Source organism: Parasteatoda tepidariorum, chromosome 12 (assembly GCF_982258835.1).
Source record: "Parasteatoda tepidariorum strain Cologne lab strain chromosome 12, Ptep-v5.0, whole genome shotgun sequence".
In the NCBI taxonomy this organism is placed as follows: Eukaryota; Metazoa; Arthropoda; class Arachnida; order Araneae; family Theridiidae; genus Parasteatoda; species Parasteatoda tepidariorum.
The window spans coordinates 1,831,354-1,897,741 of NC_141766.1; the positions used below are offsets into that span (position 1 = coordinate 1,831,354).

At 32.0% G+C, this 66,388-nt stretch overlaps 2 protein-coding genes and 1 long non-coding RNA gene across 3 annotated transcripts; all 3 read right to left on the reverse strand.

Moving 5' to 3' along the window:
- Nucleotides 1-30,534: 30,534 nt before the first annotated feature.
- Nucleotides 30,535-48,639, reverse strand: LOC147800895 (uncharacterized). The gene is made up of 3 exons (XR_015430730.1): nt 48,371-48,639; nt 32,657-32,795; nt 30,535-30,642 (listed from the first exon to the last, which is right to left on the reverse strand). It is a non-coding gene; the product is annotated as an uncharacterized LOC147800895 (long non-coding RNA).
- Nucleotides 48,640-51,737: 3,098 nt separating this feature from the next.
- On the reverse strand, nt 51,738-53,531 carry LOC139427186 (uncharacterized). Its single transcript, XM_071188059.2, has 2 exons — nt 53,368-53,531; nt 51,738-53,148 (listed from the first exon to the last, which is right to left on the reverse strand). The coding sequence occupies exons 1-2, from the start codon at nt 53,529-53,531 to the stop codon at nt 51,738-51,740; spliced, it is 1,575 nt and encodes a 524-aa protein (XP_071044160.2).
- Nucleotides 53,532-53,936: 405 nt separating this feature from the next.
- LOC139427185 (uncharacterized) lies at nt 53,937-54,749 on the reverse strand. The gene has a single exon (XM_071188058.1). It carries the CDS (start codon nt 54,747-54,749, stop codon nt 53,937-53,939), a length of 813 nt encoding a protein of 270 aa, XP_071044159.1.
- Nucleotides 54,750-66,388: the final 11,639 nt, after the last annotated feature.

Sequence of the window (66,388 nt, forward strand, 5' to 3'; positions counted from 1 at the left end):
ATAGTATATGGCTTGAGATTTACTATTAAATCATCGATAAATTTTTCCTTTCAGTTCTACAAAAGTGCTTTGTATATCAAGTTTCATAATTATCACATTGTAATTATAATACTTACTACCAGGGGCTCCTTGAACTTATATTTTTGGGAGGGGAGTTGCTGAATGAAGTTTCGAATTTGACCAAATCATTAATAAATATGTAATTCATTAATTTCAATAGAAAAAAATATTTTGTGGCTGATATTTTCACAATGTGTTAATTTTTTCCATTAATACATTACTGATTTAACGGCTTTATACTTAATTATTCTAGTCAATGGATAAGGTAGTAAACTGTTGTGTTGTGGATCCCCAGTGGCGACTAAAAGCCCATCAAATCAATGGGTACCAGTTTGCCGGAGAAGTAAAGTCTGCCTGTGCGCAATGCTAACCATATTGCCACAATCAGCAATTGCCACGTTGTGGGCCTAAACCTCCATGAACCCCCTGACACACAACGGACACTTGCGGGAATACTTTACTTTTATTCTAGTCAATAAATACAATGAATCTTTTGATAAATATATATGAGAAAAAGAAGAAAAAAAAATTAAGTCGCTGCTAAGATGAAGACATAATTTTTCTCTATCTCATGAAATGAATAACAAATAATTTAGTAATCAGCAAATCTCGTCGAATACCGGATAAAAATAAAATAGTTACTCTGAGAATAATGTTTTAAAATGAAAATATAATCTCAGAGTTAAATATTTAAAGTAAATAAATAAATATAAAATTACGTACAAATAAAAAGTTTGCTGAACTTGTTTAAAATATATTTATTTGTTGAATTTAAAAAATGAACAATTTTAAAGTAAATACGGATACAGTATTTGCGGCCTAATTTTTCCAGGTAATAAACATAATTATTAATAATTATCTAATCAATTATATAAAACCAGCATATAAACGGATATTTTGAAGGAATTTTGTAAGAGCCTCATTCATTTCTCCTAAGTTTTATTTAATATCCCACTTTTTATTACTTGTCAATTTTTAATATATTTTATTTTAATTACATTAAAGGCTATTTATTGCTTCCCAATTCTCGAAACTTTTAATTACTGCAAATAAAATAGACATTTAAACTAAGTGTTTTCTAAACGAAGTAGGAGAGAATGAATTTTTGTAAATATGCCAAGCAAAATTTACCGAATAGTAAAAATTTTTGGGTCACGGGGCAAAATGGGAGGTCGTGGCGAACTCCCGTGACCTCCCATTCCAGCGCCCTGCTTACTACTTGATTTTGCTGACCATTCGAATTTATTCTCGATTTTTTACTTTAAAAATTTTTCGTTTGGAAATTTTCCTTTTTTAATAATTTAATACCATTACTAATAAAATGATGAAAAACTTTAAATAAAAGTTATGTAAATGCACTTTTTTATTTATTTTTTCTTCCTTTCACCCACCTTAGTTTTATTAGATATTCTCACTAAAATGACTCTCTATGTAAGGAATGAAACTGACATGAAAATCCGTACTACAAGAGGAGGCTAGTAGCTATATTATTAGATATTCTTACTAAACTATTCTCTGTACAATGAATGGAACTGAAATGAAAATCTGTTTTATAAGAGAAGGCTAGTTATATTATTAGATATTCTTTCTAAAATGACTGTCTGTATAAGGAATGACACTGATCTGAAAATCCATACTATAAGAAGAGGCTATATATCATTAGATATTCTTACAAAAATGACTCCTTGTTTAATGAATGAAACTAAAATGAAAATCTGTGCGATAAAGGAAGGCTATCTATATTGTAAGATATTCTTACTAAAATAATTCTCTGTAAAGTGAATGAAACTGAAATGTTAAACCGCACTATAAGAAAATGCAATTAGTATTTATTTATCTTAAATGGGTCCTTTGTGTACGAGGAAATCAAAAGTTATGCGCTAATTGTACCTGTATGCTAATTAATTTAAAGAATAATCCTCACAAAATCATATAAAATAAGCAAATTAATTATTTCTATAAGGGCAAAAAATAAATGTGTGACCATCTATACTTTGCAAGGCAGACACAAAGATGCTTCCACTGAAACAGAGCGGGGGGGGGGGAGTTCATGTTAAACCCATTAATCAGTTTCAGCCTTCAGATGACCTTCACGAGGTCAGGATGAGGTCAGCTTTAAAAACTTATTAACATTAATAACACGTACGACTAAAGAAGATTCTTAACATACCACTCCCAAGCGATTCTTATAAAATACGTAACTCACTCCTTTTTTTTTAAGTATTCCAATTGAGTGATTAGGTTTAACAAGGTGTGATTATTTGTGCTACGATCAGAGAGACATTAAACATGTTTATAATCTACTTGCCTTTCATCGAACATCTTTTACTATTATTTAGTGGTTCTCTTAATAGACACACATTTTTTTAAACGTATTTGTCAATTATGTTTTTCTTATTTGTTTAAAATAAATCATTCAGCACAATATAATAAATAAAGACAAGAACCAAACTAACATAGTAGACCTGAAAAAAACTACTCGCTACGCATCGATTTTTCTAGCACGGTGAAGTTATGGTGTAACTACCACTATAAATATTAAATACCAATTCACTAGTATATAAGAAACGTTAACTTGATTCTATCTAGAGGTACCTTTTGATAGATTAAGATTGACATAGTCGATAATTAAATCCCCTCAATGGTGACCCGGACGTGAATTGAACACGCAAACTTATGATAAAATCCGGAGAAGTAAATAAAAATGTCTCCCGCCCAATAAGCGAAAAAAAAAATATACAGAGCAAAAATGATATAGATTAAAAAAAAAACAGTATAAATCAACCAGTGGTATACGTTCATCGAATTCTATCACAGATAAAATTTTGGAAGGGGAGTAATGTGGTGTAATTACCACTATAAATATTAAATACCAATTCACTAGTATATAAGGCATGTTAACTTGATTCTATCTAGAGGTATCTTTTGATAGATGAAGGTTGACATGGGTCATTCTCACAAAAACAGTCATTTTCATGTCCCCAGTATATTTTATGTTTGTTTTACAGCTTACGAAAAAAAAAAATTCAGGGAAAGTGTCCTTCAGAATGCAAGCTAACAAAAAAAAATGAAATTATCAATTTTTATTTTTTATTTATTTTAGGTAATTAAAATATACCAATATGTCATTCCCTCACTTGTCCCCACTGCTGATTTAAAAAAAGAAAAAAATTGTTTCTGAAATAAAAATGTTCTTTTTACAAATTCGTGTTTTTTATTTCAGAATACTGAAATATAGAATTCAGAAAATTAATTTTAAATTTAATTTCTGATAAAAATATTAACTCAGCACTATTTTAAACTTTGTCCCCAGTGTTTCGCGTCATTCCCTCACAACAATGTTCTTATCACCTGCAATCTTCTTAGAATAAAAATATTTTAATAAAAACTTCAAAAGTTAACAACTGGCATCATAGAACAAAATTGCAGTATGTTTCCACCTTCAACTTAAAGAAGCTTTGCTGTGGAATAAATTTGAATGAACCAAACCAGGTAAAAATTTTTACATTTGTCATTTCCTCATGTCATTTTTTAGAGTAAAATAAAACACAACTTCATCGAGAAAGTGGATAATTATATGTTGCTTTCGTGTATGAATATAATTGTATATGATTGACTTCAGAAATTAATTAGGCCTAACTGTTATTTTTAAATTTTATTGAATTCGTCATTCCCTCACTAGTGTATAAAGTGAGGGAATGACGCTGAAGTGAGGGAATGATTCAAGATGAGTATATTATTAAATTTTTTTTTTGTTCAATCGTGCCAGCCAATTTTATTTCCCAAACCTGTAAAAACTATCAAATATATAAGACTAAATTATAATAAATATTAGATATACTTAGTATGTTATCATTTTCAAACTTTAGGTAGATGTAACTTAGATAAAAACATGTATTAAAATAAAATATCATTCCCTTACTATTAGTGTCATTCTCTCACTTTTTAAATAGTGAAAATAATTAATTTACTTATCAATTAATTTGAAAAATAAATTAAAAAATTAATAAATTAGTTTATTAAATTAATTAACCTATTTATTAAATTAATTAATTAATTATTAATTATTATAAATTAATTAATTATAAATTAATTATTTAATAAATTAATAATTTAAATATTATGTATAATTTATAGGATATATACTTTCTTTATAATGCCATTACATATTTCTATTAATATAAAAAGTTTCAGAGCTTTTTATTCACTTTACTTTTTTGGGATTTTATGAACTGAAAAATGACAGTTTTCGTGAGAATGACCCACATAGTCGATAACTAAAACCCCTCTAAGTCAAGTCAATATGTTAAACTAAATTTTGTCATATAGTTAGGTTATTCTTATTGTGAAACTAACTTTTTACATCCGTAGACTATTTCTAATATGATTCCTTTTTTTAAAAAATTTCAATTAAAAAAATTTCAATTTAAAAAAAGCTAAAAATCGACTATTAAATGCATAGGATGATATCGGTATTGGTTACCGACTCATTAAGTTTGAAAGGAAATGGTTACCTAGTTATCAGAGTCCACCAAATACTGGCTACTAACTGAAAAGAAACACACACACACACAAGAAGGGAAACTCAAAAGTTAACGAAATGCAAAAATAAATTTTAAAGTTTGAAGGGGTAAAGAAGTATCTGGGCTAAGATTTTCAGTCATAAAATCTCAGCATTAAAACTATGAGAAAGTATATAGGGGGGAATTGGGAAAACCCGCCGGGTAGTGGAAAATGACCGGGTACTAACCTCACCAAGTGAAACCGATTTAGAATATCAGGAGAAAGAAAAGAAAATGCGCAATCAAGAAAGAGAAAATTATGGTTACTTAAACAAACATAGAAGGAAAGCCTATAAACAAAATAACCAAAATGAGAAGCTTTTAAAGAACCAAAACAAATTTATCAAAGAAAAAAACTCAATTCTTGATTGATGTTTTTTCCGTTACTCATCAGATGCATCAGAATAAAAGAATGGACGGAAAGCTGCAACACAGTGAAGGAAGATAATTCCCACGTGAATTTGGGCATAATATTCCTAAATTGTCATTTCTTATAGAGTTTACATTCTTACGCCAATGGGGTAATATCGCTGGCTTTTTCTTCAAAAAATCATTTATGATAAAAACAATGCATTTATGAATGATTCACAACTAAACACTTGATAAAATCTGACAGTTTCTTGGTTAAACAGTTTAGCTTCAACAGGATTTCGAGTCTTTCATCTGCATTAAAAAGGGTTATAGAATTACTATATCTCCGATTTCTGGTTAATAAAAAGTTAAATTTTTTAAAGGTTTCACTATAAACTTTAACGAAAAATTTTCTTGTTAGGCTTAGGTGTAAGAGAATATATTATAAGGAACATGATGCAGATCCTTAGTTATAAGAAAATATATTATAAGGAACATGAGACAGAATTTAAACTGGATAAATTCTGGGTTTTATTTTCTTTTAAAATGTATTCAATTACACTGGTGTAAGAAATTAAGAGAATTTGCTGACTTAGTCGATTATCTCTAGAACTACTGGACTGATTTTAATGAAATTTGATGTGTGCGTATATTGATACCATACAAAACCATTCAACAAGCTGCAAAGAATGCCCATATTTTTTGTTTATTCTTCAACCGCTGTTTCAAACCTTCCGACACCAACGAGTGTTACGCACGATCATGCTTGCTTGTGTATTACAATTGTTGAATAGTTATTTGTTTTGTATTGTGTCAATGTATGTACACATCACATTTCATTAAAATTGGTCCAGTAGTTCTAGAGATAATTGACAAAGTCTGCAAATTCTCTTAATTTCTTACACCAGTGTATATTAAACATTTTTGAAGAAGTCAAATATATTTCATACTTTATCTGAAAAAAACCTTTCATTTTTAGAATAACTTTTTCAAGTGACGTATTAAAAATTTATCTGACAAACATGTATTACATACAAAAGAATCTTCTCATAAACATCGATCATTTTTCCAAAAAAATTATTGCTTTTTTGCATCATTGCTTCTAAAATTAAAATTAGAAATGGTATATAATTACATATAAGTTTTTCGAAACTACAGAATAAAATCAAAGAAAATTATAATGCTTTATGTTCAATTTTAATTAAATAAATGACATATGACAAAAAAGTACATTCATATCTGTCCATAAATAGCTGTTTCATCTCCAATATATTGTACTATTCAACAACAGCAGTACTATTTTATCACTTAAGAAATAGTATGGGCGTTGCAATGAGAGGGCGGAAAATCCATGAAAGAAAACAAGGTTAACTGGGAAATGAAGCGAACAAAAAATACATTGATTTTCAAATGTTTTATCTCGAAAGTCATTTCATAATTCATTAGAATACGGAATGATCCCCAAAACCCGTGTCAACAAATGAGGAGATCATTTATTTTTTCAATCGATGGTAATAGCTTTAACAATTTTGGGCTAAATTAATTATCAAAACATTTGACTTGATGCAACTAACCCATCTTGATTAAAATTTAAGTTTTCTTGGTGCCTTATTTTTTTAAAAATTTGACTGTTAAATATCATTCTGAAACATATCTTTGAGCAGCGGTGACTCAGGGGATAAAGCTTTCGCCTCCCAATGATGTGACTCAGGTTCGAACCCAAGCGATGGTTGGACAATACGATTTATGCACCCGGCTCGCACCGACCACAGTGCTTACGTAAAATATCCTCAGTGGTAGACGGATCATGGGTTGGCGTCGGGCTAACAATGGGTGCTTTTCGTGGTTTTCTTCATCATGTAACGCAGATGTGGGTTAGTTCCAACAAAAAGTCTTACACGAAGGAAATTTCTCCTAATACTTGATCCAGGAGTTCCCTTGTCTTCTGCATTGGATTCAAAATTACAAGTCTACGGAGTTGAACATTTCTAGTCGTAAACTCATTATTGGGTTAACTGTTCAACGCCAGATATCAAATAAAATAAAATTCTATAAGAGAATTTGAATTGGCTGTTATCAACGAATTTGCGTACGAGTTTTTATCCGAAACTTTTTTAATTTGATTATAACATTTTAGAGGTGTTTTTAGACAGGTTTTAAAATTCCATTTGCAGTCATAACATCTCTTAATATATATTTTAAAAATGAAAAAAGTATACCCATTGAGGGTCTTTTTGATTGTGTTCAAAATTACAAAACTACGGAATTAAACATTGGTAGTCGTAAACTCAAAATTGGGTCGTCTGTTAAACGCCGGTTATAAAATTGCAAAATTATAAAAAAACATATCTTTTAAAAAGTATAAAATAAAGAATTAGATTATTAGGTCGGGGAAATAGCACTTAGTAGTTTTAAGGCTTCCAAAGGTTTTTTCTGAAATATTTGAATGATTAAAATAATATGGTTAGTAGAATTAGATAAGTAATTTAATATCGTATGTTTTAATGCATTTGGAATTTAAAAAGCTTGCCTCATTGTTTATGCTCACAAAAACTAATTTTGTTAAAACTGAAAAACTCTTAACGCAAATTACATAAAAACAAATATTTAAAAAAAAATTAAAATCAGGCTAAATTATCTTTTTAAGAGGCAGATTTCAGAATTTGTGTGAATAAATATGAAACTAAAAATTACAACCATTCTTTTGAATGTATTTTAAACTGTTTCAAAAGATGAGAAAACTAAATAAGGAAGAAAGAATCTCTTTTGCGCTTATTCCATCTTTATCTTTCACAATCATTTTTGATGGAATTGAATTAAGTACGATTCCAATTATACAGAGTACAAGAATAACTTTTGATCTAATGATCGGATCTTCACGGAATCAGTCTCAATTGTCAAAAGAGGTAACCTCAAATATGCTAATTAAATCAAAAATTACTTCCTCTGAAAGAGCATAACTTTTCAAAGGAGTTGAATTCCTGGCTCTCAAATTATGGGGGGTTGCCGCAATCTGGAAAAAAGTGGTCCTAACAGTTTAGTCAGGAGACCGGTCAAAAGTTTGGAAAATTTTAATGTTATTATTTGATACTTCGCCATACTGAGAGAATTTTTTAAGCGAACCAAAAATATCATTGCTCTTCATCATAAAATCCGATAATCCAAAGATAATTCTAGACAAAAAATAATTTTTAATAATTATCAATTATTTTATTTAATGATAGATGAAGAAACCTCGAATTGTAAAAAGCATTAATTTTTACATCATTTTATAGAATGTAATTTTATATGGAGAAATACGAATTTTAAATTACATGAGTAAACAATTATAAAAATGCTGTTCCCTAAGTTTAAGAGTGCAAATAACTGATGGAACCTTTGAAATTTTCATAAAAAAAAAAGTATTTTACAATTTCTTAAAAAACATCATATTCATAAAAGAGTTCCAAAAGAAATCTTCACTGTTTGTAATAACTACCTTTAAAAGTTTTATTCATTTTAAAAATCGGCTACCCTAAATTTTGCTCGTATAAGTAGCTGTTTCTATTGACGATCTTTCGAGGAAGATTCTGCATTGAAGAATGCAGATAAGATTAACGCAAAATATCTTCTGTGTGGATTTTCATCTCCATGCAATGCAAATGCGAGTTATTTCTGCAAAAAAGTCCTCCGCGAGGGAGAGTTTGTCCCAATACTTAATCCAGGAGTTCCCTTGTCTTCTGGATTGGGTTCAAAATTACATGGTTAAGAAGTTGAGCACTGTGAGTCTTCAGAATTATGTCATCTGTACAACGCCGGCTATAAAATAAAATTACTGGACATACTCATAGTGAACCATTAATAAAAATCTTTTAAAGGAGAGTATCATTTATGACAACCTGTCCTCACAAAATTCTTGTAATCTCTCGTTTTATTGTTTATTTATCAATCTTTAGATTAAGCTATTTCTTGTGATTTTATTTCACTTGTGTACTACTAAAATAAATAACAGGATCTAAAAAATTCCCCTTTGCCCGCACCCCACAAAGGAATGGGTACCGGATAAAATTCAAGAAAAATGGAGTGGATTAATAAGCAAAATACTAAATCATAAAAGCGGCTAAATGTAAAAAATCTGAATTTCAAGGATAGGCAAAGAATAAACTAACTAATATCGAGTCTTCTAATTAAAGAAAACTAGAAAAATATTTTAATGAAAGCTATGCTGTGTTCAAAAAGTCGGGAGGAATTCAAAAAAGCGTTAATATTCCGGGATTATTTTAATGAAATCATTCAAAAGAGTCGAAAATGATACTATAAAATTTAATAACTTCAAAACTGATCATTTTATAAAAAAGACAAAATTTTCCTTATTTTAAGAAGTACGTAGTGGTAAGTTTTATAATTCCTCTGCGATTTAAGTTTATTTAACCAAACTTCAATAAAAGAGAGAGAGAGAGAGAGAGAGAGAGAGAGAGAGAGAGAGAGAGAGAGAGAGAGAGAGAGAGAGAGAGAGAGAGAGAGAGAGAGAGAGAGAGAGAGAGAGAGAGAGAATTAATTTAGTAAAAGGGAGATATATTACACATCATGAGTTCGTTAGAGTTCGTCATTAGTTCATCATGAGTCCGTGACCCTAAAAAATTCTAAAGAACAGAAAAAAGATAAAGAAATATTTAAAATCCGCATCAATAACATTTTCACATCAGACTGTTTTTCTCTAAAACTGTGTGAAATTTCATGATTATTTTTTATCCAATCATTTTTGCGTCATAAGAGGGAATCTTTTCAAAGAAGGCAGAATTTTAAAAAAAGTAATAAATAAAATTTAAAAAATAGAGAGATGCTAGCTGCCATGAACTCACCGTTTCGGTTCAATGCTCTTCTTCCCCTGCATGAATTTCCCAAGTACTTTTTGCCTAGTACTCATTATATCCTCTCCAGGGGAAAAAAAACACACTTCATTATTATTAGTAGAGTTAGGTATTACGGGAAATACGAATTTTTACTATTTATTTTTATTTAAAATAATAGCTTTAAAAGTTCAATCTATTTTGTTTCTGTGAATGACCGAAATTGGTGGTTGTTGACTTCCACCGGTGTTTGTCGACAATCACATAGTAGCTTTGGTAAATGTCCAAAATATAAAATATATAGTCGAAAATAGTTCAGTTAAGTGGGACTGCCCGGTATGCCAAACATCAATGTTTTTTTTCAGGTCCAGTGCCACTGCCCGGTATACATTTGCGCGATATGTCCTACATCAATGTTTTTTTAAGTCAAGTACCATTTGCATGCCCAGTATGCATTTAACCAGTACTCTGACGTTTTTCCTAATCTATCCTCAGCAGATATTCAAATATTCAATGTATATAATAATATCAATGAATAAATTAATATCAAATCGGATATAACAAATATTTCGGATATTTACCAAATCGACTATGTGATTGGTGACTTTCACAGCTGAATGTCGACCTTTTCTTGATGTCGGTCATTTACGGTACCATATATAGAGAAACAGCCTTTTAGTATAATATATTTCATATATGTCGGTTATTATTAATAAATCAAGCTAATATTAATAAGCAATTATTAATAATAACATTAACATATATGTTGAAAATTATTACATTTACCAAACTTCATTGGTAATTATTAATAATAACTTCAAAATGTGATAAATCCAGACAGATTATTGACCGACTTACTTGGTTATTATTTATAACTACCAGTGATCATTAATTTCAACCGATTAATTACACGAACCGTAATATTTACACCCTTCTTGCGCTTCAGTATACCCTTCATAAGCCTCGTTTTTACAATAGGTCTCATTATTCCAAAAACTAAACATCAAAATTTGTGCAATATCACATAATTCTAAAAACTTATGAGTTCAATTAATCATAATTAAAATATTTCCAAATAAATTGTGATATCAGATAATTTTTCATGTATCTTTCATTTCCTAAAATGCTATCGTCTACAATTGAGTATAAAAATACTTTTTAATAAAATAAATGATACATGAAAAGACACGTTAGTAAAGAAATGATGCATGAAAATATATTCTTATAAAGAAATGGTGCATTAAAATACATATTAATAAAGTATTAAATTCGACCATGTCTCAAATTTAGATTTTATATATATATATATATATATATATATATATATATATATATATATATATATATATATATATATATATATATATATATATATATATATATATATATATATATATATATATATTAAAAGACAAGGGAACTCCAAGATCAAGTAGTGGGAGAAGTGTTTCCTTCGTGGGAGACTTTTTGATGGAGAACTCACTCGCAATTATATATATTATAACCGTCATTGAACAGCCGACCCGATTTCGGGTTTACGACCACTAATATTCAACTCTGTGGCCTTGTAATTTTGAACCCATTCCAATAAACAAGAGAACACCTGGATCAAGTTCAGCGGGGGGGGGGGGATTTGCCTTCGTGGAGGACTTTCTAAAGGAACTAACCCGCATTTGCGTTACATGGAGAAGAAAATCTCGAAAATGTTCAATGGTTACCCTGACGGTAAGGGGGCTGTAACCCATGATCCGCCTACCACACAGGATATTTTTCGTCGTCACTGTGATCGAACCCGATTCATTTCATTGGAAAGCGAAAGCTTTATTCCCTAAGCCACCACGGCTCAATCCGCATCTGAAAAAAAAAATTCTCGGCTACTTGTAATAATTGTCTATTTCACCCAAAACACCACAGAAATGTTTCTTTTTAATAAACCCAACGAACGCCTGTTTTATGAATCGTTACGATTTACACAATTGTATTTGATTCTTCTCATGATGAACATTTATTTGTGCATTAACTAACATGGTCTTTGCGTGACTAAAAGAAGGTAAAATAAAGTATTTACGAGCGTAAAGGTGAAAGTTGAATTCCTTTGAAACAAGTAATGTGAAGAAGTTTGTTTTGGTCATTAATATTGACCCGAGGGATCAAAACATTATTGAAAGCAATCTTTAATTGATACCTTCTTACGAAGATAGACGACGCCAAAAGATGGCTCCTAAAGGTCATTCTCTTTTGATCGTTTTTTATTTTCACTCAAAGAGTTACACAAAACGAAAAGGTTAACAGTCGAACTCCGTTATAGTGAACTGTCTGCGGGCACAGTCCACGATAAACGGTAATTCACTATATCCAAATTCTTTTAAAAATTATCTTTTAGTGTATGGCAATAGTGTTATTGTAAATAGTGATTACATAATTTGGTTATAAATTAGTTACCGATTTATAAATCAGAAATTAAAAAGGAAGATTGATCGATTAAATTTTTGTATTCTATGGAAGAAATAAGTACTTTTCAATAAACTACAATTCGATTTTGAGTAGTCTACCGATTTTCGTATCAACAATTAGTAAAAATTCCAAGTCCTCAATTTCGCCGGAAATAAAGAAATCTTTCATGGCAATTACACTTCCGAGATAAAAATTTCCGAAATTTTTAAATCTTCTTTAACATGGGGGAAGGGGGAATAAGTTTTGAGATAATGTAAAAAAACGTTGTCATGTGCAATAGCAACTCCTGAAAATTTGAAGTTGGAGATATGAAAAAAACACTGAAGAAATGTAACTAGAGTCCACTATAGACGAACTATAACTTTTTCATCTGTTCAATATAACCGTATAAAAGAACGTTAGTTAAATGAGAGTTCAGATGGGACCATTGCAAAAGTTCGATACAAGCGGATGTTCATTATATCCCAGGTTCATTATAGCAAGGTTCGACGCATAAATATTTTAATAATAAATAAATAAACGAAGCAATTTCCAATGATAAACGTTTAATTTTTACAAATACATCATTGTTTTGTATTTATAAATTTTAACAAAAATTTCGTCTGCATTCGAATATTTTCAATATCATATCATAGAATATTATTAATATTATATTATAGAATATTTTCAATGTTATAGTATAGAATATTTTCAATATTATATTATAGAATATTTTCAATATTATATTATAGAATATTTTCAATATAATATCATGGAATATTTCAATATTCTATAATGCAGACAATATGTATGCTTCTAGTAAGCTTATGCAATTTATTCAATTCTTTTAGATATCTCATCTCAATTATTGGTAGAGTTCGTTTGCTCATTGGGTTTAAAGTTTCTCTTCTCAAAAGTTTTACCGGGTGTGAAAATACTCCACGTAAAATTTTTGATATATTTGTTGGTTCGTTTTTCCTAATGTTGAAGAAAGATAATTCCGTAGAATATTCATCAACGAGTGTGTATTAATGACCCCTTTAATGTTGGCTGAATTTAAGAAATTAATTGATCTAATGCTATCAAAAGGTGCAAGTCCTTAAAGCGAATTTGAAATTCAAATTAGAATATAATCTAAAAAAGTAAGCTTTAAATATTTAGATGGCTTTAAGTACATGAAAAGGTACCAATCCCGTACATTTTATTAATAAATTTTGTTTGTTTTTTAGAAATCTAAGTCTAATTAATAGGTAAATCGAAAGAAAAAAAAAGTTGGAAATAGTGTGGTTTTTTTTTAGTAAAAGCAATAATTCTAGAGAATTTATTTTGTATGATTTATCAGCCAATTATAATATAATCTGTGTTATAAAATGATAATAAAACTCTGTTTTGAAATTCATCTCTTTATTTTGAATTTCATTTCGCAAAAATAAATAGGGGAGTCAAATTGCTCTCTAAAAATTTTTCTTTATGATTATTCGGATAAACAGAAAAAAAACAAGAACTTTATTTCGCTATATTGCGGAAGAGATGCCTTGGGTAAAAATTTTCTGAAATATTTTAAAGCCAATAAAGATTGTAAAATCGACACGCTAGAGTTCTTAATGCTTAATTTATAGTTTTAAAAAGAAAAATAAGTTAAAATATCATTACTACTTTGTATACCAATTGCTTTATGTGCTTAAAGATCAAAAATTATGTCAGTTTTTTTAAAATTCCTCGCCTTTTACAGTCGTGGATAATTACCAGCCATACTAGACAATCTTTGGGTGAGATAATGCAGTACCTTTAGTTGTAACTTCTTTTAAAAGTTAAAATGACTAAAAGTTTAGACAAATTTCATTAAAAAACTAAATGTTTTGACAAATGCTTCACGAAAGATTATACGAAATTTTAAATTTTTAATTTCACTTTGGTTTTAGGATTTCTGCTCAAAAGTTGTAACATCTAAATATATTTTCTTTCACTTGGAAATGTAATTTTCTTTTTTGGTAAATAGAAACTATTTAAAACATTTTTATTTCTCCAATTTTTCTACCACGTTCTGAATTTTTCAAAATTGCGTCAAGCCTATTTTACACTTTTTAAATCAGTTATAAATTTGATACTCCTTTACCCTCCCTGGCAAAATAGTATTGTTTATAAACAATGAAAGTCAAGTAAACAATAACAATCTAATGAAGAAAAGTATTTAACCTCTTCACTACTGAAGTGTAAAGGAATATAGTAAAAAAAGTATTTTACAGTTCCGAATTTCTATTTTACTGTCATAATAAGATAAAAAAAAAATATGAATTTAACTGCTAGGGGGCTAATAATTTTAGGTTCACATACGTGAACCTTAGGCTTTAATTAAGTAAAATAATATAAATATTTCAGATATAAAATTGAACCTAAAGTAGAAACAAACATGCATAATCTTGTATTATTGTCTATTGAAATAATATGATGAATAGATGTAATAATTATTTAGAAAAAAATAATTTTTTTAAAAAACACGAAGCTTTCTTACAATAAGGTGCAATACTAAATGCAATATCTGAATCTGAATCTGAAAATCTGAGTTCGAAATCTGAGAAATATCGAAATCTGAATTGCAAAACTATTCTAATTATGTAAACAATGCATAATAAATAATTATTGAAAAGAATCCATAATTATAAAAAATATTTCATTCTGGGGGGGGGGAAGGAATTTAAAAATTACGGAAAAAAAACACAAAAAGTTATAATTATTTAATGTACAGTGTGCAAAATAAAAAACGAACCACCCTGAATAACTTAGGATCTAATGATCGGATCTTCACGTTTTAGGACTCGATTTTAATGTTTTGAGGGGGAGATCTCAGATGTGGTAATTAATTTGTGCAGACGATATTTTAAGTTACGAAATCAGACACAAAAGCGTATTATCTCTGAATATACACATCTTTTATTCGATGGATTCGGATTTCTGACTCCCAAAATATAGGGGGTAGCCACAATCTGGGAAATATGGTCCCAATAGTTTGGTCAGGAGAGTGCTCCAAAGTTTGAACCCCTTAATGTTAATTTTGATTTTTGCGTATTTCGCTATATCTCGAGAACTTTTTAACGGAATTCCAAACTTTTTGCACACAATTACAAAATTTGTTATCCAAAGATAAATCAAAATAACTTTTAAAAATATTTATTATTTTTTATTATTTTATTATTTATTATTTATTATTATTTATTTTATTTATTATTTATTATTAATGGTCGAAAAATTTTGAATTGTGAGGTATACAATTTTTTGCATAATTTTAAAGAATGTCATTTTAGATGGCAAAATACAAAATTTTAGCAAAATAGGTTAAATAAATAGTTCATAGGAAATTAAATTTCAAAAATTTCAGATATTTAAAACTTGATTTCTCAGGAACTATTCGATCAATTTTGCTCCAAATTTTGTATTTTGCCTTGTAAAATTATAATCTTTAAGATAATGTAAAATACTGTGCACTTAACAATTCAAAATTTTTTCGACCAATATTAAATAAAATAATAAAAAATAATAAATATTTACTAAAAGTTATATTTTGCATGGAACTATCTTTGGATAAACGAATTTTACAATTGCGTAAAAAAATTTCAATTCTGTTAAAAAGCTCTCGAGATATAACGAAATACGCAAAAAGCAACCCCATATTATGAGGGTCAGAAATCCGAATCGGTTTATTCAGTTATAAAGTACGCTTTTATGTTTCGTAACTTAAATTATCGTCAGCACATATTGATCAGCATATTTGAAGTCACCCCCTCGAGTCATTAAGATAGAGTCCTAGAACGTGAAGATCGGATCATTAGATCAAAAATTATTCAGGTTGATCCGTTTTTTTTTTCGTTTTTTTTTCTCGCACAGTGCATTAATATAAAATAAATAATTAATATACACATAAAAATATTACTGAAGTGATATAAAATTTAATACTTGTAATGCTATGAGATTTCACTTGAGTTCTACTTAGTCATAAACTGTCATTACGTACACTTACTTGGACCTTCATGTTCTTGACTGTATTGTTTTTAAATATTAAATCGATACAAATTTAAAAGCTTCATACAGATCACAGAACTAACAGGTCAAAAGATGAACATTATTTTCAGAATAACGAAATTATATAATATTTAAAATTAGTCACATTTTCGAGCATGTGGATTTAGCGTCATTTTTCGAAAATTCCTTCTGTTTATGTGGATTTCTACTCAAATGACTTACATGTTCTGCATCTATTGGAATCCCAAAATAGCTTAAACGTCCACGAATGATTCAGTGAAGGTAAAACTATAAATTTTCTCACAGCATGTTTTTAGAAGTTAAGAAGCTAACCCTTATGAAAAAATGGAGGTATAAATGAGGTATAAACGAGGTATATTTTAAAGGTATAAAGGAGGTTGTTGTTTAAATACGTCGTAAAGGTTGAAAAGGGTGCAAATGAATACCTAAAAATCAACCTCAAATATACCTTAAATATACCTCCAGATGTATATATGTTTCAGCCTGAAGTATATTTTTTTACACTTGTGGAAGTATTTATTCAACAACCTAAGGTGTGTCATTTTACACTTCAGGTTATTATAAATCAACCTCAGGTGTATTTTGTTCGACATCAGGTAATTGTTTTTCAACCTCAGGTATATATTTTTATGCTTGTAGAGGTATATATTTATCAACCTGTGGTGTGTCGTTTTACACTTCTGGTTGTTATAAATCAACCTCAAATGTATTTTGTTCTACCTCAGATAATTATTCTTCAACCTCAGGTATACAATTTTATGCATGTAGAGGTATATATTTTTCAACCTAAGGTGGGCCATTTTACACTTCTGGTTGTTATAAATCAACCTGAAGTGTATTTTCAACAATTGGAAAAATTAGAGCCATGTGTTCCATGTTCTACCTTAAGTTATTATTTCGTAACCTCAAGTATATATTTTTGTATTTTTAGAAGTATTAATTTATCAACCAAAGATATTTTTTTTTAGCACTTACGAAGGTGAGGTGTTATACGGACCACCTAGTTTATTAATTTTTAGACTCACAATATAAAAAATATAATATATATATAAAGATATTATATATATTATATGAAGAATAATGTACATTACATTTTTTTCACTAGTAGAGATCATTTATCAATCTGAAATTTTTAATATTGAACCTTCGGCAGTAATTGCTTCCTTTGTTAAGCTATAAAAGAAAGTTTCAAATGCATAATTCTTCTATAATTTTAATAGATTGATTTAAATCATCTTAAAATAACACTTATCCAAATTCTACAGTTAGTAAAAATTATTTATGGGAACTCATACTCGTATTTTTAGAAGATAGTTGTCTAAGGTGCTTGAATTTTTAAAACTATAAAACTACAAATTTAAATAATTAGTCAGCTGAAATTCAAAGTACTTTTATTTAAAACTAAAATTTCACTTTTTTTACAAACCAACAAAATTATTTTAAATACTGTTTCCGTCTACATGTTGAAACTTGTAATTATTGGAACCTAAAAGGAAAAAATATATAAATTAGAAAGAAAGTCATATTTACAATAATAGTGGCAGGTCTTAAAATATTAGAAAGTATTTTTTTTATCATTTAAATTAACTGGATGAAATTAATTTTCCTTTTCAGATAAATATCTTCTGCCATTTCTATTCAATCCTCGTAGCTAAAAAGCATGACATGTATCACAGCCACAAAATAAAATACACTGAAGACAGTATTACCATTAACAACATTTACAGAAATTCAAATATACAGGGTCAGGGATATACAGGGTCAGGGTCAAATATACAGGGAATAATCAGGCCTCGGACCCATTTTGATGTTTAATAACTCATAAAATAATAAAGATAAATTAAAATTAATAACATAAATGGTTAGATAGACTCAAACACTTTCATGAACCTTATCAATGAACTGCCACGTGTGCCCCCTTCGTCGCACGGAGAATATCAAGTCGATAGTCAATTTCACGCCAGGTAGCGGCAAGCATGTCGGCATCCACAGAGGCTATTGCGGTTGTAATTCTGACTTTTAGGCCATCAATGTTCGACACGATCCTCCTGTAACCATTGTCCTTTAGAAATCCCCAAAGAAAAAAGTCCAGCGGCGTTATATCAGGTGATCTGGGTGGCCAAGGAATTGAACCTCCTCGCCCAATCCATCTTCCTGTAAAATGGTCATTCAAAGAACTACGAACGATGATACCCCAATGAGGTGGTGCACCATCTTGTTGCAAAAAGACATGTGGCTGAAGCTCTTCTAGGTGTGGAAATACGAAGTTTTCCAACATGTCTAAGTATACGACTGATGAGATTGTCTTTTCTGTAAAAAAGAAAGCTACCTCTCGTGAAATTGACTATCGACTTGATATTCTCCGTGCGACGAAGGGGACACACGTGGAAGTTCATTGACAAGGGTCATGAAACTTTTTGAGTCTATCTAACCATTAATGTTATTAATTTTAATCTATCTTTATTATTTTATGAGTTATTAAACATCAAAATGGGTCCGGGACTTTATAAACACCCTGTATAATTCCAATCTTATTATGCAATTTTAACAATTTTTATTTTTCTATACATCTGTAACATTATGGTACTTGTAAGTTTAATAATTAGATTTCCTTCCCTTTCTTTTTAAAAAGTCTTTAAACTCAATAAACCTAGTCTATATTTTTCAACTTTTTGTCACACTTCATGAAACTAGCAGCTTTTTTTTAAATTTTTGACGCTGATTCTGAAAAGGTCTTATATTTTTGTCAATCACATTAGAGTTTCTTAAAAAATAGTTATTTTAATAATTTTTAATCAATGTAATCAAGAATCTACAATGGTTTAATAAATTAAAATTTTAAAGTTATGTACCAATTTTTATTCTTTTTTTACACTCAATCGAATAGAACAAATTACAAGCTGATAAGGAGCATTTATTTTAAAGTTGTGAGTAATTTTATGTGAGGAAAATGTCTAAGAGAGAATGATTTGAAATAATACTTTTAAAATAAGTTGAGTATAATATCTCCTATATAACTTATAATACCGAGCAGAATAAAACTAATAGTTAGTTGTTACAAACACTTGTTTAAATATGAATACACATCCCATAGGATGAAACTCAAAATAATGCATATTACTTTCAACAATAAATGTTTTTATTTGCAATTGATTTTATTCAATTCAGGATTAAAATTGCATTATACTGACTTATTTCTAAAATATTTAAGATTTCCGAAATTCGCACATTTTTGAAGTAGTGAACCATATACAGCTGCATGAAAAAGCTCATAACCTTGAAACAAATTGTCATATAAACTTGAAATCAGATTTAATTTCATTCTGCCCAATATTCTAATAAGTAATAACAATCTGCTTAGTAAATAATTAACGTGGGTACAATGCGAGAAAATAACATGTAGTGAAAATAGCAGTTTTGTGATCAAACATGAAGAAGTGAGCTAGTACAGTTACTAGTTTTCAATTATCAAATATCTAGCAAACTATTGCTATCAACAATTACATAAATTCTGTAGTTTATTAGGAGAGATTACTTTTTCTTTTAGGTATAAATTTAGAACTATATCCTAGAGGAAGGCTGAGCAGTAGCTTGCTTGTCTCTTCTTCTGCGCCGCCGCGCATGTGCTATTTACAGCCTAGGCCATCTCAGTAATATCAGGGAACTGTGGATAAGCTCTGTAAATATATATATATATATATATATATATATATATATATATATATATATATATATATATATATATATATATATATATATATATATATATATATATATATATATATATAAACAATAATATAAACTTTGCAACAAATATCCAAACGATAAGCATACAGCTATAGTAGAATTTCAAAGCAAAATTGCTATTTTAAAAATTTCAATTTTCAATAATTTATTTATAAGAGAAATTGTGAACATTTTTCTCAATTAATCAGCGTGCATACTGCTACGTTAAAACATATACATTTAAGCAAAATAAAAAGAATAGTTCTATTTGACTGAACTACAAACAATAAAATATACTGTGCATAACCTGCTGTAACGATTCACCAGTAATGTTACCCAAAACAGTGACGAGAAATATTTCGGTTATTCTCTCTTATTGCTAGGCCTACAACGATAGCCTCTAAGAATATCCTCCAACTTAAATTATTTAAGATCAGGACGCGTCGTTAAAACAAAAATAATAAAATTTAAGTTTCAAAATTGAAGCATATTTGATTAAAAGTGATAAAACTAAATTAATAAATGTCAAGCACACTTACCGAATTTCGAATAGACTTTCGATTGTCAACACACACGTCATTTGCCGGCTCGCATGGAACTCTGGGAAGTGAGTTAGTTAATATGAAGTGTACTTTAAGCAACCTTAAAACAAGCCTAGGTATAAATAAAATGACTTCAACACCTCAATAAATACCTCACTCTCTTTAGTTGAAATAAGGTATATTTTTTATATCTCATAAATACCTCAATATCGTTAGTAGAAAAAAGGTATATTTTTTATACCTCGTAATTACCTCACTCTCGTTAGTTGAAATAAGGTTGATTTTTTTATACCTCATAAATACCTCTTTTGTTACAAGTGTAAGAGAAACAACCTCGTATAGCTTAAAAATCCTCTTATCAGTCTGGATGATTTGAAGTGAATTTAAAACAACCTCAAAATTAGCTTAGGTATAAATAACATGACTTCATATACCTCAATAAATACCTTTTTATCGTTAGTTGAAATAAGGTAAAAATTTTTATACCTCAAAAATACCTCTTTTGTTACAAGTGTAAGAAATAAACCTGGTATACCTTAAAAATCTCCTTATCAGTCTGGTTGATTTGAAGTGAATTTTAAACAACCTCAAAACAAGCTGAAGTATATATAAATCAATCTCGTACACCTTAATTACAACCTTTACGAGGTATAATTTTTATTGCTGTTTTCTCTGCAACCCTAAATATACCTCAAAACAACCTTAATACTTCAAAAATACCTCAAATCAACCTTAAATTTTCATTAGGGAAGGTTCACATATGTGGAGAGAGGTATTGAAGTGGCAGGTTTTTGAACACAGCTGGTCCTCAAGAGATTTTCTTCGGAGCGAACTGCCGATATACGAATAATTTCTTTGACACTTCAATAGGAGATTCAAATTATCTATTAAAACGAATGGCCAGTGCATTGGTTTTACACAAGAAGTTAGTACAGTAGAAGATCAAATAAAATGCTTGTATGACAAAGCATTTAACCTTAGACAATCAAACTGCAGAACAGTTTAACTTATCGCTAATCGTAAATGTGGAAATAAGAAATTTCAAGTAATAAACTTTAGTGTTTTAGTCTTTTGCAGATTCGTCTCCATTATGGAAGTGAAAAGAAGTCAAGAAATAATCAGTTAATCAATGTGACATAAGACATCGTGTTCTATAAAAGAACGAACAATTTTTTGCATGCATGTATGAACAGCCCGCCCTTCTTTTTAGTCTTTGGGCGATGGCTTGATATCCGACATAGGATTAAGATTGTAGATGATGATGATGATTCTGTATATATTTATTCAACATTGCGATTTTTAGATTTAAGTTAAACGTTTAAAGTATTAATAAATGTTGTGTTTAAAGTATTAATAAATGTTGTGTTTAAAGTATTAATAAATGTTGTGTTCCAGTTTACTTGAGTTTTCATAATTTTAGCGCCAATACACTCGTCAACAATATAGATTCAGAAGAAATTCTATCTGGGAGTTGAAATATTTATTTAAATAGCAGGAAGAAACCAAGTTTTGAATATGGAAGGAAATTTAGAATCAACGAATTAAGCTTTTTCCAAACTTGGAGCATTCAACTACGATAGTTGGAAGTGTGACATGAGAGTAGCTCTGATGGATCGTGGAAGTTGGGAATTCGTCGATGGAGCTGAACCTCCATCACCACCTTTAGCCCCTGCCCCAGAATCAGTTAAACAGAATTTCGAAATAAGGAAAGCTAGAGCTTATTCTACAATATATTGTTGTCTTCTTTTACTTTCTATCGCTGTTTGCTCTTCGATGTGGTGATGAGTCAAGTTAAGAATGATTTCAACAATAAAACAATAAATTTAATTAAGAAATACTACTTCAGCAGCCGAGTGCATTGCTGCTTCCTAATCGTTTCATATTAAAAAATCCCTCTGTTACATTTGTAAACAGACACAGTAGTTGTGGTGCTGCTCCACCTGCTGGACAACTCACTATTAAGGGGAAATGTTAACATTCGGGCATCCTGATGATACAATTGCCCTCAATTGACACTAACTTAAAAAAAAAGATACATACATCAATTATTACATAATAGATATAGACAATTAACATTTTTTTTTCATACTTAATACACATTTATATATTTTTTTTTTTTTTTGAAATATGAATGAATAAAAATTTTAAAGTTCTATTACAGTTCTTTTTTTTGTCTTGCTTAATAGTTCTGTTTCTTTTTTTTTTTTTTTTTGGTCCAAAATGAATACTAAAGTTCTTTTCTTAGAAGTAAATAAAAAAAACAAAATTTCATATTACAGGTTTCCAATTTATAAGTTACCTAAGACATCATCATCGTGTACTGGTGGTCGCCATGCCTTTAGTTGACTCACGTGGGACGTTGTTGCGTAGTACCTATTTTCCACTTTTTCTTCTATTTGGGTCACTCTGTACGTATCGTTGGGGAGGACTTCAGTCACAAGTAGAGGACCTCTGAGTCTTTGTTGGTTCTCCTGTTGCTTTTGCTGGACGTCGGACAACCACTATTTCTCCCGGGTCAAAAGTCATGGTTCGACACTTTTTCTTATCGTAGTATTCCTTCATTTTACGTTGCTTCTTTACAATCTCTCTGGTTGCTTCTTCTTGAAGTTCCTTGGGATCAGTCCATTTGTCTGCACTCACGTCGGCAAGTTTTCGAAGGATACCATCAGTGAATCTTGGAGAATATCCATGCAAGATTTCAAAAGGCGTTTTATCAGTAGTTTTATTGACGGTGTTGTTTAAATTTCTTTCAGTTTCTTTGATTCGTAAATCCCAATCTTTTTGACGTGGATCACTCATCGATGTTGTTATTGTGGATAGAATTGTTCTATTAGCCCGTTCTACCATTTCATTACCCATGGGATGTTGGGTAGAATTCAATGTGTGATTTATTCCATTGTCGTGACAGTATTGTTCAAACTGATGTGACGTATAGCATGAACCTCTGTCACTAATAATCCGATCAGGCAGTCCAAAATCCTGAACGAAATTCTCCAGAGCTTTTAAAACGTGTTGAGAAGACGTGCTTTTGACTGGAGAAAATCTGGCAAATCTTGTAAAATTATCTATGATAACGAGCAAATCTTGATTTCCTCTAGAACTCTTCACAAATGGGCCTAAATGGTCCATGTGTATGATTGAGAATGGTCTTTTTCCTGGCTTAATTGGATGTAAATGTCCCTGTTGCTTTCCTCCAGGAATTTTATTCACTAGACATTCAAAACACATGGATATGTGTTTCCTTAAACAACGCTTCATGTAGGGAAACCAATAAAGTTCTTTGATTTTGTTGACAGTCCTGTCAAGAGAAAATGTCCCATCAAATCATAAAATTTAACAGCGGTACTTTTTCTCATACTTTTTGGGATCACGTAGAGTAGTTTTTCTTTTCCTTTGTCTAGTATTCTTCGGTATAATCGATTTCTCTTGAAAGCATAATTACTTATTTTCTGTCTTTCTTCTGCAGATCTTTCTCCTTCATCTTTCTTAAAAATGTCTATTAATGTCTTCAACTCCTTGTCAGTATGTAGGATAATTAAAATTTGCTCATCTTCGCTCAGTGTTAGATATACTTCAAATTTTTTCTCGATAAGGCTTGTCATGGTGTCTTCTGGGTCAGAGATGGGAGCTCTGCTCAAAGCATCTACTTGGTTTATTTTAATGCCTGGTTTGTGGCGAACTTCAAAATTGTACTCTTGTACTAGAATTCTCCATTGTACGATTTGGGGATTACTTGACTTTTTGGCATTCATGTAGATTAATGCTTGACAATCTGTCACAACTGTAAAATTGATACCTAACAAAAACTGTCTGAGTCTTTCTAGATTCCAAACTATGGCCATCAACTCCAATTTACTTGAATGGTAATTCCTTTCAGGTTTGGTAGTCTTCTTGCTGACACAGTAAACTAGGTGCCACTTACCATCGCTTCCCAACTGAAGTAACATTCCTGCGATGCCGTCTGCACTTGCATCAGTATGAACTTCGGTTTTAGCTTCGGGATTGTGAAGTGCCAAAATTGGTTGTCGTGCCAGTTCATTTTTCAATATTTCGAAAGATTTCCTTTTCTTTTCGTCCCACTTAAATTCTTCATTCTTTTTAGTTAATTCGGTTAAGGGTTTAGCTTTTATGGCGTAATTCTGAATAAACCTTCTAAAAAAACTTGTTAAACCAAGAAAACGTCTAACCTCATGCACATTTTTAGGTTCGGGAAACTTGGAAATTAACTCAACCTTTCTGGAGCCCGGTTTTATCCCATCTTTATTGACAATAAATCCCGGAATTTCAACTTCATTTTTTGCGAACTCACACTTGGATAATTTTAAAGTCAAATTTACTTCCCGTAATGCCTCAAATACCTTAATTAATGTATTTAGCATTTCTTCCCACGTTTTAGCATGAACAAGAATGTCGTCAAGATAGCATAAAACATCCTTGTTACATAAACATCCTGACACGCGATACATTAAACGTTGAAGTTCTGCTGGAGCATTGGTAAGACCAAATATCATTCTTTCAAATTGTCCGGTTTCATCTGGAGTGATAAACGCGGTTTTTAATTTCGCTTCTTCGGTTAATTGAAGCTGTAAATAACCGTGAGCCAAATCTAAAATTTAAAACAGACTACAATCGTGTAGTTGTTCCAATAAGTCATCGATTTTCGGAAGGGGAAATTTATCTTTTATCGTTTGATTATTTAATTTTCTGTAATCAATAACTAACCGATTTTCACCTGTCTTCTTACGCACTAAAAGTACAGGGCTCGAATATGGTGAACGCTTTTCTGTTACAATACCGTTTTCTTTCCATTCATTTACGATTTCTTTAATTGCTTTTCTTTCGATTGCATTCGTTTTATATGGTTTCATGCATACGGGCTTTGATCCCTCAATTTCCTTAATATCCATTTTTATTAAATTTGTACAACCTAACTCCGAAATGTTTAATGCGAAACAGTCTCTAAATTTATTCAAAAGCTTAACGATATCCTGTCGTTGCTGTTCCGTTAAATTTTCATTAAATTTTATTCTAAAGTTATGGGTTTTTGTTCTACATCTACTGGATTAACTCTAAAACATTCTAATGATGGATTATCCTCAAGAGAATTAAAATTACTTACATTTAGCACTTCGTTCACTAAATCCGCCTTACCAAAGTTTTGATTTCTCTTTAACGTTATTTCTTTATTTCCGATATTAATGAATGGTACAATCGTCTTACCCTCCTTTACTTCTAGAAAGGAATCAAAATTACTTTCATTTCCTTGAATCAAAATTAACCCATTATTTACTTGTTCAGCTTTTGCCATTACAAAATTCACGCTGTTGTTTATTATTTTCGTAGTTGCTTGCGTTTTCAACTTAACACAAGGCATTTCTTCGATACAATCTAATGTAATGAATGGGTAATCTTTTTCATAACCGATATGCAAGGTATCGCCGACTCTAGCGTATGCGACGTGTGGTAAATCCAAAATGTCCTCCCGACAATTAGGTCAACGTTTTGTGCTGCGTCCGAGACGATTAAAACAGAAATATCTTTTCTCAATACATCCTCAATTTTAATATCTAATATCACTGCTCCCATGCTCTGCGAAGCAGGGTTTGTTTTGTCTCCGAAGCCATAAAGATCCTTTTTACACGGCGTTATTCGCTCCCACACCCCCACATGCTAAGCCGCAGATTCTTTCAATAAACAAGAAGAGACGCTGGTGTCAAGAATACAGCTGACGATGTGTTTATTAATTGAAGCACTCCTCAAATATTTATCGGCGCAGGCGAAATATTCAGGGTCACTCACACTTAAATTAACTTCCTTTTTATTCTTATTAACGCAGTTCTTTCTGCTATGCCCTTTTAATCCACATAAATTACAGGGATACGGACAATCTTTTAAGATATGCCTAAAATAATTGCAAGAAAAACACTTAGGTTCACCTTTTTCATTGCGAATGGAAGAATTAAACGATTTATTGCTGTCACATTTAGACGAACTCTCCTTTTCAAAAGATTTTCGGCTCATCGCATTTCTGTTTTCAAATTTATTATCGTATCTATTTGAGTTGCGGAAGTTTGATACTCGCGAATAATTTCTGTAATCATCATATTGACCTACAGATTTAGTACTTTTTTCACTATTTATTTAAAATCCGGAACGCACACAATCGTATTCGTCTAATTTATTGGCTAACTCATTCACGTTTACGTAATTAGGCCATGAATCAATAAAATGTTCTCGCATTAAACCTGGGACGCGTTTTTTCAATTGGTCCGTTATTATTAGTTCTTTTAATGAATCTAAATCATTTATTTTTAACCCTGACAACCATTCATTAAAAAAGTTACGTATTTCGAAAACATAATCTGACCATGTACTTTTTGAATCTTTAACGTGACTAACAAACTTTTGACGAAATTTTTCTGGACTTAACTTAAAACGTTTTAGCAATAATTTCTTAACGAATGCGTAATTACTAGCCTCTTTCTCAGATTCTCTCGCAATTAATTGAGTTATTTCGAGGGGTAACAATCCTAATAGGTGAAAAACATAATCACCTTCTTCTAGCCCTACTCGTTTTGCCTGTCTCTCAAATAATATTAAAAATGACGAAATCTCGGATTCCTTTATATCGAATTTTTGCATTAGATTTCGCAAATCAATAGTCTTTATATTTGATTCTGGCACCGTAGTATTACTTTCATTTGACGTTTGGCATACAATTTTATTTTCGTTTTGCAATTGCAGTTTTTGCAACTCAAAATTTCTCTGTTTCTCACGGTCTTCGATTTCCTTAAGCTTAAGTCGTTCCTCTATCTCGCGTTGTTTTGTACGTTCTTGTACTTCCTATTCTCTTACTTTTTCTCGTTCTTGCAATTCTAATTGTTTTAATTTTTCTTTACTTTCATTTTCTTCGCGTTGGATTCTTTCTTCAATTATCTTTCTAAAATTTGTTTAACGAATGTTTCCTCATAATCTTTACTTTTTGTGATAATATTCTTAATTTCTATTACCACTGCATTGGGTGGTACAGTTTCACCTATTTCTCTAGCCAGTTCAATCAAATCATTTTTTCTACCTTTTCCCAGAAAAGACATTTTGATAGTTTATAGAAATACGTTAAACTTTCTTAAAATACTTTTTACTTTCTTAAAATATTTTTTACTTTCTTAAAATACTTTTTACTTTCTTTAATTCATAATACTTGACTCATGCATAATTTTAAAATCAAAAAAGACATACCTTGAGTTTACGTTAGGTTTATGACGCGGTTTTCTATCCCGCTTCTGACTTTGTTGTCTTCTTTTACTTTCTATCGCTGTTTGCTCTTCGATGTGGCGATGAGTCAAGTTAAGAATGATTTCAACAATAAAACAATAAATTTAATTAAGAAATAAAAGAAAACAAACTACTTCAGCAGCCGAGTACATTGCTGCTTCCTAACCGTTTCATATTAAAAAAATCTCTCTCCTACATTTGTAAACAGACACAGTAGTTGTGGCGCTGCGCCACCTGCTGGACAACTCACTATTAAGGGGAAATGTTAACAATATCAAGGTGTTGAACGTCAATTTTTGAAATTGATTCAGTCTACAACAGATGGAAAGAAAGCTTGGGACATTCTAGAAGAAAATTTTGAACCTAAATCATGAGCTAGAATTGCTGGCCTGGTTGATGAATTTTACGAATTGAAATTTCAGCCAAATGTAGAGGTGATAGGAATATTCTGTCAACGAGTTCGAGATAAAAGTGTACAGATTAAAGAAGCTGGGTTCGAGATCCCCGAACTATTAGTGTGTTTCCAGATAATAAGAAAACTTCCGGAGGAATATGACAATTTAGTACAGATCCTATATCGGTTAAAGGATTCGGAATTTACAATAAATAGTCCCGCAGTGGACTGATCGTTAAGACACGGTTTTCAGCAGATCACCGAAGTCAAGCATCGCTCTCTGCGGTCAGTGTGCGGGTGGGTGACCACTTGGATTAGTCTGCGTAGGGACCGAGGGTGTGCGGTATTGGTCCTCGTTAAACTGTTCTACCGTAAAGTGCTCGACTTCGTGTGCAGGTCGTCGGGCTACCGAAGCGGGGGTGCCTTCCCCTCTGCAGAGGATCAAAATTGTGATGGCATGTCGTCGGATCATCCTCAGCGATGTTTCCCAGACCGTTGCCAATAACCCATTGTGCAGCTCTAGTGCGACGTAAATTAACTACAACAACTACAACTACAACAACTACAATAAATAATATTGAGAGTCAATTGATCAGCGAATCCGGCAGAATCCAACTAAAAGCTCGAGAGAGTGGGTTCGATTCAGTTACAAATGCTTACTTAGCTACAACAGACATGAAATCATCAAGAGAAAGGAATTTATCGAAGAACAAAGACATTCCACTGTCTGGACTGGAGAAATACACAAGAAACTGGATACAGACGAAACTTGCAGAACAAAGGATATCGACTTAAAAGTATGGGGCCGTGTTTCAGTTGCAATAAACAAGGTCATTATTCAAGAGACTGCAGAGCAAGCAAAATTGCAAATAAGATGCAAGATCGTCAAAGTGAGAAGCAAACTCCCGCTACTGGTCTTTTCTATACGTATATTGAAATTAACGAAGAAGTTGCTGAGGTCGACAGCACGGAACTGGATTTAGAACCCTTATGAAAAAATCGAGGTATAAATGAGGTATAAACGAGGTATATTTTAAAGGTAGAAAGGAGGTTGTTATTTAAATACGTCGTTGAGGTTAAAAAGGGTGCAAATGAATACCTCAAAACCAACCTCAAATATACCTTAAATATACCTCCAGAGGTATATATGTTTCAACTTGAGATGTTTAATTTTACATCAGGGGAGAGGTAGATATTTACTACTTTAAAGTGTTTCATTTTCAATCTAAGGTTATTACTTATCAGCCTGAAGTATATTTTTTTACACTTGTGGAAGTATTTATTCAACAACCTAAGGTGTGTCATATTACACTTCAGGTTATTATAAATCAACCTCAGGTGTATTTTGTTCGACTTCAGGTAATTATTTTTCAACCTCAGGTATCTAATTTTATGCTTGTAGAGGTATATATTTTTCAACCTATGGTGTGCCATTTTACACTTCAGCTTATTATAAATCTACCTCAGGTGTATTTTGTTCGACTTCAGGTAATTGTTTTTCAACCTCAGGTATATAATTCTATGCTTGTAGAGGTATATATTTATCAACCTGTGGTGTGTCGTTTTACACTTCTGGTTGTTATAAATCAGCCTCAAATGTATTTTGTTCTACCTCAGGTAATTATTTTTCAACCTCAGGTATATAATTTTATGCTTGTAGAGGTATATATTTTTCAACCTAAGGTGGGCCATTTTACACTTCTGGTTGTTATAAATCAACCTGAAGTGTATTTTCAACACTTGGAAAGGTTATTTTTTATTAGCGCCGTGTGTTCCATGTTCTACCTTAAGTTATTATTTCGTAACCTCAAGTATATATTTTTCTATTTTTAGAAGTATTAATTTATCAACCAAAGATGCGACATTTTACACTTCAGGCTTATGTAGCTCAACTTAAATCTGTTTTTTTAGCACTTACGAAGGTGAGGTGTTATACGGACCACCTAGTTTATTAATTTTTAGACTCACTATATAAAAAATATAATATATATAAAGATATTATTTATATTATATGAAGAATAATGTATATCATTATATTTTTTTCAGTAGTAGAGATCATTTATCAACCTGAAATTTTTAATATTAGACCTTCGGCAGTAATTGCTTCTTTTGTTTAGCTATAAAAGAAAGTTTCAAATGCATAATTCTTCTATAATTTTAATAGATTGATTTAAATCATCTTAAAATAACACTTATCCAAATTCTACAGTCAGTAAAAATTATTTATGGGAACTCATACTCGTATTCTTAGAAGATAGTTGTCTAAGGTGCTTGAATTTTTAAAGCTATAAAACTACAAATTTAAATAATTAGTCAGCTGAAATTCAAAGTACAACTTTTATTTAAAACTAAAATGTTATTTTTTTGCAAACCAACAAAATTATTTTAATTACTGTTTCTGTCTACATGTTGAAACTTGTAATTATTGGAACCTAAAAGAAAAAAAAATGAATTAGTAAGAAAGTCATATTTACAATAATAGTGGCAGATTTTAAAATATTAGAAATTGCTTTTTTTATGATTTAAATTAACTGGATAAAATTACTTTTCTTTTTCAGATAAATAGTATTACTCTTCTGCCATTTCTATTCAATCCTCGTAGCTAAAAAGCATGATATGTATCACAGCCACTTACACTGATTAAATACACTGAAGACAGTATTACCATTAGCAACATTTACATAAATTCAAATATACAGGGTGTTTATAAAGTCCCGGACCCATTTTGATGTTTAATAACTCATAAAATAATAAAGACAGATTAAAATTAATAACATAAATATTTAGATAGACACAAAAAGTTTCATGACTCTTGTCAATGAACTCCCACGTGTGCCCCCTTCATCGCATGGAGAATATCAAGTCGATAGTCAATTTCACGCCTGGTAGCGGCAAGCATGTCGGCATCCACAGAGGGTATTGCTGTTGTAATTCTGGCTTTTAGGTCATCAATGTTCGACACGATCCTCCTATAAACATTTTTCTTTATAAATCCCCAAAGAAAAAAGTCCAGTGGCGTTATATCAAGTGATCTGGGTGGCCAAGGGATTGGACCTCCTCGCCCAATCCATCTTCCTGGAAAATGGTCATTCAAAGAACTACGAACGATGATAGCCCAATGAGGTGGTGCACCATCTTGTTGCAAAAAGACATGTGGCTGAAGCTGTTCTAGTTGTGGAAATACGAAATTTTCCAACATGTCTAAGTATACGACTGATGAGACCGTCTTTTCGGTAAAAAAGAAAGCTACCTGGCGTGAAATTGACTATCGACTTGATATTCTCCATGCGACGAAGGGGGCAAACGTGGAAGTTCATTGACAAGGGTCATGAAACTTTTTGAGTCTATCTAACCATTTATGTTATTAATTTTAATCTATCTTTATTATTTAATGAGTTATTAAACATCAAAATGGGTCCGGGACTTTATAAACACCCTGTATAATTCCAAACTTATGCAATTTTAACACTTTTTATTTTTCTATACATCTGCAACATTATGGTACTTGTAAGTTTAATAATTAGATTTTATTTTTTAAAAATCTTTAAACTGAATAAACCTAGTCTATATTTTTAAACTTTTAGTCAGACTTCATAAAACTAATAGCTTTTTTTTTAAATTTTTGACGTTGATTCTGAAAAGGACTCACGTTATTGTCAATCACATCAGAGTTTCTTAAAAAATAGTTATTTTAATATTTTTTAATCTATGTAATCAAGAATCAACAATCGTTTAATAAATTAAAATTTTAAAGTTATGTACGAATTTTTATTCTCTTTTTACACTCAATCGAATAGAACAAATTAAAAGCTGATAAGGAGCATTTATTTTAAAGTTGTGAGTAATTTTATGTGAGGAAAATGTCTAAGAGAGAATGATTTGAAATAATACTTTTAAAATAAGTTGAGTATAATATCTCCTATATAACTTAAAATACCGAGAAGAATAAAACTAATAGTTAGTTGTTACAAACACTTGTTTAAATATAAATACCCATTCCATAGGATGAAATTCAAAACAATGCATATTACTTTCAACCATAAATGTTTTTATTTGCAATTGATTTTATTCAATTCAGGATCAAAATTGCATACTATACTGACTTATTTCTAAAAAATTTAAGATTTCCGAAATTCGCACATTTTCGAAGTAGTGAACCATAAACAGCTGCATGAAAATGCTCATAACCTTGAAACAAATTGTCATATAAACTTGAAATCGGATTTAATTTAATTCTGCTCAATATTCTAATAAGTAATAACAATCTGCTTAGTAAATAATTAACGCGGGTAAAATGCGAGAAAATAACATGTCGTGAAAATAGCACTTTGGGATCAAACATGAAGAAGTTAGCTAGTACAGTTACTAGTTTTCAATTATCAAATATCTAACAAACTATTGTTATCAACAATTACATAAATTCTGTAGTTTATTAGGAGAGATTACTTTTTCTTTTAGGTATAAATTCAGAACTATTTCCTAGGGGAAGGCTGAGCAGCTTGCTAGTCTCTTCTTCTGGGCCGCTGCGCATGTGCTATTTACAACCTAGGTCATCTCAGCAATATCAGGGAACTGTGGATAAGCTCTGTAAATATATATATATATATATATATATATATATATATATATATATATATATATATATATATATATATATATATATATATATATATATATAAACTTTGTATATATATAAACAATATAAACTTTGAAACAAATATCCAAACTATAAGCAGACAGCTATAGTAGAATTTCAAAGCAAAATTGGTATTTTAAAAATCTTGCAATTTTCAATGACTTATTTATAAGAGAAATTATGAACATTTTTCTCAATTAATCAGCGTGCATACTGCTACGTTAAAACCTATACATTTAAGCAAAATAAAGAGAATAGTTCTATTTGAATAAATTACAAACAATAAAATATACTGTGCATAACCTGCTGTAACGATTCACCAGTAACGTTACCTTAAACAGCGACGAAAAATATTTCGGTTATTCTCTCTTATTGCTAAGCCTACAACGATAGATTCTAAGAATATCCTCCAACTTAAATTATTTAAGATCAGGACACGTGGTTAAAACAAAAATAATGAAATTTAAGATTGAAAATTGAAACACATTTGATTAAAAGTGATAAAACTAAATTAATAAATGTCAATCACACTTACCGAATTTCAAATAGACTTTCGATTGTCAACACACACGCCATTTACCGGTTCGCATGGAACTCTGGGAAGTGAGCTAGTTAATATGAAGTGTACTTTAAACAACCTTAAAACAAGCTTAGGTATAAAAAAAATGACTTCATACACCTCAATAAATACCTCACTCTCTTTAGTTGAAATAAAGTATATTTTTTTATACCTCATAAATACCTCACTATCGTTAGTAGAAAAAGGGTATATTTTTTTATGCCTCGTAAATACCTCACTCTCGTTAGTTGAAATAAGGTTGATTTTTTTATACCTCATAAATACCTCTTTTGTTACAAGTGTAAAAAAAACAACCTCGTATACCTTAAAAATCACCTTATCAGTCTGCATGATTTGAAGTGAATTTAAAACAACCTCAAAATAAGCTTAGGTATAAATAAAATGACTTCATATACCTCAATAAATACCTCACTCTCGTTAGTTGAAATAAGGTAAAAAATTTTATACCTCAAAAATACCTCTTTTGTTACAAGTGAAAGAAAATAAACCTGGTATACCTCAAAAATCACCTTATCAGTCTGGATGATTTGAAGTGAATTTTAAACAACCTCAAAACAAGCTGAAGTATATGTAAATCAACCTCGTACACCTTAATTACAACCTTTACGAGGTATAATTTTTATTGCTGTTTTCTCTGCAACCTTAAATATACCTCAAATATACCTCAAAACAACCTTAATACCTCAAAAATACCTCAAATCAACCTTAAATATACCTTAAATTTTCGTAAGGGAAGAATGGCTTTTTGACTCAGCAGCAACATCCCATTTCACGAACTGACGAGAATGGTTCGAGACGTTTAGACCTCTGAATAAAGCAAAAGTACTCGTTGGGGATAAGAACAGTACATCAAGAGTAGAAGGGGTAGGTGACATAATTATTTTTTATGTTAAAGATAACAACAGATTCGTAAAGTTAATATTAAAGAACGTATACTATGCTCCAAATCTACGACATAACTTAATAGCTGGATCTAATATTGATATAGCGGGATATAAAATTGTCTGGCAAAATTCAAAAATGATAATCAGCGATAACCGTAGCAGATATTTCTTCAGTGTACCTAGAATAGATAAACTGTACGTTGTGAAAGGTTAACCTAACAAACGTAAATCTGAAATACTTAAAAATGAAATTAACGCTGCATTAGACGTAAAACTGTGTCATCGGAGATTTGCTCACCCAAATGACAATCTTGTTAAACACATGAGTAATAACAATGTTGTAAAAGGAATTGAGCAACTGAAAGGTAAATCTGAAACGTGTATTACTTGCATTACCCTTACGAAAATTTAAGGTATATTTAAGGTATTTTTGAGGTATCAAGGTTGATTTGAGGTATATTTAAGGTTCCTGAGAAAACAGCAATAAAAATTATACCTCGTGAAGGTTGTAATTAAGGTGTACGAGGTTGTTTTATATATACTTCAGCTTATTTTGAGGTTGTTTAAAATCAACTTCATATCAACAAGGCTGATGATGTGATTTTCAAGGTATACCAGGTTGATTTTCTGACACTTGTAAAAAAAGAGGTATTTTTGAGGTATAAAAAAATTTACCTTAGTTCAACTAAAGAGAGTGAGGTATTTATTAAGGTATATGAAGTCATTTTATTTATACCTAAGCTTATTTTGAGGTTGTTTTAAATTCACTTCATATCAACCAGACTGATGAGGTAGTTTTTAAGGTATACCAGGTTGTTTTTTTACACTTGTAGCAAAAGAGGTATTTATAAGGTATAAAAAAATTTACCTTATTTCAACAAACGAGAGTGAGGTATTTACGAGGTATAAAAAAATATACCTTTTTTCAACTAAAGAGAGTGAGGTATTTATTGAGATGTATGAAGTCATTTTATTTATACCTAAGGTTGTTTAAAGTACACTTGATATCAACTAGCTCACTTCCCAGAATTCCGTGCTAGCCGGCAAATGGCGTGTGTGTTTACAATCGAAAGTTTCTTTGAAATTTGGGAAATGTGTTTGACATTTATTAATTTAGCTTTATCACTTTTAATCAAATATGCTTCAATTTTCAAACTTAAATTTCATTATTTTTGTTTTAAAGACGCGTCCTGATCTTACATTACTTAAGTCGGAGGATATTCTTTGAGGCTATTGTTGTAGGCTTAGCAATAAGACAGAACAATCGAAATATTTCTCGCCGCTGTTTAGGGTAACGTTACTGGTGAATCGTTGCAGCAGGTTGCGCTCAGTATAGTTTATTGTTTGTAATTTATTCAAATAGAACTATTCTCTTTATTTTGCTTAAATGTATAGGTTTTAACGTAGCAGTATGCAAGATGATTGAGTAAAAGGTTCATAATTTCTCTTATAAATATATCACTGAAAATTTAAAGATTTTTAAAATAGCAATTTTGCTTCCAAATTCTACTATAGCTGTATGTAGCTACTATAGCTGTATATATATATATATATATATATATATATATATATATATATATATATATATATATATATATGTGTGTGTGTGTGTGTGTGTGTGCGTGTGTGTGTGTGTGTGTGTGTGTGTGTGTGTGTGTGTGTGTGTGTGTGTGTGTGTGTGTAACATAAAAAGCTTCTGTTAATCTTTTTATGTTATCCTAATTAGTTATTCTAATCGAAATACTTTCTCACACTTTTAAAAGCCACATCCTGTTCTTAAATCTATTTTTTGCTCAAGTATGCATTTAATTAAAAGCAGGACATTTTTCCCTTTGCTCTCTGAGGGAAACGCTCGATCTGTTTGATAAACCAATTACAATTACTAAGATTTCCCTCTTTCCCTAAATTAAGACATTTTACGGATTTTACTTTGCAAGATTTTCCCTAACATATAACCGAGGAGCGCAACTTTTCGTGTTCACTTTTTACACACTTTCATGACTACTCTGTCCTAATAATTAATAAATAAATTTTGTATCCTCCTTCCTAGCCTAAGACCTGTTTTAATCCTTCTATTCGGCAACGACGTCATAAGTCGTCAGGATTAAACGGTCGGAAAGGGAGTGTTCAATCTAAATGAATTCCTGTTTTCAATATGAATAGTGGAAAATGTTCCACTTACCTTTAGACCGCCAATTTGATGATTCATAAACCTTTATTGGTTTTAATTACAAATAGATGAAGATGAATTTACATGAAATGGTAAATGATGATTATAGAGTGATCAAAACATTGAGTTAGGTATTAGCGCTGCATGGCGCGTCTCTAGTTACATTACATCTACTGTTTTTAAGTTTTTGAAGAAGAAAAAAAAGTTATTACTTCTGATGCGCCAGCGGCGCCATCTGGGGATAGTTTTCTCGGCTGAGGGGGGATGACATCTGGGGTCGAGGGCTCGTTACATCCTCCCACCTTGCGTTTTGGACGACGAATGTCATGACGAAACTCAATTAGTCACTTCAAGTCTATAAAGTTTTCGACATGGTCCTAAGTATGATCCATGCCGAGTTTTTACGCGCACCACTCTTGTTTTTCCATCTTTGCCGGGGTAAAGAGCTTCTATTTTGCCCAAAAGCCAATTGATGCGTTTGTTGTTATCGTCCCCTATGAGAACGATTTCTCCTTCTTTAACTTGAGAGTCTTTCTTTTTACGGGCAAAATCCTTAAGTTGTCCTAAATATTCAATTCGGAAGCGTTTTCTTAAGTCCTCTCGAATTTTTTGACGATAGGCAAATCGTTTTTTCATCCTTGTGACATCAATTACATCAATATCTGGTACTCCAGATTCTTTAAGTTCGTGCAAAAACATGGCAGGTGTTAATGGTATCAGGTCCTCTAGATCTTCTGAGATGTACGTAAGTGGTCGGGAATTTATGATGCTTTCAACATCACAAATGACTGTATATAGCTCTTCATAGAGAAGGTTTGCTCTTCCAAGGACTTTCCGTAAAATTGATTTTAGCATTCCAATCATTCTTTCAAAAACTCCACCCCACCAGGGTGCAGAGGGAGGATTGAACTTCCAGTGAATCTTTTTCGAAGTAGCAAACTCTTTTAGTTTTTCGAAGTCTACTGATTTCAGATCTGCAGCCGCTCGAGTCAGATTTGTGCCGTTGTCAGAGAAAACCGTTGCGGGTCTTCCTCGTCGTGCTATGAACCTTCTAAATGCCAACAGAAAGCTATCCGTGGAAAGTGAAGTAACTAATTCAACATGAATGGCTCGGAAAACCGCACAGGTGAATAGCACGATCCAACTCTTGCTTCCATCCTTTAAAAAGAGTGGTCAGCACAAATCCACTCCAATGACCTCGAAAATCAATGCTTCTCGTACACGATCTTCAGGTAGAGGACCACTTAGGACTTCTGTAGGACGAGCGCTGAACCTTTTACAAATGACACATTTTTTAACCACTCGTTGAACAGTTTTTCTGCATCTGAGGATCCAATATTGTTCTCTTAGAACTGACATTACAATTTGAGTTCCGGCATGATTTAGTTCTTTGTGTTTATCAAGTATAAGGCAGTGAGTGACATTATGGTCAGATGGCAGAACAATAGGATACTTAAATGTTCTCAAATCCTTCCTCATGGCTATTCTTGTTCTAACTCGTATAAGGCCTTCATCATCCGTTATAGTTTGTAATGAAGCACGTACTTCACAATAACCATTTCAGCATCTTTCATTTCTTCAATAGTCAGCTGTTCTTCGAGGTTTCGTTCATCCGCAGCACTCTTGATGTTTCGATAAAATCTGTAAATCCAAGCAGTTACTCTTATCATTTTTCGATATGATGTTAAAGTATCATATAACGGAATTTGTCCTTTGAATAAATTTGTTGAAGTCACTACTGTTTTTCTTCTTTCAGCGTTGATAATGTCTAAATCTGGATCGATAATATCTTTTGGCCAGAGCTGTGGTGGATCTCTCAGCCGCATAGGGCCCTCCCACCATTTAGATTGCTTAAGATGCTCTGCAGAACATCCTCGTGAGGGAAGATCAGCTGGATTAAGAGTTCCGGGAACATAATTCCATTCTTCTGGCAAACTGAGAGATCTGATTTCTTGGACTCTGTTGTAAACAAAAGGGGCCCAATTTTCATTCCTTTTTATCCAAAAGAGGTCATTTACTGAATCTGACCAGATAAATGTTGGAATATTTTCAAGTCTTAAGTCTGATTTAACTCCATGTGCCAGTCTAGCTCCAATTGTACAGGATAAAAGCTCAAGTCTGGGTATTGTGACGGGTTTTAGAGGAGCTACTCGAGATCGAGCTTGAATGAGCTGACATGATGTTGAGTCTTCGTTTTGGCTTCTCAGGAATATGCATGTAGCATAAGCTACCTTGCTCGCATCACAAAAAATATGTAAACTTAATTTTCTCGAACCTTCAGGATTGTCCAAGAGACATCTCGGAATCGTTATATCTTTCAATTGACTTAATTGTTTTTGCCATTTTTCAAACGTTTTTCTAATAGAAGATGGTAATTCTGCATCCCAAGTGCATTTTAGCTTCCAGCACTCCTGAAGCATGATCTTCGGTCTTAATGTTACTGGACACGTGTAACCAATGGGGTCGAATACTTTGTGAACTTCAGACAGGAGTTTTCTTTTGGTTAAAGTCTCAGAGGCCATTGATGTTTCCTTTAAGTCCAAAGTCAATGAATCATTACTTAATTTCCAAATCAGTCCCAAAACTGGCACTTTTCTTTCTTCATTAGGGATGGCTACTTCTTGTGAATTTAGGATACTATGCTCCCACCCTCTTAGATCGAATTGAGCTCTCTTCAATATATACTGCGATTCAGTAATAAATTTGTGCAAATGTTCTCTATCTTCAACACTGGTTAAGCAATTATCTACATAAAATGATTCTTCTAGTTTAACTGCAGTTTCCAGCATTGATTCTGGCGCTTTCTTCAAATGGTACCGTAGGGTGGCTCCCAACAAATATGGGCTGCAAGTCAAGCCAAACACCACTCTTCTATGTTGGTAAATTTTGATCTTCGAAAGGTCTCCATTTTCACACCATAGAAATCTTAGGAAAGGTCTATCAGCTTCACTCAGTTGGATCTGTAAGAAAGCTTTTCGAATATCTGCAATGACTCCAATCTTATTTAATCTAAATCTGTTGATCACTGAAGGAATGAGCTCCACAAGATTAGGTCCTTTTTCAAGACAATTATTGATAGAGGGGAAATTTTTCATTTTGGTCGAACCATCAAAAACAGGTCTGATCTTGGTAGTAGAATTTTCTTTTATCACTGCTCGATGGGGCAAAAAATGTTCATTGGTGGCTGTATCGTCTGGGTCAACCTCTTCGATAATTCCCTCTTGCAACCATTCTCTAAATACCGCTTCATAATCTTCTAATATTTCTGATTTCTTTAGGGACTCAACGCAGTTCTTCAATCTTCTTTCAGCAACACTTCTATAATTAGGCAAAGTAGGGTGATTTAAGATCCATGGAAGGCTCACTTCATATCTCCCATCTTCAAGTACCTTAATGTTGCGATTAAAATGGTCTTCGGTAGCTTTTGCAATTTCTTCTCTTGATTCTTTTTCACCTGGGTCTAATATCCCTAACGTATCTAGTTTCCAGAGATCCGAAATTTTAGCCTGAGCCACATGAAGGGACAAAACTGTGTTGGTACTATTACTGTTTTCAGGATCACGAGTTTTTCCCATAAGTGTCCAACCTAATCGCGTTTCGAATGCAATTAAATTTTCTGATACCGATTTAATAATACCTGTGAAAAGTTTACCGCAAACGTCGGCTCCGATAAGTAAATCAATTTCTTTAGTTTCTGAATTCGACCCTTCCATGTTTTTATAATCGCAAAATTTAATTCCTAACTTATTCGCTTCTTTTATCCACGAGCCGTCTCTTATTTTAGGAATTTCTGTACAAATTTTTTCCTGATCATAAACTTCAAAGTTACAAAAATAATCCCGATTTAAATCACTCAAAAAAATTCTGTATTTATTATGCTGATTAGTTCTTTGTAATCCACCGAAAAGACTATGATTTAAGTTTTCTTGCCCTATTGGTTTGTAACCTATTTTATTTATTGTTTCTTTTAAAAGATACGACTTTTGGGACCCCGTGTCTATCAATCCGAGTATAATTATTTCTTTTTTTCCGTTTATTAAGCGAATTGTTAACGTTTGCATTAATACTTCCGGATTACAAGTTTCATTCGATAAAACCGTACTTTCCACTTCACTATCTGTTTTCTTTTCCGGACACATAAATGTATAATGACGTCTAAAACAAATATCGCATTTTACAAAACTCCTGCATTTTTTAGCCGTATGGCCAAAGCGAAAACAAATAAAGCAACAACCGCTTCTCTTTAAAATATCCCTTTTATCATTCATTTCTTTCTTTTAAATTCATTACAATCCCATAAATTATGTCTATCGTTACCGCAAGAAATACATTTATTTTTCTTATTACTCGATTCATTCAATAAACCTGACGCCGTTGATATGCGAATCTTATTTTGTTTATTCGAATTCTCGCCTCCACTGCTACGCTTTGAGGAGGGGAAGGGGGAACATTCTGAAACTCGTGTTATAGACGAACTCAAGGCCGTGGCTTTTTCTCGGCTAATTACTTCTGTTTTTAAAATATCGAGGATCTCTGATACTTTCCACTCATCATCATTGCTATATTTTTTGGTTATTTCTAACACTATATCTGAGGGAAGTAATTTAATAAGTATAGGACAGAGTAAAGCCCCGTAATTTTCCTGATTAATTCCCAAAGATTCTAAATTCCTTATTTCAGTTTGACAAGAATCAAAAAGTTTTCTTAATGAAAAAATATCTGTTGATTTTTCTACTGGGGTTAAACTCAATAATTTATTCAAATGAGAGTTAATTATCAACGTTTTCTTGCCAAAGCGTTCTTTTAATGTTTCAATTGCTGATACATAATTATTATTTGTTAAACTGAATCCTTTAATCGCATCTGAAGCCGATCCCACTAAATATGTTTTCAAGTAATTAAACTTTTCAACATTCGACAAACCAGTGTTTTTATCTATGGCAGATTCGAACTGATCGTAAAATCTTTGCCAGTCTGCAGGATCGCCAGAAAATTTCTCTATAGTTAAAAGAGGCAGTTTCACAGAAGAAGTTTCATTTATTCTTATATTAGTGTTTATCTTCGGTTCAGAAATGTTCGAATTTAACTCAGGAGACACTACCGACAGTTTTTCTATTTTTCTGTTTAATCTGCTTTTACTTCGTACAATATTTGTCAAATATTCATCACACTTTATAATTTCTGTATCGATTTCATTTACATCCGTAATACCCTGCTGAATTTCGAGATCAATTTCTTTCAATTGTTCTTGTTTTAATATTAATTCAGACATTAACTCATCCAATTCATCTATTGTAATCTTATCGTCTTGATAAATGTTTTCGATTTTGGTTAATAACTTAGTTGTTAATGACCTTATCGTAGTACGCTTTTGTTTGGATTTCTCCATCTTAATTTATAAGCGAACTATTTATACACTTAAAGTCACTATTCTATGAAACTAAATTTCTAATCGAAAATAAACAAGAAATCTCTTAATGGCGGTCCCTGTTCGGGCGCCAGAAAATGTTCAATCTAAATGAATTCCTGTTTTCAATATGAATAGTGGAAAATGTTCCACTTACCTTTAGACCGCCAATTTGATGATTCATAAACCTTTATTGGATTTAATTACAAATAGATGAAGATGAATTTACATGAAATGGTAAATGATGATTATAGAGTGATCAAAACATTGAGTTAGGTATTAGCGCTGCATGGCGTGTCTCTAGTTACATTACATCTACTGTTTTTAAGTTTTTGAAGAAAAAAAAAAATTTATTACTTCTGATGCGCCAGCGGCGCCATCTGGGGATAGTTTTCTCGGCTGAGGGGGGATGACATCTGGGGGTGAGGGCTCGTTACAGGGAGTACGGTACATCAAAAATATGGAATATCTCTTGTTCGATACCAATTGATTGATTTCTACGCTGGTTCGTTTGTTAACAAATGAAATGGACTGTATTAAAGATTTTTATTATGATTGGTGCTACGAGCACGCTCATGCTATAAGATCAACAACTAATTTTCAACTGATTAGGGTTACAACAAACGGTGGCGAGGATGCTGAGACAAAGATGCCAAGTTGGCGCTATATTTCTGAGATATTGAACATCCGCCCGCCGTTGAATTATATTCAATAAACATACAAATTAGCATAACAATGGTACATAAACATATTCCAATATAAAATTTACAAAGATTGAATAAATGCTGTAGGTACACATAATGAGAAAATTAACATACATCTTTTTTAATTGTCCAATGGCAAAATACACAATTTACTAATGCTACGTTTAACAATTTCCTTGCTCGTTTTAATCTCCGCTACTCTAACCTTTCCATCCGTTCCAGGAAATAGTTTTAAAATTCGTCCCAAGACCCACTGATTTACAGGAAGATTATCCTCCTTTATTAAAACCATCGCATTTAAAATTATGTTTGTTTTCTCTACCTTCCATTTTGTTCTTTGTTGCAAATTGTTCAAATAGTCGCGAGACCACTTAGTCCAAATGTATTGAACAATTTTTGTCAACCTTTGCCATCGAGAAAGTCGGGTTTCCGATTTATCCAACAAACTTGGTTCAGCTATGGCAGTTATAGATCTTCCAACCAAAAAATGCCCTGGTGTCAGAACATCCAGGTCATCAATATCATCTGACAAAGGTGTTAATGGCCGAGAATTTAGGATTCCTTCGACTTGTGCTGTTATTGTAAGGAATTCCTCAAATGTTAATTTTAGATTTCCTGTAGCTCGTTTTAAATAAAACTTAAAGGATTTGACCCCTGCCTCCCAGAGGCCCCCGAAATTTGGAGCTCTGGGAGGAATAAAATTCCAAACTATCCCTTCAGATGCCAAATAGGATGCTAGTTACCGTCAGGAAATCTAGTTAAATTCTGCAATCGCTGCAATTCCCTACTAGCCCCAACAAAGTTTTTTGCATTATCAGATGATATCGTAGCACATTTGCCTCGGCTAGCTACAAAACGCTTTAAAGTAGCAAGAAAAGCATCGGTTGTTAAATCGGAAACAACTTCTAAGTGAATCGCCTTCGAGGCTAAACACACAAATATTGCAACATAAATCCGTTGGAAATTCCCTTTTCTCTGGTGTTTATATTTAATTTGGAAAGGGCCGCAATAATCAACACCAGAATGCAAAAAAGGATAATTAGGGTTTACTCTTTCTCGAGGCAAGGTTCCCATAAGTTGATATGAAACAAGGGGTTTATGTTTAAAACAAACTATGCATTTATGTACAATTTTCCTAGCTATCGATCGACCACGAAGTGGCCAAAACCTTTCTCTAGTGCAATATAACAACGCTTGAGGTCCTAAATGGAGATTTTTGATATGCAAATGAGTCATTAACAATTTAGTGAAAGGATGGTCTGCAGAAAGTATAGCTGGATGCTTTTGAGAATAATCCAGAGCAGCATTATGCAAACGACCACCGACTCGGACAATTTGATGACCATCAAGGAAAGGATTTAAAGAGTTAAGTTTACTCTTACCTGAAAAAGCCTTGCCCTTGGAAATGGCCTCTATTTCCTCCTTAAAAGCAGATGCTTGTACATTTCTAACTAAAAAGGATTCCGTGTCCTTTAGTTCATTAGAGGATAACTTACCAAATCTTTTGCTACTTGGATTTCTACAGTTGAATATGAATCTGAAAGCATAACTTAAAACATTCAAAATTTTAGTATAATTATTGCTACGATTTAAAATATTGTCAATTAAGTCCAGTTTATAAGAAGTTAAAAGTATTTTGGCAGGGGGTTTGAGTTCCTGTAAAAATTCACTGTCCGAAGAGAGTTTTTCAAATTCTATTGGAACAATATTCAGTTCTTCTTTCAAAAAATCTGGTCCGAACCACCACAGTTCATGGGAAGCAATTTCCGAAGCATTCAGACCACGAGAGAGGACATCTGCAGGATTTTTATCAGATGCAACGTGATTCCAATGACAGTTCTTAGTGAGTTCTTGTATTACTTTAACTCGATTGCTGATAAAAGTCTTGAGTTGATCAGGTGACCGTTGAAGCCATGCCAACACAATTGTAGAATCTGTCCACAACATTATTTGTTGAATGGGCAAGGTTAGAGACTTCAGAACCTTGTTCAAAAGCTGTGCCAATAAAACACTGGCACACAATTCTAAGCGAGGGATCGTGATAGGCTTTACTGGTGAAACGCGGGACTTGCTGCACAAAAGTCTCGTATATGATGTTTCTCCCGAAATTGATTGCATGTACAGAACTGCTCCATACGCAACGGCTGATGCATCGGAGAAGCCGTGAATCAGGATTCCCCTCTTCTCCCCCACGTGACGAGGAATTTGCATGTTTTCAATGGCAGGTAGAGTCGAAACAAAACACTGCCAGTCCTTAGCCATTGAATCTGGAAGCGGTTCATCCCATTCCAATCTGAGTATCCAGAGTTTCTGGAGAAACAATTTAGCCTTGGTTAGTATGGGACCAAGGAATCCAAGGGGGTCGAACAAGCGTGAGATGGTGGATAAGACCTTTCGTTTGGTGTATGAGTCATGCATATTTACATCAACCTTGAAAGTGAAATAATCTAAATTTGGGTTCCAGATAACCCCAAGGGATTTAATGGTATTAGGTGGCTCACAAGAGAAATCATAGGCTTGGTCTTCTAATGGTATGGAATTAGGAAAATTTGGAGTATTAGTGCACCACTTGTGTAAGCTCATACCCGCCTTTTTAAACAGGTCTACTAACTGTTCTTGTAGTAATTGAAATTCTTGAAAGTCTGAACTACCTGACAAAATGTCATCCATATAAGTGTCTCTAATTATTACAGCAGCGGCTAAGGGAAAACTATCACCCTCATCAATGGCTAGTTGTTTAATAGTTCTGGTTGCTAAGTAGGGTGCACAAGAAGTTCCGTATGTAACAGTGTTAAGTTTGAAGGTTTGCACTGGGTCATTCACGCTATTCTTCCATAATATCAACTGTAAATTCCGATGATCAGGGTGAATCAAAATTTGCCTAAACATTTTAGAAATGTCAGTAGTGAACACATATACATGTTGCCTGAATCGCAAAAGTATTGAAAATAAATCTTGTTGTATAGTACCGCCCTTGTACAAAATATCATTTAAAGAAAGACCGGATGTCGTTTTGGAGGAAGCGTTAAATACCACCCTCAACTTAGTGGTTTTACTATCTGGGCGAAGTACACCATGATGAGGTAAAAAATACGAAGTTGTTTTATCAAGAGGTTCTACAACTAATTGCATATGCTGCAAGTCAGCATATTCCATTAAGAATGATTTGTAAAGTGATTGCAACTCCTCATCTTTTGAGAGTTTTTTCCATAACTGATTTAAACGCATTTCGGCAACGGCTTTAGAATCACCGAGCGAAGAGGGATCCTCCTTCAAAGGCAACTGTACTATGTAACGCCCTTCATGATTTCGATAATGAGTATTGTTGTATTGAGTTTCGCATAACTCAAATTCGACACTATGTTCAACAGAGGGCTCCTCAACAGTTTCTATATTCCAAAATACTTGTAGCTGTTTATCAAGGCTTTCCGAATTTATATCTGAACTGAGCGTTAATCCACAATATGCTCTATTTGTACTATTATTGGAGCTCCCTACGACTATGTAACCAAAAACAGTTTCTTGAAACAACCAATTACTACATGCCGATCGAAGCTGATTTGGCTTTAAAATTTCAAAAAAGAGCTCGCAACCTATAATTAATTTACTTCCTTTTGTGTGTTAAACTATGGATCAGCCAAATTAATGTCCGATGGAATCTTTATATTAGATACTTCAACCGGATTAATTATCGTCAAATTTGTAATCGAAGGAACAATTAAAAATTCTAAAGATGTTGAAAAACTTCCACTATTGTTTTTAATTGCAGTGGTTACCTTTTGTTTTATATTTACCGAAATATCGCTCAATCCAGAAACAGAAGCATTTATTTTTTCCTTTTTCAACATTAAGTTATTAGCTAAATTTTGTTTACAGAAAGAAAGATGAGAAGCGGAATCCAAAATCGCTCTGCATGGATAATAGTCTCCCAATTCATTTCTAATATAAACAACTGCAGTAGGCAAGAGAATATTTTGTTTCTTTTTTGATACTAAATAATTAGAAAAAGTGTTCGAATGTTCTTGTGGGAATGAATCATGCACTTGCGAGACAGTTGTTTGATCGGCGCCTGGCATCGTAGAAACTGAGGAGGTAGGAGGCGGGGAAGAAATCTCATAAATATGCAGTAAAGTGTTATGGCGTTTTTTACAAACGAAGCAAGAATTATTCGATTTACAGTCTTTAACTTTGTGATTATTCTTTAAGCAATTAATACACAAATTTAATCGTTTTATTTCATTAAATCTATCCGAAACCTTCATATTTTGAAAAGTATTGCACTTATAAATCATGTGTGGTAATTTACAGATTACACAAGAGTTAGGATTATTATTCGAATTCAGGAAAGATTTACTCTTATTAACAGCTTGCTTATGTTTATAAATTGAAGAAGAAGCTGTTCGACTAATACTATCAAGAATTTGGCTTCTTTTTTCTAAAAATTCTAAAAAGTTATCCAGTTCTGGTATTTCATTTGATGCGATCGTTTGTTCATATTGTTTTCTAGTTTCTCGATCTACCTTTTTCAAAATGATGTTAAGCAAAAGTATGTCAGATAAATTATTACGATCAAAATTTAGAAGCTTCAAAGCTCTGATATTTTTCTTTAAAATATCTACCATGTTTCTAATATCTCCAGCTGATTCATTTGTAAGTTTTTCAATTTCCAAAATTTGATTTATGTAAGTCTCAGTGAGGAGACGTTTATTCTCAAATCTATTTTCTAATGCTTTTAAAAGTGATTCAAAAGAATCGTCTACAGTTTCCAGGCGTTTAGCGTCGCCCAGCAATGACGCTTTCAAATAATGCAGTTTTTGAGAGTCATTTAAATCATTGTTTTTAGTTATAATGTTATCAAATTGCGATTTAAAATTGGGCCATTCGTCAAATTTACCATGAAATACCGGTAGTGGTATCTCGGGTAGTTTAATTTCTAGTTTTGTTTTCGAATCAGCCTGAGATATTTCATTTTCACAATTATTTATTGAAGGTTTAATTATCAAAGAGTTAAGAATATCTTTAATTCTTACCTCCAGAGCTTCGAGTCTGTCTACTGTTCCCTCCAAGTCCGTTTCTACTTCAGTTACCTCAGGGTCAGTTATGTCTTTTAGCCCATAATAATGCTCCTTTAATTCATCAACTTTTTTATACAATTGTTCCACACGCTTCAGCTTGACCTCTAATTCAGTATGGTTATGTTCCTTTGTCTGGTCAATGTATGTTTCTAGCTTTGTTACGGTACCTTTGACGGCACGCTTCGATCTATTTAGTTTTTCTTTTTCCATCTCCGGTTTTTACGGATCACTAATGTTCGATACCAATTGATTGATTTCTACGCTGGTTCGTTTGTTAACAAATGAAATGGACTGTATTAAAGATTTTTATTATGATTGGTGCTACGAGCACGCTCATGCTATAAGATCAACAACTAATTTTCAACTGATTAGGGTTACAACAAACGGTGGCGAGGATGCTGAGACAAAGATGCCAAGTTGGCGCTATATTTCTGAGATATTGAACATCTCTCATTTGAAATTAAATAAATCAACTTCGGAAGAGGGTACATCAAAAATACGGAATATCTCATTTGAAATTAAATAAATCAACTTTAGGGTACATCAAAAATATCGAATATCTCATTCGCATGGACAGTTGAAAATTTATCAAGTCAAATTCTTCTGCAACTCATGGTAATTAATAATTTATCCAGTATCTTCAACAACAACAAAAAAAAAATTCCTGAATCATCAAAGTTTTTGTTTATATAAATGATACCTACTCCCAGTGGAACTTGTCTTAAAGATCATCGACTTTCCTTTTGTGTATGCTGCATGCTATGTCTACGTTCCTGAGACAACTAGAAAGCTGAGCTTCGATATTTTGGACTAAAAAGAAAAACTCCAACTGACTCCTGATAATTAAAAAGTTTATTAGAAATCCCATCCCTTTCCTTTACAAGTGACTTACGCAAAGCTCAGTTATGCCTCCCTCCCAGTGCTGCTCTGGGTTTTATCGTCAATAAATTGTTCTCACCTCGCCTCATTCAAGGAGAAATATGATTCCTCTTAAAGAGGAAATTATTAATCAAATTTCATCATTCAGTTGTGGTTTTCCAGATGTGTTCTTGGACTAATTCGAACTTTTCACGTATCTTTTGTGTTAATTTTTTTTACAATTCTCATAAAACAATTTCTTGAATTTTTATTGATTTATAAATAATAAAAAAAGCACTCGTGTAAATAAACAAAAATCATAGATTATGATTTTAAATTTTTTTTCTCATACTTGATGTTTCAATTGAAACAATTATTTTTTATTCATTGATCCTATTTACTGATGGAAAAAAAAATTTCTTGAAATTTTTATTTTCAGTGAACTGATTGTTTTGATTGGCATAAAAAATGTTAAAGTAATTATTTTCATATTTATTGTTTTATGTGTTATAGTTTCTGCGATTTATTGATTAGTAGAATTTGCATTTTTGTTTTACTGGTGTTCAGGGTTAAGATAAAAATGCCATTAAAAATTTTCTCTTCTAAATGCAACTGCAATAATTATTGAAATTCAATTTAAATATATGAATGCAATTACGGTGTGGCAGAAATTAAATCAAGAAGTGTTAAAACTAATACAAATAATTTGGAAAAATGAATAAAATACTTGTTGTTAGAATTTGAATTGAAATGTGAAACCAGACATTAATGCGTGAGTCCAACGTTGGTAATTTGTTCATAGCTCAGATCTAGCTCACATATTTCCATAAATAAACAAAGTTTCTTATTGCTGAGAGTGAATTTCAACATAAAGGTAGGAAAATGATCTAACACAAATTGAAAAGTAATGGTAACTGAATACACTCAAAATATTTACAAAATGAAAATATTTGAATTTCCTAACACTCGATTGTGACAAATTAAATTACCAATTAAGATCTCTACGCAAAAATTACTTTAAAAAACATCCCAACTAAAATTTTTGAAAAAAAAATTATGTCCAAAAAGAAAGAAAGAAAGGTATAAATGAAAAAAATAAAAGGTAATTTGCCAATTAACCAAACTTGCACTTCAGATTAAAAATAAGGAAAATAGCTAGATCAGTCAATAATTAAAAACTGATTTACCTTAATACCATATTAAATTTGAAAGCTTTGTTATGGTTTCACTTAGTGATAAATTGTGTTAAACGGGTTGTGTAATGTAAAATCTGAGAAGACTGATCACCTTTTCTGATTAAAAAGCAATTTGTCCCTACGCATTTTTTCTGAATTCTGGGTTAATAATTGCAATAAAAATACCAAGAAAGAAAATAAAAGTATTAAAAATAGAGAACATGGAAAGAAAAGAAAAATAAAAGAGAGAAAGAAAAGAAAAATAAAGGAAAGAAAGAAAAGAACATTTTGGACATAAAATAAAAAAAAAACGAGAATAACAAGAATGTAAACAAAGTGAATTTAAAGAAAAATATAGCAAAAAATAGACTGAAAATAAAGATTTAAATAGCTAAACTGAAAATAATCTTGAGTTTTCAAATGTTCTTGAGACTAAATGTGATAATGGTGCGTAACATTGTCAAAATTATGTTGACAGAATTGTGCAAATCCAAGATAATAAATAAATTCCTAACTTCAGGAAATTTTCAAATATTTTGCTATTAAGGTGACAAATATGATAGGTAAAGAATGAAGTGAAATAAATACAATACTGAAGTTTTGGACTTCAGAATAACAACCACCGCGTCATTTTTTTTTTAAATTTTGTTTTCAAACAAGGTAAACAATACTCAAATCTAATTTCAGATTGAAATTTTTCCTGTAAAAGTGCTTTTTGTGTTTTACATTTTATCCACAAACAAATTTCTAACAAATGCTTATAAATTTTTGTCATCATGATTGAAGAGTTAACTTATATTGTGTTATTATGAAGAATACTTCTTATAATGTAAAAGCTGTGTTGTGATCCTTAAGCAAAGACCTGGAGCTGAAAAAACTGTTAAGTTAAAAAAAAACTTTTGAAAATGAAAATCTTAAATTTGCTGATAATGCTACTACTAGATTTTTAATTGTGTTAAAATTGTTAGCATGAGTACAAATGTAGATGTTTTATAATTCATATTACTATTATATGTTGTTAACATTACAAATTTGATCTTTTTCATTTTAATTGTACTTCTACCAGAGGGAAGATTTTGCAAATGGATAATTTTTAAAATTTTTGGATTGTAATTAAACATTTTTGGCGAGGGGGGATGTAACATAAAAAGCTTCTGTTAATCTTTTTATGTTATCCTAATTAGTTATTCTAATCGAAATACTTTTTCACACTTTTAAAAGCCACATCCTGTTCTTAAATCTATTTTTGGCTCAAGTATGCATTTAATTAAAAGCAGGACATTTTTCCCTTTGCTCTGTGTGGGAAACGTTCGATCTATTTGATGAACCAATTACAATTACTAAGATTTCCCTCTTTCCCTAAATTAAAACATTTTACTGATTTTACTTTGCAAGAATTTCCCTAACATATAACCGAGGTGCGCAACTTTTCGTGTTCACTTTTTACACACTTTCATTACTGCTCTGTCCTAATAATTAATAAATAAATTTTGTACCCTCCTCCCTGGCCTAAGACCTGTTTTAATCCTTCTACTCATCAGCGACGTTGTATATATATATATATATATATATATATATATATATTGAAGGATCTCTGCGCTGGTTCGAATTAATAATATGTTAAACTCATTTCTTAAAGTTCACACACAACTGTAGGACTGCAATTTCGCTTTATTTTTTGCATTATCATAAGAATGCTAACTCACACATCTCGAGATTCGAGAGATAGACAACAACTTCACAACAACAAAAAAAAAAGAAAGCACATACACAAAAACAAAACAATTGGCGAGAGACACGTGTGGCGCGGGACCTCACAATTAGTGAGATATTCACAACATCGCCACACGCAAACATTCTCCCCGCCATGAAATCCCTCACAAAAGGGTTTCATGAAAAATTAACACTGAAAGAAAACATTTGTTTAAAGATCATAAACTGACATGAAAAAATATCACTTAAACAATAATCTCGCCACTTACAAAAATTTCCATTGTTTGGCTAAATATCGACATGCATCAATTTACAAATTAATCTCTTAATTAGGTTTAGGCAGAATGCACACTCTGTAAATAGCTCTTTTATAAATGCCAGATTGGGTTTTCACCCTTACTACCCTAACCAGATTATCGTCATCTTTATACAATTCAATAATACGACCTAATGGCCATTTATAAGTGGGCACGTTGTCTTCAATCAGAACAACAAGGTCCCCGATCTTAACATTATCTTTTTGGAAATACCATTTATTTCTTTGTTGTAGCCCACTTAAGTGACTACGGCTCCACTTTTTCCACAACAATTGAACTACCAATGTAACTCTCTGCCATTTTTTCAGGCAATTTTCATTTAGATCAATTAAACTTAGTTCAATAATAGTACTCATGGACCTGCCGATAGTAAAGTGTGCTGAAGTTAAGACATTGAAGTCATCTGCATCATTGGACAAGGGACAAAGAGGCTTAGAGTTTAAAACACCCTCAATTTGTGCACTGACAGTTAAAAATTCGTCATATGTTAAATTTAAAGCACCTACAACTCTTTTGAAATGATATTTGAAAGGCTTGACTGCCGCTTCCCGCAAACCCCCAAAAGATTGTACTCGCGGAGGGATAAATTTCCATTCAATTCCCTCGGAAGACAAGTAACCAGAAAATTGGGTATCTTGTCTCAACACCACATTCATTATCCTTTTAATCTCAGTATCTGCACCTACAAAATTTCTTGCATTGCCCGAGTAAATTTTTGTGGACTTGCCCCTTCTGGCAAAAAATCGTTTTAAAGTAGCTATAAGGGCTGCGGACGTAAAGTCTGTTACGATTTCAATATGAACACATTTGGTTGAAAAACACACAAAAATACAAACATAGATTTTTTGCAGAGTGCCTTTTCTTTGATTTGGGTACTTAATCACAAATGGGCCGCAAAGATCTACCCCAGAGCAATTAAAAGGGTAGTCCTGCACGACTCTGTCTCGTGGCAGGTTGCCCATCAATTGGGAGGTCACAATTGGTTTGGCTCTAAAACAAGCAAAGCACTCGTGTACCATTTTTCTGCATAAGGAACGATCACTTAATGGCCAAAATTTTTGTCTAATCTCATGCAACAATGCTTGTGGACCGGCATGCAAGTACTTTTTATGAAAATACTCAATAGTTAATTTTGTCACCTTATGATTAGAAGGCAGCAGGATAGGAAATTTTGAATTAAAATCTAAATCATTATTTAAAAGTCTACCTCCAACTCGTAAAACACCGTTTTCATCTAAGAAAGGATGGAGAGGTTTTATATTGATGTCCCTTACCATACCTGTCCCTTGAATGTGCTTGATTTCTTTCTGAAAGTCAACACCTTGAATAAATTTTATGAGGTATGTTTCAGATCTTTGAAACTCCTCTGAGTCAAGTGAGCCACTCTTTTTCTGGGAAGTTCGACAATTTCGAATGGACCTGCAAACAAAACTTAATACACGTATTAACTTATGATATTTGCTACAAAACTTTAGTAAATCATCAATAAAAGAGTTAACTGTTAAAGCAATCCAAAACTTTAGAGTCAATTTTAAGTTCACGATTAAAATTATCAAAGTTATCTCGTTTAATTGGAGGAGCAATCAACTTTAAAGGGTACTCATCATCCTTCAAGAACGGTGGACTTTCGAACCACACCACAAGGAGTTATGCGAGAGCTTGTCTGGGTCAAGCCCTCTGGACACCAAGTCTGCTGGATTCTGGTTCGTGGGAATATGTCTCCACTGTTGCGGTGACGTCAAGTCCTGGATTGTTGCGACCCTGTTGACCACAAACGTCTTGAGTTGTGACGATTCTTTCATAATCCACGAAAGAACAATCGTCGAATCGGACCAACAAAAAAAAAACACGTTACAGTTAAGCAAGTTCAGAGTTCTCTGAACTCTTCTCATTAGTTTTGCCAAAAGTAAAGCAGCGGACAGTTCTAACCTGGGAATTGTGACTGTCTTTACCAGAGCACACCTAGACTTGCTGGAGACCAGCCGAATCAATGTGTCTGAGGCGGAATTCTTAGTTTCGACATAAACGACTGCTCCATAGCATTTAGCACTCGCGTCTGCAAAGCCATGCAGTTGAATGCAGACAGCCTCTGGAAGGAAGATGGGTCTCGGAATCTCCACGGTTAAGGTCCTTAAAGACGTAAGGAATCTGCTCCAATCTCGGGCTTCCCTCTCAGGTAACAAGTCTCCCCAATCAATTTTCAGAAACTACAAACTCTGCATAAAAATGTTTGCTTTAGCTATCACGGGTCCGACTAATCCGAGGGGATCAAAGATTCTCGCGATCATAGACAACACTTGACGTTTTGTGTAAGTTCTATCTTGACGGTCAGTTTTGAACACGAACTTATCTTGAGTGCAGTTCCACAGAACACCTAACGTCTTGATCTCTTCTCTATCAGAGAAGGAATAGTCTTTATCGGAGCCCGTTTGCAACGATGGGCAGTTGCTACAAAATTTGTGTAGCTGTATTCCAGCAACTTGAAGCGCGCATGTCAGTTCATGTTTCAAGTCTTGTACTTCACTCCATGTCTCAGCCCCAGCTAACACATCGTCCTTGTAAAAATTATTTCGTATAACCGGCTCAGCTAAAGGAAAGTTAGGGCCTTCATCATCTGCGATTTGTTGAAGAGTCCTCATTGCGAGAAACGGGGCACTTACTGTGCCATACGTGACGGTATTTAACTCATAGAGTTTGATTGGCGCGTTTGCACTATCTTTCCATAAAATGCGCAGCAATTTTCTCTGATTTTTATCTATTTCGATCATGCGGTACATTTTTTGGATATCCGCTGTGAATGCGTATCTATACTTCCTAAAGTTCAGCATGTGATCATATAGATCTCTTTGTATTACACCTCCATTTAACTGAATTGAATTCAGTGAGTTACCCTTATTTGTTTCAGTAGACGCGTTAAAAGCCACCCTTAATTTCGTGGAAGTTTTTTCTGGTCTATACACCCCATGGTGTGGCATGAAATATGTAACTTCAGGTTCGTCCCTCTCTATCACCTCACTCATATGACCCAATTTTTCATACTCATTAATAAAGTCTTTGTACAGACTTAAATACTCGGGAGCTTTTACCAATCAGTTCGACAAAGAGTTTAATCTCTTAAGCGCAATTGCCTTAGAATCTCCTATAACACTCGGATCCTCTTTAAAGGGCATTTGAACTATGTATCTACCATCCTCCTTTCTCGCATGCGTTTTCTGAAAATGATTCTCACATACTTCGTTTTCCTTACTTTTAAAATTATTTACTTCGGGCTCTACCTCCTCGATTTCCCAAAATTTATGTACAGTTGCCTATCTTCTCGCACTAACCCGCAATGTAATTTGGTCTCATTGTTAATATTTATTCTTCCCGAGGTAATATAACCGAACACACTATTTTTTAAAATTAATTCCAAGTTTGGAGGATATATTTGCCCTGGTCTTAATAACTCGTAAAATATTGGGGCTCCCAAAAGCATATCAACCTCTCCCGATACGTTGAAGGTCGGATCCGCTAATCGTATGTGCGCATACCCTTAATTTGAATATTCAATAGCGACGAAGGAATCCTATCAGTTATACGTTCTACAACTAAAAATTCAAGGTCGCGAATAAATGTTCCCTCTCTGTTCGCAATAGTTGCTGTTACAGATCCCTGCAATGGTAAGGTGACATTTCCTAAACAAGATACTCTTAAATTAGTTTCATTTTTGCTAAGGCCGCATGCTTCCACGCATTTTTGGCTCACAAAATGGCTCATGGAACCATTGCCTAATAACACTCGAACTCCCACAAAATTACTGGATTTATTTTTAATTAATGCTTGTGCAGTACTCAAAAGAACAGTCGTCGAACGATTTTCGACTTTAGCCGCGCAATTAATCACCTCTGAATTATTCTGTGCTTGAGCTACGCGTTCAGAAGAAAAAACTCTGGCATGTACATCTAAACCTCTACTGTCTGCGCCATTGCAATTGTTGTTCTGACCTTCAGAAGACCTCCTCGAGCTGCTATTGTCGATTTCCCCCTCAAAACCCACAAAATCTCTCTGAAATGGATCGAATTATGGTGTCTTTTTTGACATTCCTGACACGAGAACTTTGATCCACAATTTTTACGCTATGTTTTCCTAAACAGTTAAAGCAAAGTTTATTTTGTTTAATTATCTCCAGTCTTTCTGTAACTGACTTTTTCTCATAGATCGGACATTGGTACAAATTATGTGATTCGCTTTTACACTGACTACATTTAAAATCCTTATTCCCAGTTGTTCTAATTCCCGAAAAAAATGACCTAACGTTCGTCCCTCTTTGATTAGAACGAGAGCACTTAACGTTATTTGACACTTCACCCACAGGCTTGTTTTTTGACTGGTAGAACACGTCATACCACAGAAGCACCATAAAGAAAAGAGACCGTAAGTGAAAAATCGCTACAATAAAACATTGAAAAAATTATATGGCCTCCTCGGTCTCCCGACCTATCATGTCTTGATTTCTGGAGTCATATGAAAACGCTGGTTTATGACACCCCTATTAATAATGCTGGTTGCAAGAATCGCAGTAGCTGCCTGCGTGATATGCCTGGAGTATTGCAGAATGTTCGAATGTCCATGCGCGGAAGATGTGAGGTGTACATTGTAGCCTTTGGCAGAAACTTCATACACTTACTTTGGCCCATGTACCATATAATTTTTTCAATGTATTATTATAGCGATTTTTCACTTACGGTCTCTTTTCTTTATGGTGCTTCTGTGTCACCGCTTCAGGAAAGCATTTCCGACCCACATTGCTATATGATTTCGAGTCGTTAAGATGCCCCCTACCCCTCTTAGAAGTTCTGAAACGCTTAACTGAGACACCCTGTATATATATATATAACGTCGTTGCCGAGTGGAAGGATTAAAACAGGTCTTAAGTCGGGAAGGAGGGTACAAAATTTATTTATTAATTATTGGGAGAGAGCAGTCATGAGAGTGTGTAAAAGTGCACATGAAAAGTTGCGCTCCTTGGTTATATGTTAGGGAAAATCTTGCAAAGTAAAATCCGTAAAATGTCTTAATTTAGAGAAAGAGGGAAATCTTAGTAGTTGCTATTGGTTTATCAAATGGGTCGACAGTTTCCCACAGAGAGCAAAGGGAAAAATGTCCTGCTTTTAATTAGATGCATACTTGAGCCAAAAATAGATGTAAGAACAGGATGTGGCTTTTAAAAGTGTGAGAAAGTATTTCGATTAGAATAATTAATTAGGATAACATAAAAAGTTTAATAGAAGCCTTTAATGTTACATATATATATATATATATATATATATATATATATATATATATATATATATATATATATATATATATATATATATATATATATATATATATATATATATATATATATATATATATATATATATATATATATATATATATATATATATATATATATATATATATATATATATGGTGCCAGTTCCAGTCCTGTAGACAAAGCTGGAAGCTGGAAGCTGATCCGTAAGGTAGAAGTCCCGCCAGTCAATGTAAGCCGTAAGCTGATCCCTGTGCACGACGAGGAAGCAGTGGGGATTTCCAGGAGAGAGAGCGCGGTGGACAACAAACCGAAAAAGACGTGACGTATATGGACTCCAAAGAGGAGTTATGATTATACAAAACATTTAAGATTAATTCCTCAGGGTATATATCACTCAATAAAATAGTAAAATCTTGGAGATTAAAGATAAGTAATATTCCCAAGCTGTTGTAAGCCTTGCAGTAAATTGCGTATGGGACTCATTTGCTTGTATAGCTGCTTTCCGAAAATTTTTTAAGCACACTTGAGCAGTAGGCTCATATTGCTTCAGAACAACCGATTTTAATTTTTCGTAATCCGAAATATCATTACCCTGAACATATGTCAATTCAATATGTTATTTGCGCGTTCGCCCAACAAGATTAACAAAATTTCCGCTCGATACAATTTTAGTATGCTTTTTATTTCAAACGCTCTCTCTAAAGATGTAAGAAAGTGTCCCCAGTCTTCCGACTTTGAAGGAATCTTAACTGTTAAAACCCGAGCACTTTTAACTAGAGAATCCAAAGATTCTATTTTTTCGTTTTTAGATTCGTCCACATTTTTTAACGATTCTTTCCTTAATTTCGCTAATTTTAATTCAGCTTGAATTCGTTCTAATTTCAACTTTTCGATTTGAACAATAGAAGCCTCTTCACTTTTTCTTTCTTCAATAATTAAATTAGCGATATCCGAAACTAAGGTAGCGTCACTTTTATATTTATCACTATTTTTAATGACATCCATTAAATCAGAGACTATAGCATTTTCGTCAAATTTCTCGCCTATCTCCGAACATATCAATTTTAAATCACTTTTACGCGCACCCTTAAACATTTTTATTTGTTTAAAAAACACTCAATTAACGCAAAATAAAACAAACCCTACTTAAACTGAGGGCAAAACAATAACCGCAATACATCAAATGGAAAGAGAATGCAAAACGAACGTACCTCTTTTAGCTTTCTAAAACGAAACTTAAAACTTCGATCGAAGAACACCTGCTTTCACAAGTTCGCCATATTACACACATCAATTAAATTTCCTTCTCATAACGGCCAGATGAAGGATCTCAGCGCTGGTTCGAATTAATAATATGTTGAACTCATTTCTTAAAGTTCACCCACGACTCTAGGACTGTAACTTCACTTTATTTTTTTCATTATCACAAGAATGCTAACTCACACATCTCGAGATTCGAGAGATAGACAACAACTTCACACAACAACAAAAAAAAAGAAAGCACACACACGAAAACAAAACAATTGGCGAGAGACACGTGTGGCGTGGGGCCTCACAATAGGCGAAATATTCACAACATCGCTACACGCAAATATATATATATATATATATATATATATATATATATATATATATATATATATATATATATATATATATATATATATATATATATATATATATATATATATATATATATATATATATATATATATATAGCAAAATAAATAAAAACAAGAAAACACGAAGAAAGTTAAGAAAAACAATAAGTTCCATTTATTGCGCATAAGCTGCAAGTAAACAGAAATCATTAGATAAGTTCAAAATGAAGATAAAACAGAGGAAAATTATAGACATATGAAGAAAAAAAAGGGGGGGGGGATAATAATTAAAAAAAATAACAAACAAACTGATTAAAAAAAAGGATGACATTTTATTTAAATACCGGTTTTTTCTTAAATAAAATTACATCCTTTTTTTTATTTATTTTTTTATCAGTTGTTTATATAATTACAGGGTGTCTCAGTTAAGCGTTTCAGAACTTCTAAGAGGGGTAGGGGGCATCCTGGCGACTCGAAATCATATAACAATGTGGGGTCGGAAACTTTCCTGAAGAGGTGCACCATACACAGAAGCACCATAAAGAAAAGAGACCGTAAGTGAAAAATCGCTACAATAAAACATTGAAAAAATTATATGGCCTCCTCGGTCACCCGACCTATCATGTCTTGATTTCTGGAGTCATATGAAAACGCTGGTTTATGACACCCCTATTAATAATGCTGGTTGCAAGAATCGCAGTAGCTGCCTCCGTGATATGCCTGGAGTATTGCAGAATGTTCTAATGTCCATGCGCGGAAGATGTGAGGTGTACATTGTAGCCTTTGGCAGAAACTTCATACACTTACTTTGGCCCATGTACCATATAATTTTTTCAATGTATTATTATAGCGATTTTTCACTTACGGTCTCTTTTCTTTATGGTGCTTCTGTGTCACCGCTTCAGGAAAGCATTTCCGACCCACATTGCTATATGATTTCGAGTCGTTAAGATGCCCCCTACCCCTCTTAGAAGTTCTGAAACGCTTAACTGAGACACCCTGTATATATATATATAACGTCGTTGCCGAGTGGAAGGAATAAAACAGGTCTTAAGTAGGGAAGGAGGGTACAAAATTTATTTATTAATTATTGGGACAGAGCAGTCATGAGAGTGTGTAAAAGTGCACATGAAAAGTTGCGCTCCTTGGTTATATGTTAGGGAAAATCTTGCAAAGTAAAATCCGTAAAATGTCTTAATTTAGAGAAAGAGGGAAATCTTAGTAGTTGCTATTGGTTTATCAAATGGGTCGACAGTTTCCCACAGAGAGCAAAGGGAAAAATGTCCTGCTTTTAATTAGATGCATACTTGAGCCAAAAATAGATGTAAGAACAGGATGTGGCTTTTAAAAGTGTGAGAAAGTATTTCGATTAGAATAATTAATTAGGATAACATAAAAAGTTTAATAGAAGCCTTTTATGTTTTATATATATATATATATATATATATATATATATATATATATATATATATATATATATATATATATATATGTGGTGCCAGTTCCTGTCCTGTAGACAAAGCTGGAAGCTGGAAGCTGATCCGTATGGTAGAAGTCCCGCCAGTCAATGTAAGCCGTAAGCTGATCCCTGTGCACGACGAGGAAGCAGTGGGGATTTCCAGGAGAGAGAGCGCGGTGGACAACAAACCGAAAAAGACGTGACGTATATGGACTCCAAAGAGGAGTTATGATTATACAAAACATTTAAGATTAATTCCTCCGGGTATATATCACTCAATAAAATAGTAAAATCTTGGAGATTAAAGATAATTAAGTCATCAATATATCTAAAAACAAATTTAATACTAAGAGTATAATTTTTTTCATAGTAATTTAGATATATTGATGACTTAATTATCTTTAATCTCCAAGATTTTTACTATTTTATTGAGTGATATATACCCTGAGGAATTAATCTTACTTCGTAATCATGATGATAATATTAATTTCAATTTTTTGGATTTGGGTATTATGAAAGTTGAAAATATCTGCTATGTTGATTTATACGATAAAAGAAATGATTTTAATTTTAATATTAATAAACTAGTTACTTGGAATTCTAATGTTTCTAGGAGCATCTATTTAAATACCACCTTTAATGAAATGAACAGAATTAGAAGAATATGTAGTAATATTTATTTATCCAAAAAACAAATCGATAAACTCTTTCAAAATTTGATAAAAAACAATGGATACCCAACTGAAGTAATAAAATTTTATATAAAATCATTGAATTAATCGTATATTATTGTGGATATATTTACTAAACATTTTTTTTTGTTAATTTTTATAATTTTCCCATGTGCAAATCCATTTCAGGTAAATCCATTGCCAAAATTATTTGCTAAATAATTCCTTTGTTAATTTGTATAATTTTTCCATGCGCAAATCCATTTCGGGCAAATCCGTGGTTAGAATTATTTACTAAAAATTCCTTTACTAATTAATTTCCTTTGTTAATCTATACAGTTTTTCCATGTGCAAATCCATTTCGGGCAAATCCGTGGGTAAAATTGTTTGCTAAAAATTTCTTTATTAATTTATACAATTTTTCCATGCGCGAATCCATTGCGGGCAAATCCGTGGCTAATATTATCTACTAAAAATTTTTTCTTTGTTAATTTTTCCATGCGCAAATCCATTTCGGGCAAATCCGTGTTAAAATTATCTATTAAAATTTTTTTCTTTGATAATTTATATAATTTTTCCATGTGCTAATCCATTTCGTGCAAATCCATGGCTAAAATTATTTGCAAAACAGGCAATTTATGTTTCTCTTTCTATTTTATATTTTTTCTTAAATAAACATATATTTTCTAAAACTATTTATGGTCAATTTTTAAAGTTATCCAGTATAATATTACCTTGCGCACATCCATTTCGGGCCCATCCTTGGTAACTAACAAATCAAATCTCAGAATAACAAATCACTTCAGCAGTGCAGTAAGAACGACACTTTAAAATCCTCTTGTTACACTCAATTTGCGCTTTTGTTTTCATATATTGTAATTTGGCAATCTTTCTGCGAAAACATTTTTAAATCATTCTTGAAAAATTTTTCGTCCATGTAAGTTGATCTGATTTTGCTACTCGCTTTATAGCCCCTTTTTAATGTTTTTTCTTTTTATTTCATTTTATTTTCTGTTTTTACATGTTATTTTTATTTATTTTTACTTTTTGTGATCTATTTTATTTATTGCTATTTTAATAAAAAAAAATTTTTTGAGTGCTCCTCACACTATTGTATTAATATATTTTGCTTTGGCTTTATTGATACAATATCAGAAAGCACTCTGTTTTGCGGATATAATCGTGTGGGCTGAAAAAAAGATTATATATTTTTTTCCGGTTTTTTAAATAAAATTTCATTCTTTTTTTTTTTTCTTTTTTTTATGTATAAACTGTTGTTTGTTATTTTTTTACTTATTATTCCCCCCCCCCTTTTTTTTTCATATGTCTATAATTTTTCTTTGTTTTATTCTTCATTTTGAACTATATAACACTGCATTTGATATCTTTTCTTATTTGACCATAATTTCCTTTCAAAATAATTCTTCTTTCTTTGCTTGTACCGAGGAGCAAACTATTATGATTTCATTTCAAAGATTATAGTCTTGGTTTTTGTGAATTTCCGTAATCTGCTTAACTCTTTCATCGCAACCGGCGAGAATACTCGTCTTCCAGAAATATTCGTTGTGCTCTATTGCTTTATTAGTGAATATGGTTAGTGATTACATCAGATTATTATTTTTTAAAAGTAAAACAAAAAAGTTTTAACGGAATTTGCGTTTTGTTCCAATTTTAGTGACGCGGGTGGGATAGAGGCACGTCATTGCCGCGATTAAATTTTTAAAATAAATTATTTTCCCCTTAGCTACGAAGTGTTAGAAATCTTTGTGCTTTGCAACTAATTACAATTACTTTTTTCTGTTCCTTAAACAACTCTATGAACAATAATTTAAAAAAAAATTTTGACGGGAAGAAGAAAAATTAATTTTAAAAAAATAAAGAAATTTTATCTTACTCCCGTCTCACAAGTTATTTTGATTCTCAAACTACTTTTCATATAAAAAAGCAAAATAATATTAACTCGAATCTCAAATGCTGTAATTAACAATTTGCAGCGGTTAAAAGCAATTAGAGCTAGTTAAAGTTTTTTTTAATTTAGTACCTTTCTCTAAGTGTTACTTTTTTTTGCTTGATTGTAAATTCCCACATAATTTTATTAATATAACTGTACAGAATTCAGCAGTATATACACCTAAAAATTGTTCTAAATTTAATTTAATAAATTATTTCTATATTGTACTTGGGCTCGCTGATAACTAGTTTGGAAAGTTGGCATCTCAGCTTGCGTTCTAAAAAATAATTTTATTCTGTTATGATAGCATTTTAGCTGATTTGGATGTTCAGGAATACCTGAAAAAAATTATTAGGGGTGTGATGACTGAAGATGACTCTCAACGAAGGAAAAATGATAAGTCTTGCATATTTTTTCTGATATTTAATGCTCTGTTATCTAAGTGTGCTTTCATTCAAAAAGTGAAGGAGAAAAATAAGAATGGCAAAATTTGTGAGCTCTTAACGAAACTATGAGTTACTTTAAAGCAAATATATTTTTTTTTTGTTGCTTGATTAAATAGAAAAAAACTGACTGCGGAAAGAGTAAATTAACAGAGAAGAAAATGTAATAAAAATTTTGTATTCAGGAGACAAAAACAAAACAAAGTGTTCTCATGTTTAAATGCTTTACATTTGCCCTTTCCCGCTCAACATTGATAAGTATAATTTTATAGTATAAGGTTTAGTAAAGTAAAATATTAATATTTACTATCGATTGATTTGAAACTTACTGAAAAGTAATATGTACTATAGCAATTCTGTGTGTTAAGTTTAAATATATTATAAGTATTTTGAATCATTCATTCTAAAATTAATTTTTATAAACTAAGAATCTGGTAGAGAAATATATCATGAGAGTTAGCTATCTTTTATGTTTCAAAATGAATATATATTGTGCAAAAGTTTAAAAAAAACTGCATTCTAAAATATATAAGCTTTGATTTTTTTTTTCTCATTTAAAAAGTGTGTTTAAAATTATTCATCTATTTGAATATTATTTTATGAATATCACTTTCGATTAATACTTACGCGTCTGTGAATCAGACAAGATTCTTTCTTTATTGCTTTCTGTGGCGCCAAAACCACAGACGAATTTCTTTTCATGATAAAATGAGAGTGTTTGAAAACCGAAACTGAAACTTATGCTAATGATTATAAAGAACTTATGTTTTAGTTGTTGTTATATTGTATTTTGTTTTATTTTCATTGATCTCAATTACAGAGACAACTTGAATTTAGCTAAGATTATGATTAAACTTGTTATTTAAAAAAAAATTAAAACTAAGAAAGAGGAAAAGAAATTTAAGAATATGTTGCTTCCTTTTAATTCATTCATGTAACTTGTAGTATAATTTTATTATTACAATTTCTATTTGTTATTACTTAAAAAAAAAAAAAGGAAGGAGAAGAATTTTTTTTCTATTGCTATGTGTTTTATATATATGTTTCTATATTGAATACACTTTAGTAACAAAGGTGGATAATTTTGATAAATGAAGAGTAGTGTATTTTGAAAAAAAAAAAGTTTTATCTTGGTTTAATAGAATTTTATCCAGAAAAATATAAGCAAAATTTCTGTATAGTGTTTATACAGTATAATGTTTATTGTTCAAAATATTGATTTATTTACAATATTGGTGTTTTATGTGGGAATTTTGTTGATGTAATGATAGCTATAATTTACATTACCACTACTTGCTTTATAATTAATACATCGTATATTTTCATTTTCCATTCGTTGTTTGAATAGATTATATTGACTGGTTCAAATTATCTCAAGTAATATTGTGTGATAGGGTAACTATTATTAGAAACATTTCATATTAATTAATAAGTGACATTTCATTATCAGTGACATTTTAAGACTATTGGGGGTATTAAATAACATCTATTAAGTGGTGCTTTCACAATCTGCTACAATGACATTTTTAGGAAAGGGAAAAAATGTCGATTTATGTGTATTAGCTGAAGAAATGAATCTCAAGGCTCCTCCCGATGCTAAAGTCATACAAATTAAGAAACTAATCATAGAAAATGAAGCATACGATGAAGAATTTTGCTTCAATGTGCTACAAAATATTATTGATGACAGAGTCGAAAAAGAAAAAAAGCGAAAAATTAAATAGAGAAAAAGAAGAAGAACAAAATCGAATATTGAAAGAAAAGGAACAAGAACAGAATTTTGAGCTGGAAAAATTACGTTTGCAAATTGAAGCCCAAAAATTCATACAACAATCATCTGGTTTAACTAGCGGTTGTCATGTCAACTTACAATTAAAGAAATTACTACCTGAATTCAATCCGAAAGAGGACGATATGGTTTTATATATTAACTTATTTCAACGCCAATTGAAATTTTTAAAAGTAGACAAAGAGAATTGGGTAGCTTATTTATTTGGTGTCCTGTCAAACGATATTGCGCAACTCATCGCAAGAGAAGCAGAAGATAAAGCTCAAGATTTTAACTATATCAAAGAAATGCTTCTGAAAAGATTTAAGCTAAGTGCAGAAAAGCTTCGACAGTAGTATGCCACTCGCAGAAAAACACCTGAGAAAACTTGGAAAGATTTTCATTTCGAACTCCAAACTTTTTTCGAAAATTAGTTAATGGAATTAGACAATAAAACTTTTGATGAATTGAAAAACTTGATGATCGTCGATCAAATGAAGAAAAGAAGTACTCCAGAAGCTAAAGAGCACTTCTTAGATGTCTGGTGTGAATGGAAAACGCCTGAAGATTTAATTGAGAAAATGGATGTGTATGAAAATCTTAGATTAAGCAAAAGAGATTTGCAGAAATCAAATCCAGAAAAGAAGCTTAATTTGAAACAAACAGAATCACAAAGACTTTATAACCAAAACAAGTATTCGCGTAATCCCAGGGTACAATATGACCAGAAATATAACATGCATCATTTCAGACAAGAAAATAGGCGAGATACTGGAGTTCAAAGTCATAACAAGCAGGACTTTTCTAATTATGAAAGAATTCCGCGAAGAAATGATTTTATGTATGATGATCAAGATCATAAAGTAAACAACGACAGATTTGAAGAGAACAGAACTGGTAGAAGGTGCTATGGATGTGGTGAACCTGGCATAATTAAATCTCGCTGTTCTAAATGCAATCCACCTAGCACAAACTCTTCTCCTAGTGTTGGGAACGTCCTTTTCCAGTCATGTGTAGACGAATCATCACAATTAGCTATTTTGAGTATAACAGTAAATGGACTCTTAGGTACTGCATGTGCTGACAGTGGAGCAAGCCATTGTATTGCTGGAGAACGGTTGTATCAAATTCTCAAACAAGAAGGTGCAGACTTTCAAGAGACCCAACTCACTATGACACTTGCTGACGGAGAAAAACGGCAAGTGGAAGTCTTCACTACTTGGGTATGGGTAGATATAGGACTTGAAGGAAGAGTCTTTAAAACAAACGTAATTGCATTACCCCATGCAAAAGATAATCGTACTCTCCTTGGTACAGATTTCCTTCAAGACGCTGGTATCGCCCTTGATCTGAAAAGTCGCAGATGGTTCTTTAACGATTTTCCCCGACGAAAATTTAATTTTGCTGAGGAAGCCAACTTGTGTGATATCAAGAATATGCCATGTGCTGAATCCGATACTTATCAAC

What these genes read in the sequence shown, in the direction of transcription:
- LOC139427186 (XM_071188059.2), bottom strand. Translation starts at nt 53,531, where the DNA reads ATGAAAGAATCGTCACAACTCAAGACGTTTGTGGTCAACAGGGTCGCA. An exon ending in CTCTCGCATAACTCCTTGTG is followed by an intron (nt 53,149 to 53,367) that starts GTGTGGTTCGAA and finishes TTTTGTTTGCAG; the next exon opens with GTCCATTCGAAATTGTCGAA.
- LOC139427185 (XM_071188058.1), bottom strand. Translation starts at nt 54,749, where the DNA reads ATGAGTGAGGTGATAGAGAGGGACGAACCTGAAGTTACATATTTCATG.